This window comes from Pinus tabuliformis, chromosome J (assembly GCF_031772625.1).
Source record: "Pinus tabuliformis cultivar Carrire ecotype Pingquan chromosome J, CPIR1, whole genome shotgun sequence".
Taxonomy (NCBI): domain Eukaryota; kingdom Viridiplantae; phylum Streptophyta; class Pinopsida; order Pinales; family Pinaceae; genus Pinus; species Pinus tabuliformis.
Window position 1 is genome coordinate 38,861,398 of NC_142295.1, and position 72,089 is coordinate 38,933,486.

A 72,089-nucleotide genomic window follows, 5' to 3' on the forward strand; every position below is an offset into this window, starting at 1 on the left:
AAGAGACATGGTAAGACTATCTCTGTCTGGAGTGAATTTGTTTCTGCAATCAAAAAACAGTTCTATCCATTGGCCTACATGCAGCAAGCCATGATGAGCTGGCAAACTCTTCGATAGTTGAAAGGGCAAAGTGTACAAGGATACACCCAAGAATTTAGAAAGAGAGCATTGATTCTAGGAATCTCATTAGACTCACCTGAGACTCTGTTGAAGTACATTGGTGGTCTACATAGCTACATGAGGCACACTATCCTTATGTTTAATCCCACTAGTATAGATGTGGTGTTTGTACAAGCTACCCATCTAGAAGCTAGAGGAAAGAATGGAAGTCCAGAAGTTGGGGGATCATCCCAACCCACTGCAAGCAAGAATAAGGAGAAAAGAAAGCAGAAATGGAAAGCAAGGAAGGCTAACACTGCACAGAAGAGCAAGTCTTCATGCACCCATTGTAAGAAGGATGGCATGATGATGAGCATTGTTGGATTCTGCATCCAGAGCTGAGACCTAAGAAGTTCGAGGGCAAGAAGAAGAAGACTGCTGCAACTATTCAGAAAGATTTGGGGTCAGACTTAGGAGATGAAACAACTATTGCAGCCACAGGTATAAAAGGTAAGAATTCTAAAGCATCTACTAGTAATTCTGCACAATCTACTATTGATGAAGAAAATGAGAGAAAAAGGCATGAGCTTTTCCATATTCAAGTTATTTCCAAACATCAAAAGATTGATACTTTGTTTGATAGTGGCTCACAAGTAAATTTAATTTCTGAAGCAATTGTAAAGAAGTTGGGATTAGTGACTACACCTCACAAGAAACCATACCCATTAGGATGGTTAAATGATAAAGCACAACTACAAGTGACTAGACAATGCAAACTCAAGTTTTCTTTTGGGTCAACATTTGTAGATGAGGTTGAGTTAGACATAATTCCTTTGGATATATGTGGAATTGTTTTAGGAAGTCCTTACTTGTATGACAGAAAAGCTATTTTCTATAGAGCAGAGAACAAGTATCTACTTGTTAAAGATGGAATCGAATACTTTGTAAGAGCTCATAAGCTCAAGAATAATTATACTCTCATAAACTCAGGGCAGATGAAATGAATGATAAATTCATGTAAACAATTCTTACTAATGGTTGTAAAGGAAAAGAAACTTGATAAAACCAATGTATTTGAGGGCTGTAATGTTGAACAACAAGCTGATTTAGAAAAGGTTGTTTCAAAGTATGATATCTTGTTTCAAGAACCTAAAGGTCTGCCACCCAAAAAGGAAATAGTGCATGATATTATTTTGCAGCAAGATGCTCCATTGCCTAACATTGGAATGTACAGGTTGCCCGCTTTAGAGAATGCTGAAACGAAGAAGAAGGTGCAAGAGTTGCTCGGAAAAGGGTTCATCAAACCTAGCACATCACCATGTGGGTCACCAATCATTTTGGTGCGAAAGAAAGATGGCTCGTGGAGAATGTGCATTGATTACCGAGCACTGAATAAGATAACAATCAAAAACTGTTATCCCCTTCCTCGCATAGATGATCTTTAAGATTAGTTGAAAGAAGCTGTTTATTTTTCCAAGCTAGACCTGCATAGTGGATACCATCAGGTCAGAGTTGCAGAACAAGATGCATGGAAGACTGATTTCAGAACAAAGCAGGGATTGTATGAGTGGTTGGTTATGCCTTTTGGCTTAACTAATGCTCCTACTACTTTCATGAGATTAATGAATGATGTACTCAGACATTTTCTTAATGATTTTGTTATTGTGTATCTGGATGACATTCTGATATTTAGAAAAATGTGGGAAGAACACTTAAAGCATGTTAAGTAGACACTATATGTTTTGAAAAGAGAAAAACTTCATGTTAAACTCTCAAAATGTGAATTTTGAAAAACATCTTTGAATTATTTGGGACATATAGTAGGGGGTGGTGAATTGAAGATAGATCCTTCTAAGGTGGTAGTCATTGTAAACTGGCCTAAACCCAAATCTGCTACAGAAGTAAGAAGCTTCTTAGGAGCAGCACAATATTGGATAAAGTTCATTTCTAACTTTTCCTTAATTGCAGCTCCCTTGCATGCTTTAACAGGATTGAACAAGGTGTTTCAGTGGGGAGGCAAACATCAGAAAGCCTTCGACACCTTGAAAGAAAAGATTAGTACAACACCTGTACTAGCACTGCCTGATCTTCAAAGACCATTTGAGATCCAAATGGATGCCAGTGACTATGCCATGGGAGCAGTGTTGACACAGCACGGTAAACCCATATGTTATCATTCTAAGACATTTAATTCTGCAGTAGTTAACTATCCTACTTATGATAAAGAATTGCATGCATTAGTATAGAGTGTGAAAAAGTGGAAACATTACTTAATGGGCAAAGAGACAGTGATACATACTGATCATCAACCACTTCAATATCTACACTTCCAAAACTAAGCTGCAGCAATTAAGACACCATATATGGATGGGTTTTTTACGACAGTTTCATTTAGTAATTAGATATAAAAAGGGAATACATAATAAAGTTGCAGATATGTTATCTAGACCCATTATAAATGCATCTACTATACTTAAGCATAATTCTGTGTTACATGAGAGTTACATTGAACAATATGCTCAAGATATAGACTTCAAAGATGTATATGCAACTTTAAGTCAAGGAAAACGAGTAGAAGAATTGGATTATCATGTAAAGGATCGGCTCTTATATCATTGTGGGAAGTTATGCATTCCACAAACTGAAAGAGTAAATATAATTCGAGAAGCACACACTTCTCTAATATCAGGTCACTTTGGGGAAAGTAAAACAGTTGCGCAGCTGCAAAGATTTTGTTATTGGCCAAAAATGAATGAGACAGTTTCTAGATATGTAAGAGGGTGTACTATGTGTGCAAAAAGCAAGCCCAGCAATAGAAAACTAGGCTTGTACACTCCATTACCAGTTCCTTCTCACCCTTGGGAAAGTGTTTCCATGGATTTTGTTGGAGAACTACCTAAATCTAGGAAAGGTCATGATTACCTGTATGTTGTTGTGGATAGGTTCAACAAAATGTGTATTTTGATACCTTGTAATAAACAGATTACAACTGAACAAACTGCAAAACTATTTTTTGAACATGTATGGGTTCATTTTGGATTACCCACTTCTATTGTATCTGATCGAGACACCTGATTTGTGGGGAATTTTTGGTCATGTTTGTGGGAGCTGATGGACACAAAACTGAAGAAAAGCACAGCTTTTCATCCACAAACTGATGGCCAGACAGAAGTAGTTAACAGGACAGTGATCCAGTTACTTAGGGGATATTGCAGCAAGCATCCTAAGCTTTGGGATGAACATTTATGTTATGTGTAGCATGCTTACAGCAAAGCAAAACATTCTTCTACACAGAGATCTCCTTTTGAGACCTATTTTGGTTTGACACCAAGATCTCCTTTGGATTTTGTCTTTGGTAAAGACACCTCAGTTGAGGGACACAGTGATGTGGACAGGGCAACTAGGTTCATTGAACAAATCCAAGAAATCCACCAGGCAGTACAAGAACAACTGGAAAAGAGCCAAGCCAAATACAAGGCAAGGCATGACAAGCATCGGATGGAGCATAGTTTCCAAGTTGGTGACCAATTCTGGCTGTATATCAGCAAGGACGGGATGCAAGGTGAAGGTAAAAAGCTAAAGCCTATCAGGTATGGACCTTTCAAGATACTTGAGAAGAAGGGTGAGAATGCTTTTCGCCTTGATCTACTAACTTACATGCACATATACTCAGTCATAAATGCAGATTGCTTGAGATTGTTTAAACCTTCACTAATTGAGGATCCCGAAGAGCAGAGTCAATTGCCTTCTATTGATGACTTGCTACCTGAATATCTTAATGAATTACAAGAAGACACAGTTTTGGACAGGAAGGTGAGGACGACGCGTAGGGGAGATGTTGAGAACCTTAGAATTGGGCTCAAGGGTTCAAAGTCGAGAAGTGCAAAGTGGATTGAGATTGGACAAGTGAGACAATTGTACCCTCACTTAGTCGAAGCTTGAAAACCAACTTTTGGTGATCCAAAAGCTTTTTAAGTGGGAAGGCCGTGATCTGAATTGGATCCATGAAAATTATCAAAGTGCTATGACTGTATCAAATCCAGATAGACTTCAAAAACTTTTGAACAAAGAGCTATCAGGAAGACCTCTGGATAGTGGCAGTTTGTAGCCAGCAAGGAACAATGAGGACCTTGGTCAAAGCACGCTGATCGAGGCCCATGGAGACCGCGCAGGATGCAAACTGGCAAATAGGAAGCTCAGATCAGAAAACGGAGGTCATTTCTGATGCGTGATTGGCGCAAAGTTGGGAAAAACCCCTCGAGAAGGAAAAGCCCTGGGCGCTCGATCGCATGGGAAGTCGAGAAACCGTAGGGAAAGCGCTAAGGCAAAAGGTGGGTCCCGCGCTCCAAAACTGGCGGAATATCGGAGGCACTTTGGGGGGTAAGCGGATTTGGCAGGAGAACGAGTGATTCCATACATCGCATGACGCATGTCCAGCGGATGAGAGAGAAAACCACCTCTCATCGCGGGCTAACGGTCGAGCAAGTCAACCACGCGAAAAGAGCGAACACCGTAGGATCTAGGGGCTCCAAATCTGATGGCAGAGATTATGCCCGATGGAAAATCGGATGTGACAGGGAAATTAAGTTGCAGCATATAAAAGTCTGAAATCCAATTTGACTGCTAAGTTGGTGGATGAATCATTTCACAATGTAACCAAAATACCGAACCGTTGAGGAAGAGCTGGTGCAGTTCGTGAGAAAACAAGTGGCCACTTCCCTATGAGACGTTGGCGATGACGCAGAGGCAGGGAACTCCAAGCGAACAACAGCAGGCAATCCGAAGGGGTGGAAGAGGAAGTGAACAGTCAAGGACAAATTGGCTTTAAGCCATGAACAGACAGAGAACAGAACAAGAAAGAACCAGAGAAGGGAACAATGAAAAAAGACGAAAGAGACAGTGAAGCAAGAGGCAGAAAAACAGAGAGCTGAGCTGACCTGCAGTGTAAGGCAGCATCGAGCAGACAGAAGGCTTGAGAGGTTCAAGCAATCCCTGTGAGGATCTGTCGGGAATTGAGTACCACATTGGGCTCCTCCCATTAAAAACCAGAGAGTTTGAGACTTGATAAGGAAAGAGTTTGTGCACTCTAGTGGCTTTGGGGAATCCAAGAAGCACCCTACTAAGCATCCTCTGTTTCAAGAGACTCAAGTTGATCTCCTCATTGTAAATCTCTGCTTTAAAGACGCAATAAAAGAAGGCCACCACTGAAAGCTGGACCAGAGACGTAGCCTTGGATAATAGGGTGAACTCCTTATTAATGTGTTGTGTTCTTGTATTTGTTTACTGTGTTCTCTTACTGTTTTCGATTTTCCAGTGTCTGTGTATTTTGCAATCTGGTCGATCCGTTGCCTAAGATAACATAGACACACACCAGCACATGAATTTGTAATACCTTCATTCATTAATTATTTAACTGAAATCACTCATGAGTGATTTTCAGATCACTCCATATCAGTTATATGTGTTCTTATTGATGTTGCTCATGTTTGATTAAGCTTCCACTAAATTGTTTGTAGAAGTAGATCAAGTGTTTTGCTTTAGTACATTGCATTACCAGGTGATCTACAGTGGGAATTTCTACATGGTATCAGAGCTAGCTGATTTGTAGAAAAATTTCTACATGGTATCAGAGCTAGTTGATTTGTAGAAAAATTCTACAAAATTATACACGCCTCTGACTATGCTATTGGTGCGATTCTTACTCAGCATGGGCATCTAATGGCTTACCACAGTGAGACACTTTCAGACACATTCTGAAAGTATCCCACTTACGACAAATAAATGTATTCCATTATTCATCAATGGAAGCATTACATTCTAGGGAAGGAAATGATCATCCACACAGACCACCGACCCTTGCAGTTCATACAGACACAAGGGAAGTTGCAGAACGATCACCATTAGAAATGTTCCACCTACGTGCAACAGTTCCATTTGAACATTAAGTATAAGAAGGTTAGCACCAATAATGTTGCAGACTACCTCAGTCGACCACCGGTCATGGCGCTAGTCATTGTGCTCGACTCCTATGGGCACGAGACCTTTGGGGTGGACATATCTTTACAAGAGCAATCCAGAATTCGATAGCACATACCAGACACTCCTAAAATGGAAACAAGTTCCAATTTTTCACCTTCAGGATGATTTGTTATGCCACTTAGGACACATCTGTGTTCCTTCAAGCAAGCATACCAAGATGATCTGGGAGGCGCACTAAAATCGGGTCGTTGGACATTTCGGAGTAGAGAAAATAGTGGCGGTATTGCAGAAGTATTTTTATTGGCAGAAACTTCATCAGGATGTTGGGAATTACATTAGATCTTGCCAAACCAACAGCCAAGAAGAAAGGAATGTATACTCCTCTACCTAATCCTAGTTGGCCTTGGGAATCTATCTACATGGATTACATGTCAGACCTTCTTCTACTAAGCACGACAACGATTGCATTTTTGTAGTCATCGGAAGATTCTCTAAGATGGCCATCATGGTTGCCTGTAAGAAGAGTATCACAGTAGAGGCCACTACTAAGCTCTTCTTTGAGCGAGTGTGGGTACACTTTGGGATCCCATAGTCCATTGTCTCAAATCGGGACAACAGATTCCTGAGTGCATTTTGGTCCCATTTCTGGTTGATGTTGGGTACAAGACTTACTAAGTCCATGGCTTTCCATCTCCAAACTGATGGCCAGAAAGAGGTTGTCAACAAGATGATCATACACATTCTGCACATGAAAAACTTGAAGCATCCATGCACATGGGATGAAAGTCTCCCTTATTTCCAACACAACTACAACAGAGCTCTCCACATCTCAACAGGCCACAACCCCTTTCAGGTAGGGATGGGATTTCATCCATTATGTCCCATTGATGTGGCGATACCATTTGCAGCCACCCAGGCAAATTTGACTCACATCCAGTCTGAAGCTGAAAGGGCTAACAACTTCAATGAGTGCATTCCACACATCTGCCAGCAGATCCATGATATATTGGATAGAGCCAGTGCTAAGTACAAGCAGCGCCATGATTAGCATCGAGTACCGCACAAGTTCCAGGTGTGTGACAAAGTTTGGCTACATTTGCAGAAGGAACGCCTCGTTGGACCCCACCGCAAGATTCGCCTACTCTGATATGGGACATACACCATCACCAAGGCTATCAGTGAAAATTCCTTCGAGCTCAGCATCCCACCGTTCCTTGGTCTGCACCCAGTGTTCAATGTAGATCTCCTTCATCCATACTTTCCACCATTGTTGGACACATCCGACATTGCAGAAAAGCTCACACCAACATAGTTCAACCCAGACTACATGGAACATGTCACAACTAATCAGATCAGGGATACACAGATCAAGAATACTCACCAACAGAGGATACAACTACATCGAGTTGCAAAGTAGGCCAACTCCTTCACCAAGGCAAGTGGTTCACTAGGGACCAGGTTCAACAGAAATTTCCTCACCTCATGGAGGCTCTGCACGCAATGGGGACCATTTCTTCCTAAGGGACGAGGAATGATCAAGGTGGATATTGGTGGCCACTCGCCTATTTCACCTAGACCCTCCAGTCAGTTTCATATGTTTCCTTGTTTATTTCATCATTAAATATTTTTAGCTGTTTTTCAGGCCCTAAACTTCCAGAGCAATTTTTACCCCCTAAACGATGTTCTTTTGAGGTCCGCTGCAGGCCCATGGCCATTGGCAAGGGCCTACGATGAAACCTATAGAACTCAGATAGACCTTTCCAACAAGGTATCGTATGCACCAAATGAAGATAATATCACCAAGGTACGACCTCGAGAAGTTCGCTGCCTAACTAACCCCAACCGGGCCCACAAACTCTCGGTGTTACATCTCCTGGGGTTAGGGTTTTTGTTGTTTAGGGTTTTTCATGTTTTTCAATAATAAATAGGTCCTTCAGCTTCATTGTAACACAGTTAAGAGACATGTAGCAGTCACATCTCTTCTCAGAGATAATCTACCATCGCTCGAGCTATCTTATTTCCATTCTATTTGTAATCAGAGTTTAATATTTCTCTATTAATGAAATGAAGTGTTTTTCTGCTACATCTTTGTATTTATGATCATATTTGTAATTTGTTCTGTTCATGTTTAAGTTCATATCAGGGCAACAACTTTTTTCTAAGGCCATGGATTGACATGCATTGGTTTTTTGCGACCCAGATTTTGGGATTGAGGCTCTTTAGCCCACACACCATGGGGGATTCATTAGGGGAGCAATACCATACCACATGTCTTCATATTGGGGGATATATATTGAGGAAAAAATGAAATAATTTATTTTAAGGTATATAGGGAGTAGTTTTTTTTTAATATTGGTGGGTGTAAAAAATAGAGCTCAAAGTTAATGAAAAAATATAAAAGGGTATAAAAAATGTTAATGAAAAAATGGATACCTACAATATCTAGTGAAAGTAGGGATTTTTTAAATTTGGAAGGTGTATTGGGTTTGTATTGATAGGGGGTTAAATAATGTCCTTTTTAGATGTATTTTCCAATATGTAGTCAAATTAAGGGTATTATTTAATATGCCATAAACACACGTGATATGTGAGAGGTTCATTGAGTGTTTCCCCTATGCCACACACTAGTCGTTATTTAATGACAAGGGGAAGAACTGAAGGTATATATTGGATGCAATTCTTGGGGTGCTGACAACAACCAAGGAGATTACCACTGCAAGAGCAAGATGCGACAATAAGCTACTAGCTCTCACAACTACATAGGCTTTGGTTTGCCTAGTCAACCAACATTAGGTAATTATCTATATTTCTAACTCCTTTGGTTTTTCCAATTCCTTCACTATTTCTATGTTTATTTGGTGGGAGTTGACCTACAATTTTTTGACTTCAACGAAGGTGAGCAGTGGATTCAATGTTGTTGACCCCCAGTGATTATTGGACCCTGTCAAGAGCCTTTTATCTGCTTTCCCTTATCAGTTATTTTCTTTTAGTAGTCACAACAAACCTTTGTGTCATTCTGGGGTTATCTAGGCTTTTCTTCTATTTGGTCTCTTCTTTTCCAATCCCCAAGGTTTTGACAGAACAGTTTTCATCAATAATAATCAAGAAGAAGTTGACAGATGTAGAAAACAGAGGCAAGAAATTGTTCTAAAAGACAATGTAGCAGCAACAAAAAAGGTGCAAAACAACAGTAAGGGTGAAAAGGAAGCGATCAGAACAAGTGAAGAACAAGCAAGAATGAGAGTTCAGCAATCAAGAGATAAAAACAATCAGCAGATAGAGGATATATTGGACAGAGAAATTGAGCTGATAAGTAGGTTAATGATGAAAATGTCCCAGAGGAAGACAACAGCAAGAAAGAAAAGGAGTGACAACAAGAGAAAGACAGTAGCAGACTACGAAAGCAAGGCAAGTGGAGCATTACAACATAAAGTATGGAGACCTGGAGAACAACAACAGATAACAGCAGCAATAGAGCGATTGACAAGCAAGGACAGATTACAAAATAAAGTCTGGGATTTAGGAGGAAACAATTATCCAGACTTATGACCAGGTGGTCATAAATTTTCTTACATGGGGAGTCTGATGCAGGAGCATCCAGCTCAACATTATCAATGCATTCTAGTAGACATAGGGGGTCTTATGTTTCAAGGAAGTTGGTTTCCCAAGTATTGGATTTATGTAATTATTTAATGTTTTGAGTGATTTTAATGAGAATAGATATTAATTGAATATTGTGAGGCTTTATTGTAAATGTTCTCGAATGTAGGAGAACATGAGAGATTTAGGATAGTTGAGCGATGAGAGGATTGAAAATTGATTGAAAATCCTATATTAGGAGTCAGTTCATGATTTTGTGGATTTGAGAGAATCCTTAGGGATGAGAGAGGGATTTTAGGATTTTGTTGAGAGATTTAGGGATCTAAACCAGAAATTGGTTTTAGAACCCATTTGTATAAATGTAAGCCTAAAAGGCATGAACAAAGGTTGGAGAGGTTGAATAGGAAAATAGATAGCAAATTGGAGTGTTAAGCCGTTTTTAAACTGTGTGCTAGTTGAAGTCCTGCAAACTGTAGATTTTATGGCCTCTTATATCCAACAGATATCGCGTCATAAAGTGATCGAACTTGAATTTCAAAAATGGACCCGAAAATCTATACATCAAGGATTTATATTCCTTATCGGCTCCGTAAGAGTGGTCAAAGTTGTGGAAAAATCGGATCCGATATGTTATCAACGTGGGTTAAATCTATTTGAGATCCAGTCGGATGCGGTTGAAGTGGGACCAGGCTCATTGACAGGTTATATCTTTGTTTTTCGTTGATCGGGTGTATAGTCGGGTTTTCTATTGTTTTGGGTTCCACTAATATGATGGGGTTTTTGTTAAGTTAAGTCAACAGGGATTTAATTAGTTTTAATTCCGAATTTATGAAAGGGTGTAACCTTGCTTCACTTTGGAGGTTATGTGGGCATAACTCATATGTACACATGGGATTTTTAAAGGATGTCAGTTACGTGGCATCATTTTTGGTATCAGAGCAAAAAAGGATTCTACATAGAAGTACAATAATGTTAAATATTGGAGATATCTGCATGTTAGAACAATCAAAGTGAAATCAGAGCTCAAAAGAATTTAATGCAAAGGACACTAAGATCAGAACAGGGAAAAGGTGAATCTTCTGTTAGCAAAGAGATTTGTTTGGATGTTTGGAGAACAACAAGGGAGTGAAACTTTCCTTTTAGACAAATGAAATTTCCAAGTAAATTGATTGAATGATTGGTTTTATTTGAAAGCAAAATTGAAGTAGAAGGTTTTGAATTTAAAGTCAAATAGAAGAGTGGATTGCTATGACTGAAATCATTTAAATGATTTGAAGAATTTTAATGATTAAGGATTGCTTAAAGTATTGTTGAAGACAATGATATTGATGGTTGAAAGAACAAAGATTGGGTTTAATAGGACTGAAAGAAGAACCACTACAAGGAATGAATTTTGGAATTTGTAGAAGCAAGATAGGATTTGCTTACAACAGATTATCAGAAGGAATTTGTAGTGTGTCATGAATTTGTAAATATAGGTGAATTTCAAATTGAATCTTAATCGTAAGATGAAGAATAGTTGTTGACTGTATGGAGTCTTTTGAATGGAGAAGTTTAAATGAAATAGTGAACAAATGAATCATTTGGCAAAGATTTAACTGATGGAATGGGAATTAGTTTTAAGACATCTTTGAAGGAAAATTGGTAGGTTTGAAAGGTACTTTGATGTATCTTGAGATAATATTATATAGGTCAATGGAAGCAGCGAAATTGCTGGAAGGAAGAATGAATTGTATCAGCATCATAGCACATGAGCTATGTTAAAGAAGATGAAGCAAGAAGAACTCTCAGATGAGTAAAGGTGACAGTACCCAACAGTAAATGAAATTACTGAATGAAAGAAGGAAGTGAGCAATTGAAGATGCAGCAACCTAGAGCAAGGAGTGTTCAAGAGAAGCTGAGAACAACTTCCAACTGTGGTTGGGTAGAAGTTGTTGAGGCAGCTCCACAATTGTGATTGTGGGTAGAGTTGTCTTAAAGATAACAATTCCAGCAAGAGGAGTGCTGGGTAGAATTGCTAGTCAATGAAAGGTTCGAGGAAAGAACCAATAGATGCCAAAAGGCTAAACTCAGAAAAGTTTGGTGAGGCATGAAGGAGACTTGTTACAGATGAAAGAAAGGGCTAGTTGTAGCTCACTAGTGAACAAGGAAATTTCACCAGAGGAAGAAATGGAATTGACTATTGATAGTCATAACAGGGGTACAAAGGAAAGTCACAGACAGAGGAAAAAGAGTGCCAAAGCAGTTGGACTCAAAAGAATGAGTAAAGAAGAAATGGACATAGAGTTGGCTGAGATGAAGGTAGAACTCAGTCATTTGAAGAAGTTGGTACAGAAAGGAATCAAAGAATATTTGGAACAAGGAATTTATGTGGGGAAAAGAGTTAAGTGGCCTGTCAGAGAATTGTTTGCTAAGAAATTAATGCTTCGAAAAGTTGAGGATGAAGGAGTAGAATACATTTGTGAACCAGAGAAAGGATCTCTCCTTGGGGAAGGAGACAGTGATGACAGTGATGATAATGACGAAGAGATGATCTATACAGATCAACATGAGAGAAAGGTGTTGGTAGCATCTTCACAGGCAAGAGAATCTCATAATTTTGGGATTAATTATTTGTGTGAATGTAAAGTTGTAGGTATGCAGCCAAATGAAATTGACTCTATGAAAGAGGCAGAGACAAGAAAAACAGAAAAGGAGGTGTAGGAAGACTTTCAAGACTTCGATTGGTGGAGAAAATTAAAAGGTATGAGTAAATGGTTGTGTCTTCTCTTAGTGAAAACTTATTGGATCATGTTAGAAGGAATATTAACATGGATAGAAAACCAATGGAAAATGGACAGAGGGAGAGAAGCTAATGCATTGCAGGGTTGTGAAGAGAAGAGAAGCGAAGCTGACACAAAGAACTCAGCTGAAGAAGTTAAGTCAAGGAAATCTTTGAAAGATCAAAGTCTTATCATAGAAGAGAAGGAGACATTGTTGTCTTATTTGGATAAACTGAGTGCTGGAGAAAATTGTGAAGGACAGGGGGATGTTATGCAGACTTATGATGAAATTGTCAAGCAAAGTCAAGAAGCTGTAGTCCCAGAAGTTTTCTTTGATGAAAAGGAAATCAGAGATGTTGAGGAAGAATTTCTCAATAACTTAGTGAACTATCTGAATAGTTCAAAGGAGCATGAAGGTTTGGTCAATGAGAGTTTAGATGAAGAGCCTTGTATTTTTGGAACTGACATGATGTGTATATTTTTAGGTTTGATAGGTGATGAACAACAATTGAACAATGTGCTCATGCATGTTGATGAAGAAGTGAAACTATTTGAGGAAATAGTTGAAATAGAAGGATATTTTGAGAATGTATTTAATACTTTTGAGAATGATGGTATTGACAAGGAAATTGTCATGATTAAGGAAGTTGAAGAAAAACAAATGGAAATTTGTGATGATAACCATAATGAAGTATCTTCAGTAGAAAATCTAGACAGTGTGGAAAATGTGAAGGAATGTATGATGATGTTGACAAATACAGAAGTTCAGGAATTCTGTGATTTTAAAGTGGATTATTTTTATGAATCTGTAAACCATGAAGAAGCTTTAGAAAACCAGAATTTTGTTTTTGTTGTAGGTGAAGATGAAACAACATTAATTAGTTGTACAAAAGGTGAAATGATACTTCACAATTATATATTTCAGGAGATTTTAATTCTTGAATTGTTAAATGACATTTTTGTGTCAAAACAAGGAATATTCTATAATGAACAGCAAAGTGCTCAAATGAAATTTATTGAGTTTTATAAATTTTGCAGAGGATCAGTATAAGGACTTGATGGCAGAGTTATCTGTGGAGACAAAAATCCATAGTAACTTTAAATCTGTTAATTGTGGCGGAAATTTGGTTTTGTATAGGAAAGAGGAGTCATATGCAAATGATATGCTTATTAGAGATGAGGGAAGATTCAAATTACTGGAAAAGTTATTAGATGAACCTGATAACATAAATGGAAAGATTATCTTTAATGATAATGAAATTGAAGCTGTAGAGTACAAGCAACAGTTTGTAAGTAACAAAGGTGAAGAAGAATTGGAAAGAAATTTCATAATTTCTATGGTAAGGGAGAATGTACAACAGAAAGATGTTGGTGGAGTTCAGCTAAGAACAAATTGTAAAGAGGAAGTTGAGAAAGTGTGGAAGATGAAGTCTGTTAAGAAGAGGGATAGCAAGGAAGAGAAATTAACAAAAGAAATTTGTATCATCAAGGAAAGTGGGCAGCGACAACATAAGATTTGGAATCCTGGAAGAACAAAAGTGAAAGTGGCAGAAGAATTGAATTAGTAGCATGATGAAAGTGATGACCAGTTACAAAGTAAAGTTTTGGATATTGGATGATCAGCAGAAGAAACACATGACTAGGAGGTCATGAAAACTTTCAACTTTGGGAGTCTGATGTAGGAGCATTTAGACCTAGTCAGCAATGTGATGGTATGATCACATGTTGTGGCTAACAAAGGGTTGGAAGACAAGAGATTAATTAATTTTATTAATTTAAATGTATGAGAGTGCTTTATTTGTTGTCAAAATTTGAGCAGAAAAGGGTATAAGTAGCTTATTGATCCTCCCTACGTGGAGATCAGGCCAAGCAGTTAGATTATCTGGTTTGAATAGGATATGAGGGATTTGAAAGCTTAAATTAGCATTTGTTTGAGAAAATAGCAGAGTAAAGAGATCCTTTAGGGAAGAATGAGAGATTTCTGGATCTGAACTAAATGGGTTCATGAATATGCATTTTGTATAAATTGTAATATTTTGGAACGAGTGAAGGGGTTAGATTCATATGGAAAGATAGGATGGATGAGCGAGGGCATAATTGAAATAGTCGAATGTGATTGTTTCTTCTGTAAATATTTATCAATATGAATATAGTATGGATTGTGTATTTCTTTATGTAATTTAGTATTGACTGTGTTTATAACTTTTAGTCTTTGTATTGAGGATCTGAGAATTACTGTGTTTGTTGATACTCAGAATATATGATAAGAGTGTGTGTTTTGTATATAACGCAAAAAACTAGTTGATGTGGATTATACTACCAGATTAGTAAATAGCGATTGAATGAAGGAATGAATCATCATTGATCACATGTTTGATCCATGATGATCTGTTTGTGAGAAGATCGTAAGTGTTCTATAATGAATGTGCATGTGGTTTAATATAGGAAACAGACCTGAAACATCAAAAGACTGAGTTGATTGATAATTTGTGAAGAAACCCCAAAATAAGTCAGGATCGTCCATTGGCTGGAAGATCCAACGGTGAACAACAACTGCGGGGGTAGGAGAGTATGGATTTCTTGATCGTGGCTGAAGCCCCACACTCGCTCCCAGCTGTTGATCTCATATTCAAACTCTTAAATCACAGTCGATTGCGAGGGTTAAACCCGTTTTTAAGCCGTGTGCTAGTTGAAGTCCCGCAAACCGTAGATTTGATGGCCTCTTTTATCCAACAGATATCGCGTCATAAAGTGATCGAACTTTAATTTCCAAAACAGACCCGAAAATCTATACATCAAGGATTTATATTCCTTATCGGCTCTGTAAGAGTGGTCAAAGTTGGTGGACAAGTCGGACCCAATATGTTATCAACGCGGGTTAAATATATTTGAGATCCATTCGGATGCGGTCGAAGTGGGACTGGGCTCATTGACAGGTTATATCTTTGTTTTTCATTGATCGGGTATATAGTCAGGTTTTCTATTGTTTTGGGTTCCGATAATTTGATGGGGCTTTGTTAAGTTAAGGGAACAATGATTTAATTAGTTTTAATTTCGAATTTATGAAAGGGTGTAACCTTGCTTCACTTTGGAGGTTATGTGGGCATAACTCATAGGTCCACATGGGATTTTAAAGGATGCCAGTTACGTGGCATCACAATTTAAGTTTATGTGCATCCTCATAGTAATTATAACCGTGACATAAAATATCGAATTCAAAAAGAAATTCATCGGGATCTTTAGATGATTTACTATAGAAGAGATTCCATTGGGATGTTTTTCATGTTGATGTTGCGAGTCACATCTAGTATAGGGAATCCGAAGGTAGTTTCTTCGTCATCTTCCTCTGGCCCTCCCCTTGGTCCTTCTGTGTTGTTTCCTCCGAAGAAGTTAACATTGCATCGAGGGCCTTCTCCCTCTCCATGGTGTTCTTTGTTGTTTCTGTTCTCCCTATCTTGGTGGTCCATATCTGCGATGGGAACCCGAAGAGGTTTGCTAATTATAGTGTGAAAAGGAGGTACTAGAACACGGTTGATGTTGGTTGATTTCACGTCCACGTTATCTCGCAACTCTACTGGTTCTCCTACCTCGATCCCTTCAATGTTGTCAAAGACAATGTGTTGAATGGTCTTTTCTCCTTGATCTAAGAATTCTCAATCCGAAACCAAGTTGGTATCAACACTTCCTCCTTCTTGTCTCAGTCCTGCATATCGATTAGCAACATTAATAAGAGGTATATTAACTGATCCAAAGGTTACAGGAAATTTAGAACTAGAAATAAATCTACCCTTACTATCTCTAGGTCTACCTATACTCCTATGCATAAAGACAAAGGAAATAGAAACTCAAGAACAAGAAGTAATTGGTCAGACTTTGGAGCAACCCCACAAAAGTGGATGTATGGCTCTTCACTCACGTCTTACCGTACTCTCCCCACCCTCTGACTACCTTCAATGCCTTTGAGACTCTGTAATGATAATCTTGCTTGAACCAAATACAACTCCCCGGCAATGACGCTAAAATGTTGGGATTTTTAATCGATAATTAAACCTCTTACAATTAATTGTCAACCCGGATTTGTAAACATGAGTTTTACTACGTTTTGGTGCAAGATTTAAATATAGATTATATGATTTCCTTCTATCGTTAAGTATAGAATGACTACCTAAGCATTCATCTCATAAGAAAATTGAAAGACTTGAACTCAATCCACTCTATGTCTATTCTAACTGACTAAAATCAAATGACAAATGAAACTGAAAACTTAAATGAAATTCATCTTAACTACAAAATGAAGTGAGAATGCAAAAATGGAAAACACCTATGTGATGAAATAGAATAAAGAGGCTAATCTAAGTTTCCGAAATCAAATACCAAACCGTTACTTCTAATCACACAAGTCACACTGCTTCTTAAAATGAAAACACACTTCCTAATTGTACTTAAAATGACTTGCAAGCTAACACTACAGGAATAAGATTTCAACCAAAAGTATCTAGATTTATCAAATCCTAGACTACAACACTGGAATGTAAACTTATTCTATGACTGCATTCAATCACTCAAAACAAGGTAAAAGGAATCACCGCAATTTAAATCACTCAATTGAACTTTCAAAATCAATCTGTGAACTTTATTAAAGAAACTAAGAATCTATCTTTCATCAATTAAACGAGAAACAAGACTAAATTATCCTATGATAATTTAAGCTATTCCAATCGACAGTCTGTAAAGAAATGCTCCTATGACACACATTCATGAAAATGACTAAAGGAAAATCAAACGATTTGATAATGGAAAAAAAACAAGCAATGCGATTTCTATTTGGAATTAACTAAAATTCACTCAACGCACACTACCAATCAAGCTTCCTATTCTACACAACTAAACCCACACTATATCAACCTTGCTACAACAATGAATTACATCGATTTCAACATCCAAAGAGTGTGTTCTTCGTTTTCAACAATGGACCAACTCATCACAGGTATTTGATTCTCAACGCAATTGAACGAGTTTCATGTGACCACAATCAGCATAGTTAAGACAAAATACCACTCGTTGTTTTGGGAAAATAGAGTATGACTCTGTATCAAAGGTAGGTGCACAAATCTCTCTGATGCACACAAGAATTACGCATTCAGATTTCTAAATTGAAATGTCTGAAAGTAAACGCAAGGTTAGCACACTGAAATCATTCCAAGCCAATGAAAGTCTCCACGCAATGTATAAAATATTTAATAGATGAACCAAAAACAAGTGAAAAGCAGTTAGGATGAATTGACACACACAACTATGCTTCCTAAAAATTAATACAGAGCTATTCCCAGATGATGGTGGGCCCGACCACACCTGGGGAAGCTTAACTACTTACAGAAAAAGAGAATTCTTAACACATTTAATTCACAAACTCACAGCAAACCATCAAGTGAATCGATCTGAGCTTAACGCATGGCCATAATCACAGTATTCAATTTATAAACAATATGTCTAGAAATAATACTTCGATGATACAATGACAATATTATCTTTAGCTAACTAACTCCCTAGCTATTACAAATCAAGCCTTTATAGGCATCGATTTTAGTTTAAAACAATAATAGACCATACATAGCAAGTCCAACGACTTGGCTAAATTAACCTTTCAAATCAAATCGCTAGAACGACCCTATTCTACTTAGCATAATGAATCCTTAAGTAATCCAAATATTGGCATAGGCTTAGTTCAACGAGGATGGTGAAGATATTCATCATGGTTGATATCTAACTCGTTTGATCACAGCTATGGGTGGCTTGATCATCTAGAAGCACAAGGCCTATTCATCCTTTATAGCATTGAGTACCGATCCTGAAGTGGTTGTTAAGTACAGAAATGGTAGAACATGGCTTGTGGACAAGCACTCCCTTGATCTTAACCTGCTCATGTTGCTGCAATACTCACACTCAATCATATTGATTAGTTAGCTCATTAGGAACAACTTAAATTCACTTAAACTTAACCAATAAACAATAAAATGATACAAATGAAATGCTTTACCTCATGTCAGGATTTTGATAGTTTTAGGACAATGAAAGTGATAGGAGAGTAGGTATAGGAGTACAAAAATGACAAAAATGGAGGTGGGGAATAGTGGAATTGGGGACAAAACAGGGCACCAACATTAACTTCGATATTCCATATTTGAGGGCCTAGTAGATGCAAATGATGTAGATAAATGATTAAATTTGTTGGAAGGATATTTTTCAATTCATGACTTTTCCAATTGGGAAAAGATTACTTTTTCACTTCTCAAATCTGCCCCACACGTCAAGAATTGGTGGGAAACCTACTGTGAACAAAAATATGAGAGTGAACCCTCTGTGTTTTCAGCCGCACCCACTTGGGATTCTTTCCAAGACGCCATCAAGGGACAATATTACCCTGTTGGGAGTTATGAAGATAAATACATAAAGTGGACCATGCTACAACAGGGAAGGGACCAAGATGTGTCGGAGTTCACAAATAATTTACATACCCTTTGCACAAAGCTAGGTATCAAGGATGCTAAGCAGCATTTGGTACTAAAATACCGTGACTATCTACACAAGTACATCCACAACGAGATGGAGTTCCTGGACATTTCCTTGCTTGGCATGGCATACCAATACGTTGTCAAGATTGAGCAGAAGTTTAAACAAAAGAAGCGAGACTTTGGATCTACGAATCCAAAGCAAGGAAAAGGCGCCCCCAAACCACAGGGAAAAGGACAGAGCCAAGGCGGGGCTACCCAAGACAACCCGTCGAAGCCGCAAGAAAATAACAACACCATGAAGAAAAAGAAGGGCACGAGAAAATGGTGTGAGTTCCATAAGAGCTCCACTCACAACACAAGTGAGTGTCGGGCCAAGCAGTCATGGGTGGATGAGCTGAAGGCCTCTGAATCAGATGCATGTTTTGAATCTGAATTAGAACCCAATAAGGGCAATGAAAAAGAGAAGCAGATCATTGATGCAGAGCCTAGTGCCATCATGGCCACCACCAAGATCCAGAAGATTGAGCTTGAAGATCCAGAGGAGGGGGAACGCCTCTTCCACTCACAGATGTGGGTGAAGGGTTCTCCGTTGTAGTTCATTGTCGATAACAGGAGCCAAAAGAACCTCATTTCAGCAGAGGTCGTGAAGCGATTGGGCCTAAAGACTATAGCACATCCATATTCATACACCATTAGGTGGCTTCACCAAGGACGAGATCTCCATGTAGTATCGCCTTCTCTACAACATCAAGCCCTTCACAGATGAGGTATTGTGTGATGTTTCTCCTCTTGAAGTTTGTGATGTATTGTTAGGAAAACCATACTTGTGGAAGAGACATGTTGTATATGAGTCTAGACCTTGCTCTGTGATTATTACTTTGGTTAATAAGTTGTACAGGATACTGGAGGTAGCCCTGCCTACCACCGTCTCTTTGATCACTGCAAAGAAATGCAGTAAGATCATTTCCCAGACTAGGAAATTTGTTTTCCTTATGATTCGCCCTCAGGGAAATAAGAAGGTTGTGGCCACAGCTTCTAGGCAGGGCTCCTCTGCACAGTAGAAGCAGATGGATAAGGTTGTGGAGGAGTATATGGATGTTTTCACTTCACCTACAAGGGTACCTCTCCACTGTCAAGTCAAGCACTCTATCGATCTGACCTCGGGTGCGCTGCTACCGAATGGACTGATCTATCAATGCTCTATTATGGAGAACAATGAGATTAAGAGGTAGATTCAGGAACTATTGCAGAAAGGGCACATCAGGCCAAGCTCATCACCCTGTGGGAGCCCGATTGTATTGGTACAGAAGAAGGATGAGACCTAGAGACTCTACATTGATTATCAGGGTCTAAATAAGATCGCTGTCTGGAATAGGTACCCAATCCCGCGGATTGATGACCTTCTAGACCAGTTCAAGGGGGCCAAATATTTCATCAAGATTGACTTGAAGTCAGGTTATCACCATGTGCCTATCGAACCCTCCGATGTGTGGAAGACTGTCTTCAACTCCAAGGAGGGCCTTTTCGAATGGTTGTTCATGTCGTTCGGATTGATGAATGCCCTTGAAACCTACATGAGAATGATGGATGATATCTTATAACCCATCACCAATGCATTCATGGTGGTATATTTAGATGATATCTTGATCTTCAACCAGAGTTGGGAAGAAAACCTCCACCATATTTGATAGGTCCTTCAAACCCTCCAACAACACAAGCTGTGTGCTAACTTGGAGAAATGCACTTTTGGCCTAAACCAGGTTCAATATTTGGGGTACATCATTGATGAGTAGGGTGTACATGTGGACCCAACCAAGATACAAGTTATTCAGGATTGACCAGCCCCGACCACTCTAATAGATCTCTGCAACTTTTTGCGTCTTGCCAATTTCTACCGTAGGTTCATGTTGGGGTTCTCTCATATCACTTGGACTTTAAGTCAAGTCACCAAGGGTGGAACGAAAGCAATTTTTTTTTAGTCTTAAACCCAACAACAGACATTTTATGATTTGACGCATCACCTCTACTCTGCACCAGTGCACACTTTACCATACCTGCAACAACCATTTGAGATTGAGACAAACGCCTTGTTGAAAAGTGTGCAACAAGAAATGCTAAATTTTGGAAGTGCTAAAAATAGAACTGCTAAAAATAGCACTTCTAAAAATAATAGTTTGGCCAATGAGCATTTTTGCCACCTTGGGTGAGAGGTGAAACTGCTAAAAATAGCATCTTCTAAAAATAGCATTCTTGGGTCCCTTCCTATTTATAACAGTCCCTGGTCTATCTATAGGAAGTAAATTCGAATTTGGTCTTGCCAGCAGTTTGGAATATTAATTAATTAATTCTCCATGAGTTAATTAGTTAAGGAAAAGAAAAATTGAAGTCTTTGTGAGAACATGCAATTATTTCTCCATTGGTTGGGGAATGTGTCCTTGATTTACTCCATTGATTGAGGAATTAAGGATGAGTTCTATATTGAGAGGATCAATTGACTTAGTTTAACTTAGTCAAGTTCAGTTAGATTAATTTAACAAGTTGTTAAATTAATGAGATATAGTTTGTTGATGCTTGCATGCATGTGAAAACTATTATTTTCATATAACTGTGTATTCACTCATGGATAACTGATGCATGTCAGTTCTGTCAGAGATCTAGTTGAGATCAGAGAAGGGACAGTGTACTATCAGTTGGATGAATATTTTTCCTCTAAAGGAAGCTCATCCATGATGAAGATTTATCTCCTTTAGGTTTGTGCAGTTATTTCAGAGGTCAGTGTTGTGTGCGAGGTGAGAATCACACAGGTTGCAGCTAGAGGACCCAGGAAAACTGTGCATAGAAATAGGAGGCTTGGAGGGCAGAGGAGAAGGTTTGTGAGAATTCTTTCACTGTATATGAGCAGCAGAGGGATTGTACTGAGAGCTAGATAGCTTTCGAGCTAAGGCTTTGTGTAATCCGGACATATTTCCACTTGTATGATAATACAAAGATGGGGTTTTAGGCTGGTGCTTTCCCTAGGTTATATCTTCTGTGTTATGTGTGTTTGATTTTTCCATATCAGTTATATGTGTTCTTATTGATGTTTCTCATGTTCGATTAAGCTTCCGCTAAATTGTTTGTAGAAGTAGATCAAGTGCTTTGCTTTAGTACATTGCATTACCAGGTGATCTATAGTGGGAATTTCTACATGGTATCAGAGTTAGCTGATTTGTAGAAAAATTCTACAAAATTCTACATGGTATCGGAGCTAGCTGATTTGTAGAAAAAGTTCTACATGCTATCAGAGCTAGCTGATTTGTGGAAAATTTCTACAAAATTCTACATGGTATCGGAGCACAGGTGATCAAGGAAGAACAATATACTAGAGGAGATTTCAAAGTTTTGAGTTTTGGGTCGAGATTTTGCAGAGGAGAAGGTTTGTGAGAAGCCTTTGACTGTCTATGAGCAACAGAGGGATTGTACTGAGATCTGGATAGCTTCTGAGCTAAGGCTTTGTGTAATCTGGACATATTTACACTTGTATGATAATACAGAGATGGGGTTTTAGGCTGGTGCTTTCCCCAGGTTATATCTTCTGTGTTATGTGTGTTTGATTTCTCCATGATCCGAATTGGATCCATGAAAATTATCAAAGTGTTATGACTGTATCAAATCCGGACAGAATTCAAAAACTTGTGAACAAAGAGCTATCAGGAAGAGCTCTGGACAGTGGCAGTTTGTAGCCAGCAAGGAACGATGAGGACCTCGGTCAAAGCGCGCTGACCGAGGCCCATTGAGACTGCACGAGATGCAAACTGGAAAACAAAAAGCCCAGATCAGAAAATGGAGGCCGTTTCTAAGCAAGACCCCTCAAGAAGGAAAAGCCTCGGGCACTCGGTCGCATGGGAAGTCGGGAAACCGTAGGGAAAGCACTAAGGCGAAAGGCGGGTCCTGCGCTCCAAAACCAGTGGAATATCGGAGGCAATTTGGGCGGTAAGTGGATTTGGCAGGAGAACAAGTGATTCCATACATCGCACGATGCGTGTCCAGCATATGAGAGAGAAAACCACCTCTCATCGCGGGCTAACGGTCGAGCAAGTCAACCACGCGAAAAGAGCGAACGCCGTAGGATTTGGGGGCTCCAAATCTGACGGCGGAGATTGTGCCTGATGGAAAACCGGATGTGACGGGGGAATTAAGCCGTCGCATATAAAAGTTTGAAGTCCGATTTGACTGCTGAGTTGGCGGATGAATCATTTCACAATGTAACCGAAATACCGAATTGTTGAGGAAGAGCTGGCGCAATTTGTGAGAAGACAAGTGGCCACTTCCCTATGAGACGTTGGCGATGACGCAGAGGTAGGGAACTCCAAGTGAATAGCAGCAGGTGGTCCGAAGGGGCAGAAGAGGAAGAGAACAGTCAAGGACAAATTTGCTTTAAGCCATGAACAGATAGAGAATAGAACAAGAAAGAACCAGAGAAGGGAACAGTGAAAAAAGATGAAAGAGACAATGAAGCAAGAGGAAGAAAAACAAAGAGCCGATTTGACCTACAGTGTAATGCAACATCGAGTAGACATAAGGCTTGAGAGGTTCAAGCAATCCCTGCGAGGATCTGTCGGGAATTGAGTACCACATTGGGCTCCTCCCATTAAAGACCAGAGAGGTCGAGACTTGGTAAGGAAAGAGTCTGTGCCCTCTGGTAGCTTGGGAATCCAAGAACCACCCTACTAAGCATCCTCTGTTTTAGGAAACTCAAGTTGAGCTCCTCATTGTAAATCTCTGCTTTAAAGACACAATAAAAGAAGGCCACCACTGAAAGTTGGACCGGAGACGTAGCCCTAGAGAATAGGGTGAACTCCTTATTAATGTGTTGTGTTCTTGTATTTGCTTACTGTGTTCTCTTACTGTTTTCCATTTTCCAGTGTCTGTGTATTTTGCAATCTGATCGATCCATTGCCTAAGATAACATAGACACACACTAGCACATGAGTCTGCAATACCTTCATTCATTAATTATTTAACTGAAATCACTCACGAGTGATTTTCAGATCAAGTGGTATTAGAGCTTTAGGCTGTTAAGGTTAGACAAGCTTATGTTAGTTTTATCTGTTGAATGCTAACTAGATCAAAGCTCAAATTAGGAGAAGGAGAGTTGGTCGAAACTAATCCTGAAATTGGGAGATTCTATCCTAGGAAGACAATCTCAGAGGAAGGTTCTATGGGGCCAGACCCTCAATTCATAGATATTTTCCTAGCCATAAAGTCCATGGTAGAGGAAATGTATATGGATTTTAGAAAACACAAGGATGAAGATTCATCAGGCTCCAAATAAGACAAAGGAGAAGATGAGTCTCACTTTCATGACCACTCAAAAGTCAAAGGGAAAGAAGAAAGCTTTCTCACACCTCCTAATAGCCCTGAACATAAAAAGAAGGCATCTTTGATTAAACTAGATGTCAAATTTGATTTACCTATATATGATGGAGAGTTGAATGCAGAAAAGTTGGACAATTGGATTAGACAAATTGATGTTTATTGCAGAGTGTAGAATATCGATTCAGACAAGAGCAAGATTCAACTGGCAAGCCTGCGCCTTGGAGGCACTACTTTGGTTTGGTGGGAAGGCAGGACCCAAGCTGACCTGAAGAGACATGGTAAGACTATCTCTGTCTGGAGTGAATTTGTTTCTGCAATCAAAAAACAGTTCTATCCATTGGCCTACATGCAGCAAGCCATGATGAGCTGGCAAACTCTTCGATAGTTGAAAGGGCAAAGTGTACAAGGATACACCCAAGAATTTAGAAAGAGAGCATTGATTCTAGGAATCTCATTAGACTCACCTGAGACTCTGTTGAAGTACATTGGTGGTCTACATAGCTACATGAGGCACACTATCCTTATGTTTAATCCCACTAGTATAGATGTGGTGTTTGTACAAGCTACCCATCTAGAATCTAGAGGAAAGAATGGAAGTCCAGAAGTTGGGGGATCATCCCAACCCACTGCAAGCAAGAATAAGGAGAAAAGAAAGCAGAAATGGAAAGCAAGGAAGGCTAACACTGCACAGAAGAGCAAGTCTTCATGCACCCATTGTAAGAAGGATGGCATGATGATGAGCATTGTTGGATTCTGCATCCAGAGCTGAGACCTAGAAGTTCGAGGGCAAGAAGAAGAAGACTGCTGCAACGATTCAGAAAGATTTGGGGTCAGACTTAGGAGATGAAACAACTATTGCAGCCACAGGTATAAAAGGTAAGAATTCTAAAGCATCTACTAGTAATTCTGCACAATCTACTATTGATGAAGAAAATGAGAGAAAAAGGCATGAGCTTTTCCATATTCAAGTTATTTCCAAACATCAAAAGATTGATACTTTGTTTGATAGTGGCTCACAAGTAAATTTAATTTCTGAAGCAATTGTAAAGAAGTTGGGATTAGTGAATACACCTCACAAGAAACCATACCCATTAGGATGGTTAAATGATAAAGCACAACTACAAGTGACTAGACAATGCAAACTCACGTTTTCTTTTGGGTCAACATTTGTAGATGAGGTTGAGTTAGACATAATTCCTTTGGATATATGTGGAATTGTTTTAGGAAGTCCTTACTTGTATGACAGAAAAGCTATTTTCTATAGAGCAGAGAACAAGTATCTACTTGTTAAAGATGGAATCGAATACTTTGTAAGAGCTCATAAGCTCAATAATAATTATACTCTCATAAACTCAGGGCAGATGAAATGAATGATAAATTCATGTAAACAATTCTTACTAATGGTTGTAAAGGAAAAGAAACTTGATAAAACCAATGTATTTGAGGGCTGTAATGTTGAACAACAAGCTGATTTGGAAAAGGTTGTTTCAAAGTATGATATCTTGTTTCAAGAACCTAAAGGTCTGCCACCCAAAAAGGAAATAGTGCATGATATTATTTTGCAGCAAGATGCTCCATTGCCTAACATTGGAATGTACAGGTTGCCCGCTTTAGAGAATGCTGAAACGAAGAAGAAGGTGCAAGAGTTGCTCGGAAAAGGGTTCATCAAACCTAGCACATCACCATGTGGGTCACCAATCATTTTGGTGCGAAAGAAAGATGGCTCGTGGAGAATGTGCATTGATTACCGAGCACTGAATAAGATAACAATCAAAAACTGTTATCCCCTTCCTCGCATAGATGATCTTTAAGATTAGTTGAAAGAAGCTGTTTATTTTTCCAAGCTAGACCTGCATAGTGGATACCATCAGGTCAGAGTTGCAGAACAAGATGCATGGAAGACTGATTTCAGAACAAAGCAGGGATTGTATGAGTGGTTGGTTATGCCTTTTGGCTTAACTAATGCTCCTACTACTTTCATGAGATTAATGAATGATGTACTCAGACATTTTCTTAATGATTTTGTTATTGTGTATCTGGATGACATTCTGATATTTAGAAAAATGTGGGAAGAACACTTAAAGCATGTTAAGTAGACACTATATGTTTTGAAAAGAGAAAAACTTCATGTTAAACTCTCAAAATGTGAATTTTGAAAAACATCTTTGAATTATTTGGGACATATAGTAGGGGATGGTGAATTGAAGATAGATCCTTCTAAGGTGGTAGTCATTGTAAACTGGCCTAAACCCAAATCTGCTACAGAAGTAAGAAGCTTCTTAGGAGCAGCACAATATTGGATAAAGTTCATTTCTAACTTTTCCTTAATTGCAGCTCCCTTGCATGCTTTAACAGGATTGAACAAGGTGTTTCAGTGGGGAGGCAAACATCAGAAAGCCTTCGACACCTTGAAAGAAAAGATTAGTACAACACCTGTACTAGCACTGCCTGATCTTCAAAGACCATTTGAGATCCAAATGGATGCCAGTGACTATGCCATGGGAGCAGTGTTGACACAGCACGGTAAACCCATATGTTATCATTCTAAGACATTTAATTCTGCAGTAGTTAACTATCCTACTTATGATAAAGAATTGCATGCATTAGTATAGAGTGTGAAAAAGTGGAAACATTACTTAATGGGCAAAGAGACAGTGATACATACTGATCATCAACCACTTCAATATCTACACTTCCAAAACTAAGCTGCAGCAATTAAGACACCATATATGGATGGGTTTTTTACGACAGTTTCATTTAGTAATTAGATATAAAAAGGGAATACATAATAAAGTTGCAGATATGTTATCTAGACCCATTATAAATGCATCTACTATACTTAAGCATAATTCTGTGTTACATGAGAGTTACATTGAACAATATGCTCAAGATATAGACTTCAAAGATGTATATGCAACTTTAAGTCAAGGAAAACGAGTAGAAGAATTGGATTATCATGTAAAGGATCGGCTCTTATATCATTGTGGGAAGTTATGCATTCCACAAACTGAAAGAGTAAATATAATTCGAGAAGCACACACTTCTCTAATATCAGGTCACTTTGGGGTAAGTAAAACAGTTGCACAGCTGCAAAGATTTTGTTATTGGCCAAAAATGAATGAGACAGTTTCTAGATATGTAAGAGGGTGTACTATGTGTGCAAAAAGCAAGCCCAGCAATAGAAAACTAGGCTTGTACACTCCATTACCAGTTCCTTCTCACCCTTGGGAAAGTGTTTCCATGGATTTTGTTGGAGGACTACCTAAATCTAGGAAAGGTCATGATTATCTGTATGTTGTTGTGGATAGGTTCAACAAAATGTGTATTTTGATACCTTGTAATAAACAGATTACAACTGAACAAACTGCAAAACTATTTTTTGAACATGTATGGGTTCATTTTGGATTACCCACTTCTATTGTATCTGATCGAGACACCCGATTTGTGGGGAATTTTTGGTCATGTTTGTGGGAGCTGATGGACACAAAACTGAAGAAAAGCACAGCTTTTCATCCACAAACTGATGGCCAGACAGAAGTAGTTAACAGGACAGTGATCCAGTTACTTAGGGGATATTGCAGCAAGCATCCTAAGCTTTGGGATGAACATTTATGTTATGTGTAGCATGCTTACAACAAAGCAAAACATTCTTCTACACAGAGATCTCCTTTTGAGACCTATTTTGGTTTGACACCAAGATCTCCTTTGGATTTTGTCTTTGGTAAAGACACCTCAGTTGAGGGACACAGTGATGTGGACAGGGCAACTAGGTTCATTGAACAAATCCAAGAAATCCACCAGGCAGTACAAGAACAACTGGAAAAGAGCCAAGCCAAATACAAGGCAAGGCATGACAAGCATCGGATGGAGCATAGTTTCCAAGTTGGTGACCAATTCTAGCTGTATATCAGCAAGGACGGGATGCAAGGTGAAGGTAAAAAGCTAAAGCCTATCAGGTATGGACCTTTCAAGATACTTGAGAAGAAGGGTGAGAATGCTTTTCGCCTTGATCTACTAACTTACATGCACATATGCTCAGTCATAAATGCAGATTGCTTGAGATTGTTTAAACCTTCACTAATTGAGGATCCCGAAGAGCAGAGTCAATTGCCTTCTATTGATGACTTGCTACCTGAATATCTTAATGAATTACAAGAAGACACAGTTTTGGACAGGAAGGTGAGGACGACGCGTAGGGGAGATGTTGAGAACCTTAGAATTGGGCTCAAGGGTTCAAAGTCGAGAAGTGCAAAGTGGATTGAGATTGGACAAGTGAGACAATTGTACCCTCACTTAGTCGAAGCTTGAAAACCAACTTTTGGTGATCCAAAAGCTTTTTAAGTGGGAAGGCCGTGATCTGAATTGGATCCATGAAAATTATCAAAGTGCTATGACTGTATCAAATCCAGATAGACTTCAAAAACTTTTGAACAAAGAGCTATCAGGAAGACCTCTGGATAGTGGCAGTTTGTAGCCAGCAAGGAACAATGAGGACCTTGGTCAAAGCACGCTGATCGAGGCCCATGGAGACCGCGCAGGATGCAAACTGGCAAATAGGAAGCTCAGATCAGAAAACGGAGGTCATTTCTGATGCGTGATTGGCGCAAAGTTGGGCAAAACCCCTCGAGAAGGAAAAGCCCTGGGCGCTCGATCGCATGGGAAGTCGAGAAACCGTAGGGAAAGCGCTAAGGCAAAAGGTGGGTCCCGCGCTCCAAAACTGGCGGAATATCGGAGGCACTTTGGGGGGTAAGCGGATTTGGCAGGAGAACGAGTGATTCCATACATCGCATGACGCATGTCCAGCGGATGAGAGAGAAAACCACCTCTCATCGCGGGCTAACGGTCGAGCAAGTCAACCACGCGAAAAGAGCGAACACCGTAGGATCTAGGGGCTCCAAATCTGATGGCAGAGATTATGCCCGATGGAAAATCGGATGTGACAGGGAAATTAAGTTGCAGCATATAAAAGTCTGAAATCCAATTTGACTGCTAAGTTGGTGGATGAATCATTTCACAATGTAACCAAAATACCGAACCGTTGAGGAAGAGCTGGTGCAGTTCGTGAGAAAACAAGTGGCCACTTCCCTATGAGACGTTGGCGATGACGCAGAGGCAGGGAACTCCAAGCGAACAACAGCAGGCAATCCGAAGGGGTGGAAGAGGAAGTGAACAGTCAAGGACAAATTGGCTTTAAGCCATGAACAGACAGAGAACAGAACAAGAAAGAACCAGAGAAGGGAACAATGAAAAAAGACGAAAGAGACAGTGAAGCAAGAGGCAGAAAAACAGAGAGCTGAGCTGACCTGCAGTGTAAGGCAGCATCGAGAAGACATAAGGCTTGAGAGGTTCAAGCAATCCCTGTGAGGATCTGTCGGGAATTGAGTACCACATTGGGCTCCTCCCATTAAAAACCAGAGAGTTTGAGACTTGATAAGGAAAGAGTTTGTGCACTCTAGTGGCTTTGGGGAATCCAAGAAGCACCCTACTAAGCATCCTCTGTTTCAAGAGACTCAAGTTGATCTCCTCATTGTAAATCTCTGCTTTAAAGACGCAATAAAAGAAGGCCACCACTGAAAGCTGGACCAGAGACGTAGCCTTGGATAATAGGGTGAACTCCTTATTAATGTGTTGTGTTCTTGTATTTGTTTACTGTGTTCTCTTACTGTTTTCGATTTTCAAGTGTCTGTGTATTTTGCAATCTGGTCGATCCGTTGCCTAAGATAACATAGACACACACCAGCACATGAGTCTGTAATACCTTCATTCATTAATTATTTAACTGAAATCACTCACGAGTGATTTTCAGATCACTCCATATCAGTTATATGTGTTCTTATTGATGTTGCTAATGTTTGATTAAGCTTCCACTAAATTGTTTGTAGAAGTAGATCAAGTGTTTTGCTTTAGTACATTGCATTACCAAGTGATCTACAGTGGGAATTTCTACATGGTATCAGAGCTAGCTGATTTGTAGAAAAATTTCTACATGTTATCAGAGCTAGTTGATTTGTAGAAAAATTCTACAAAATTATACACGCCTCTGACTATGCTATTGGTGCGATTCTTACTCAGCATGGGCATCTAATGGCTTACCACAGTGAGACACTTTCAGACACATTCTGAAAGTATCCCACTTACGACAAATAAATGTATTCCATTATTCATCAATGGAAGCATTACATTCTAGGGAAGGAAATGATCATCCACACAGACCACCGACCCTTGCAGTTCATACAGACACAAGGGAAGTTGCAGAACGATCACCATTAGAAATGTTCCACCTACGTGCAACAGTTCCATTTGAACATTAAGTATAAGAAGGTTAGCACCAATAATGTTGCAGACTACCTCAGTCGACCACCGGTCATGGCGCTAGTCATTGTGCTCGACTCCTATGGGCACGAGACCTTTGGGGTGGACATATCTTTACAAGAGCAATCCAGAATTCGATAGCACATACCAGACACTCCTAAAATGGAAACAAGTTCCAATTTTTCACCTTCAGGATGATTTGTTATGCCACTTAGGACACATCTGTGTTCCTTCAAGCAAGCATACCAAGATGATCTGGGAGGCGCACTAAAATCGGGTCGTTGGACATTTCGGAGTAGAGAAAATAGTGGCGGTATTGCAGAAGTATTTTTATTGGCAGAAACTTCATCAGGATGTTGGGAATTACATTAGATCTTGCCAAACCAACAGCCAAGAAGAAAGGAATGTATACTCCTCTACCTAATCCTAGTTGGCCTTGGGAATCTATCTACATGGATTACATGTCAGACCTTCTTCTACTACGCACGACAACGATTGCATTTTTGTAGTCATCGGAAGATTCTCTAAGATGGCCATCATGGTTGCCTGTAAGAAGAGTATCACAGTAGAGGCCACTACTAAGCTCTTCTTTGAGCGAGTGTGGGTACACTTTGGGATCCCATAGTCCATTGTCTCAAATCGGGACAACAGATTCCTGAGTGCATTTTGGTCCCATTTCTGGTTGATGTTGGGTACAAGACTTACTAAGTCCATGGCTTTCCATCTCCAAACTGATGGCCAGAAAGAGGTTGTCAACAAGATGATCATACACATTCTGCACATGAAAAACTTGAAGCATCCATGCACATGGGATGAAAGTCTCCCTTATTTCCAACACAACTACAACAGAGCTCTCCACATCTCAACAGGCCACAACCCCTTTCAGGTAGGGATGGGATTTCATCCATTATGTCCCATTGATGTGGCGATACCATTTGCAGCCACCCAGGCAAATTTGACTCACATCCAGTCTGAAGCTGAAAGGGCTAACAACTTCAATGAGTGCATTCCACACATCTGCCAGCAGATCCATGATATATTGGATAGAGCCAGTGCTAAGTACAAGCAGCGCCATGATTAGCATCGAGTACCGCACAAGTTCCAGGTGTGTGACAAAGTTTGGCTACATTTGCAGAAGGAACGCCTCGTTGGACCCCACCGCAAGATTCGCCTACTCTGATATGGGACATACACCATCACCAAGGCTATCAGTGAAAATTCCTTCGAGCTCAGCATCCCACCGTTCCTTGGTCTGCACCCAGTGTTCAATGTAGATCTCCTTCATCCATACTTTCCACCATTGTTGGACACATCCGACATTGCAGAAAAGCTCACACCAACATAGTTCAACCCAGACTACATGGAACATGTCACAACTAATCAGATCAGGGATACACAGATCAAGAATACTCACCAACAGAGGATACAACTACATCGAGTTGCAAAGTAGGCCAACTCCTTCACCAAGGCAAGTGGTTCACTAGGGACCAGGTTCAACAGAAATTTCCTCACCTCATGGAGGCTCTGCACGCAATGGGGACCATTTCTTCCTAAGGGACGAGGAATGATCAAGGTGGATATTGGTGGCCACTCGCCTATTTCACCTAGACCCTCCAGTCAGTTTCATATGTTTCCTTGTTTATTTCATCATTAAATATTTTTAGCTGTTTTTCAGGCCCTAAACTTCCAGAGCAATTTTTACCCCCTAAACGATGTTCTTTTGAGGTCCGCTGCAGGCCCATGGCCATTGGCAAGGGCCTACGATGAAACCTATAGAACTCAGATAGACCTTTCCAACAAGGTATCGTATGCACCAAATGAAGATAATATCACCAAGGTACGACCTCGAGAAGTTCGCTGCCTAACTAACCCCAACCGGGCCCACAAACTCTCGGTGTTACATCTCCTGGGGTTAGGGTTTTTGTTGTTTAGGGTTTTTCATGTTTTTCAATAATAAATAGGTCCTTCAGCTTCATTGTAACACAGTTAAGAGACATGTAGCAGTCACATCTCTTCTCAGAGATAATCTACCATCGCTCGAGCTATCTTATTTCCATTCTATTTGTAATCAAAGTTTAATATTTCTCTATTAATGAAATGAAGTGTTTTTCTGCTACATCTTTGTATTTATGATCATATTTGTAATTTGTTCTGTTCATGTTTAAGTTCATATCAGGGCAACAACTTTTTTCTAAGGCCATGGATTGACATGCATTGGTTTTTTGCGACCCAGATTTTGGGATTGAGGCTCTTTAGCCCACACACCATGGGGGATTCATTAGGGGAGCAATACCATACCACATGTCTTCATATTGGGGGATATATATTGAGGAAAAAATGAAATAATTTATTTTAAGGTATATAGGGAGTAGTTTTTTTTTAATATTGGTGGGTGTAAAAAATAGAGCTCAAAGTTAATGAAAAAATATAAAAGGGTATAAAAAATGTTAATGAAAAAATGGATACCTACAATATCTAGTGAAAGTAGGGATTTTTTAAATTTGGAAGGTGTATTGGGTTTGTATTGATAGGGGGTTAAATAATGTCCTTTTTAGATGTATTTTCCAATATGTAGTCAAATTAAGGGTATTATTTAATATGCCATAAACACACGTGATATGTGAGAGGTTCATTGAGTGTTTCCCCTATGCCACACACTAGTCGTTATTTAATGACAAGGGGAAGAACTGAAGGTATATATTGGATGCAATTCTTGGGGTGCTGACAACAACCAAGGAGATTACCACTGCAAGAGCAAGATGCGACAATAAGCTACTAGCTCTCACAACTACATAGGCTTTGGTTTGCCTAGTCAACCAACATTAGGTAATTATCTATATTTCTAACTCCTTTGGTTTTTCCAATTCCTTCACTATTTCTATGTTTATTTGGTGGGAGTTGACCTACAATTTTTTGACTTCAACGAAGGTGAGCAGTGGATTCAATGTTGTTGACCCCCAGTGATTATTGGACCCTGTCAAGAGCCTTTTATCTGCTTTCCCTTATCAGTTATTTTCTTTTAGTAGTCACAACAAACCTTTGTGTCATTCTGGGGTTATCTAGGCTTTTCTTCTATTTGGTCTCTTCTTTTCCAATCCCCAAGGTTTTGACAGAACAGTTTTCATCAATAATAATCAAGAAGAAGTTGACAGATGTAGAAAACAGAGGCAAGAAATTGTTCTAAAAGACAATGTAGCAGCAACAGAAAAGGTGCAAAACAACAGTAAGGGTGAAAAGGAAGCGATCAGAACAAGTGAAGAACAAGCAAGAATGAGAGTTCAGCAATCAAGAGATAAAAACAATCAGCAGACAGAGGATATATTGGACAGAGAAATTGAGCTGATAAGGAGGTTAATGATGAAAATGTCCTAGAGGAAGACAACAGCAAGAAAGAAAAGGAGTGACAACAAGAGAAAGACAGTAGCAGACTACGAAAGCAAGGTAAGTGGAGCATTACAACATAAAGTATGGAGACCTGGAGAACAACAACAGATAACAACAGAAATAGAGCGATTGACAAGCAAGGACAGATTACAAAATAAAGTCTGGGATCTAGGAGGAAACAATTATCCAGACTTATGACCAGGTGGTCATAAATTTTCTTACATGGGGAGTCTGACGCAGGAGCATCCAGCTCAACATTATCAATGCATTCTAGTAGACATAGGGGGTCTTATGTTTCAAGGAAGTTGGTTTCCCAAGTATCGGATTTATGTAATTATTTAATGTTTTGAGTGATTTTAATGAGAATAGATATTAATTGAATATTGTGAGGCTTTATTGTAAATGTTCTCGAATGTAGGAGAACGTGAGAGATTTAGGATAGTTGAGCGATGAGAGGATTGAAAATTGATTGAAAATCCTATATTAGGAGTCAGTTCATGATTTTGTGGATTTGAGAGAATCCTTAGGGATGAGAGAGGGATTTTAGGATTTTGTTGAGAGATTTAGGGATCTAAACCAGAAATTGGTTTTAGAACCCATTTGTATAAATGTAAGCCTAAAAGGCATGAACAAAGGTTGGAGAGGTTGAATAGGAAAATAGATAGCAAATTGGAGTGTTGTAAGCCTACGGGTAGATTAAGAAAAAGAGGCCACTGATATTGAAAATCAGGCCATAGAGATAGAGATCTCAATTTGTAATCCATTGTTGTAATTATATAGATACAGAGATTAATTAAAATCCTGTATAAGCATGTGATTGAGCGTTGAATGGTGAGTTGAATGTATTTGGAAAGCGTACATATATATTTATGCAGGCAAGCGCAGTAAGCGCAAGGAGGCAGAGTCGAGGTGGATTACACAGAGGAGGACGTGACGAGGAGGATCATAATGGATTGTTAAATCCATTAGAATGATCAAAGCCAAAGCTCAGGAGGGAGTTCACGGTTAATAATACTGAGAGACCAAACCTTTGAAGGAAGCGAAACCCACAGAAACGCTGAAGAAACAACGTAATCACCAGAAAACAGAATAGCGGAGAGTGTAGAATTGATACTCAGTAGCCGTCGGATCTTGAAGATCGACGACCCAGAGTAAATCACAAGATTGAATCGGCGGAGTGAGTCAGTCAGGATCACATCGCATATTCCACAGGGTGGAATGCGATTGCGACATGCGATCTATAGCCGGACCTGAAAACCCATCAAATGTAACATTGAGAACCCATCGGGTCCGTAAACCATATCGGGTCAGAGTTTTTAAATGGAAGAGTTAAGCGCAATGGTCCAGCGATTGCGATTAGGCAATTAATCATCGACTGTCGGATCGCGATCCTGATCGATGATCATGATTAAATCGGCCATCGCAAATTGGAGGAAGTGGAGATTGGAGTGGCGCAACGGAAAGGCTTGGAGAGCCGGACCCGATGGACCTATAGTGGTGAATACATAATATTTGAAATCCGCTAACCGCATTCGGAGCGGGATTTCCATAGTTTCCTTTGTATTCTCGTATTCTTATATTTCCCGATAAATATGAATGGCGGGGTTTTAATGATAAAGAGCCAATATATTATATTCCGATAATCACATATCGGAAAGGAAGGACCGATGAGGACCCGTGGGGGAGCCGATAGCCGATAGCGATAAAGGTGGTTCTCGTTGAATGTGCCAAGACCATACCCAAGTGGAGAAAGGTATGATTTGCGTGATTTTCCTTTGGAAATAGTTTAAAGCGGAAATATGTGCCAATAGAGTATTTATGTGAGGATCATATATTAACCAAAGTTTTAAAAGGGAATGGTTATATATATGCGGCGATGGACTAATTAAAGGCTTAACTAAGGTTTAGAAAGGTTTTAATAGTCTCGATAAGAAAGATTGAGGAAGGCTGTAATAAAAGGGTTGAACGAAGGGTTATAATGTCCCGATAGAGGGTTTAAAGTGGGGTGATTGAGTTCCGACCAAAAGGAACTGTTGTATTGGGCCTTAATCATTTATGACTTGTAGATTTGACTTAAGTGAGGGTCAATTCCTAGGAAAATGATTTATGCATAGGTATACATGCATACTGTGGGTATGCGCAGGGGTAACCCTGCGTCAGGTTTCTAGGAGTTGTGGGTGCAAACTCTATCCTGGATATTGTTTTTTCGGTGTCGTATCCCCCAACAACGAATGCGTTGTCACCGGGGGTCTCGGGGCAAGGGTCGTTTGGGTTGTCTATTCACCCAAGCCCAATACACCATGGCTATTTTCCACTCTACTACTCCTCCCTAAAATTCAAGAAGAAATATGCGAGATTGAAGCCTTGACCATTAGTGACTAACAAGCTCACCTTGATTCAAAAATTGAAGTTGAGGTATCCAATTGGGTTCCTTATCCTAGACACGCTATGGGAAGAGAGAGCCAATACCTAAACTCCATTACCCTTCACTAGCAGATGAAGAAACTCACGGGAAGGGTCCTTTAAAAGGACCAACATGAAGATCACAATGATATAATTTCTTCTCTAGATGAAATCAAGCGGGTGCAACATTCTCAACACTCTTGTCCTATTTGTTTAGATGTTTAGCTTTCTCACCCTAAAAGTCATCTACAATGTGAACTGAAAGCCCCTACACCAGCTAGAACAAGTGCTCAAGACTTGAGGCCCTAGTTACGTCACCTGACTCTTAATGTCATGCTTCACCAGTTGATAGTTAATTTTACTTTGTATAGTCCAATTTATGGTAGTTGTCAAAAGTTTCTAAGTGTCAATTGTTATCATTTTGTATTATCTGAACTCTTATCCATGGTCAACAAATCTAGCTCCCCTTGAGGTAGATTGAAACTAGATATTACAAGATATTTTTTTTGATATATAAAGAAATTTTAATGTAATGCAATTTAAATTCACAAAAAAATATATATGATTAAAATATATTTGAAAGAGTAATATTGAAAAAATAATACAACTTAGCTATAAGAATATTTATGTAATATGTTGTAATTCCCTACTTAATCTTATCATGAAAATTTTACCAGTGTTTAAATTACCTTAAAATATTGACTTATAATTATCAAGAAACATTGGTACATACCTACATTAGTGAAACTGTAAATTTATTACTGATATAAATTTTGTTATTATTCAATTCCCAACTTACCTCCTCAAATTTAAATTTTGAAAGGATATGGTCTCCTTCCATTTATTCCAAACTATATATTCATATCTCATCCCCAAAATGTCCTCTCAAATTTACTTGGGAGAAGACATGGTCCTCTCCAATTAATTACCAAATTATATATTCATATCTCATCCCCAAAATGTCCTCTCAATTTACTTGGGATAAGACATGGTCCTCTCCAATTAATTACCAAATTATATATCCCATCCCCAAAATTTCCTCCCAAATTTACTTGCGAGAAGACATGGTCCTCTCCAATTAATTACCAAATTATATATTCATATCTCATCCCCAAAATGTCCTCTCAAATTTACTTGGGAGAAGACATGATCCTCTCCAATTAATTACCAAATTATATATTCATATCTCATCCCCAAAATGTCCTCTAAAATTTACTTGGGAGAAGATAAGTCAAATGTAAGGATGAGGGGTAGTTATGACATTAATGATAGGTGGTTGAGGTGGAGAAGAGAAGGGGGCATAAAAGGGGAAGGATGATGGGAGGAGAGGGGGATCCTTGGTCTTGGTTTTGGTTTTGGTTTGGGTTGTGGTTTTGGAGGATTTTGTTTTGAGAGGAAGGTGGAGAAAAGAGAAGGGAGAGAAGGAGAGTATTTGTTTAACATTGAACACACTACATCTGGTTGGACTTGGACTCGGAGGGCTAGGGAACCTGTGGAGGTTTCCTGGGCTAGGAAATACTTCCTAGTTGGCTGGGTGGTAAATCTAGTCAGTAGTCAAAAGGATCATCCCAACAGGATCAGGATCTCATGGGCATCTCAACTAGGCTATTGGAACAGGTATTTCTCTGTTTACAGATTACTCATGTAAGTGATTGAAATGAAATGATTACTTATTTAATTGTGGGAAATAAATTTTAATGGTAAATTATCATTGATTAAATGTTTAGTTAGAAATAAGTTATTTCCCATTTTATTTTATTTAAATTAGAGAAATTTAGTTTTGTTAGAGGACCCTAGGATGGAGCCTCACATGTGGTATCAAAGCGGGTTCAAAATCTGGACCCAAGACCCACTAGACACAAATATTCGCTATTTTTTTTATAAAATTATGTGGAACCGATTCCGTTTAAGACTAATTTAATGATTTTTTTTCTCCATTGCCTCTTTTGAAAATCCTCTTCCAACGCCCTCGAAAAGAGCTTCAAAATAGGCATTCATGATTTCCTGTGGAGAACCATTTGAAGATTGTATGTAGGATTGTAATTGTTTCAGAGAATCTCCAATCTTCAAGCGCTCCTTGAAAGCAAGGAGAAGCTCACCATGAATGCTCAATGTGTTCAATTTGGTCAAAACAGTCTCCTCCTCAATATCCTATTGAATGGGCTTCTCAAATATCTCATCACCATTTTCAGCTTGAGTTTTGTTATCAAGTTCACCCTTTTCATTCTTGACGGGCTTCTCAGACACCCCATCACCATTTTCAGCTTGAGATTTCTTATCAAGCTCAACCTTTTCATTCTTGCCTAAAGGATTCTTTGGTGACTTAGACTTTTGTTCTTCCTAGTTGTCCAACACGACCATTTCACTTGTAGCAGCTATCAACTGCTCTATGATACGCTACTGTGCAACTTCAATAGAATTATCAGTAGCCCATTGCACATCATCATTCTCGTCCGGCTCCTCGTTTTCATCAGCATGGCTTCTGAGAGGAGGACAGTCTTCGTCAGAACTAGTTTTCTTCTTAGCAACCTTGGATGCAACCTCGTGGCCCTTTTTCTTGGATTTTTTTAGCTTCTTCATCAATAGCCTCTCCTGCTTTCAAACATTCCTTTTCTGCTCTTCTCATGGCCTTCTTATCTTTGCCTCCCTTCTTCTGCTCTAGCAGATTCTTCAAAATAAACATAGTAAGCTTGTCCCTCATATCAACATCCGAAACATATCCACATGCAACACACTTTAGTGAAATCATTTGTGTTTTTGAAATAAGGATCTCTGTCTCAGGATTGCCACATCCATAGCACTGCACATACTTCTTGATAAAAATCTCCAACAAAGCTACAAGTTTAGCACTATCATGAACACCATTGACAAGAGCAGTCCCAGATTTTTCATCGAACTTTGATTGCGCACCCAGTTCACAGTCGAAATACTTTGTTGTATATGAAGGGGGTCTGGCAAGAGCTTTAGCCACATCTACCATATTGACAAGATTTGTCTTTATGCCATTACCTCGTCCCTCAAAATTTTGTAATCAGCTTAGGCATCTTATGCCTATAAAAGGCATCATCTTTGTTGCCCTCGCCAATATTTATAAGAGCCATATTTTATAATCAGTGATTAAGTTGAAGGCAAGAGTGAATTTGGATTTTGAAGAATCGTTTCTATCAAGAGTTAGATACTAGAGTATGAAAAAGGCCACCAAATGCCTGTCGGGAAAAGGGACTTTCTCTATGATGCTTTAACACTCCACCTTGCACGTGGAAAAATGGGTGCATCCAACTGCAAACCCAAATCAACCTCGACTTTTGACTTGGCTTTGGCTGCATACAACCAAAAAATTTTGCTACAAAGATGAAGTAGTTTATTCTTTTCTTTGATGTAGGACAATATTCTCCAAGCATCCCAATCAGCCCCAAATATGAACAAACAACTTCAAACATAAAATAATATTCAACCTGTATGTCCTCCACTTTGAATGCGATTGACAACCGATAGGACTTAACTTGAAATCTGGACCATACAAGTGCTGAAAAAGATTATCCATGAATTATAAAAACCTGACAGTACAATTCCATATAAATCACAAATGATAATATAAAAAATCATAACATTAAAATACGACAAAAGGGATCACAGACAATTTCATAAGAATTTATTTATAGATTTCACATGTGGGCAATAACGGATGCAAGTTGGATGAAGATAATGTTGGGTGTGGAGCCTGATTATCTTCTGTATTCAAAGGTATTGCCGCATTGGACCCTAGTTCGTCATGGGGCGCAACACCACCCGTAAAATATTTGCTGCAGGGGGGGTCCAAGGGGGGGCGGCTGTGACCTTTGGGAGCCCCCCCCCCACCGGCGGGTGATCGGGGGTAGCGCCCCCGAAGCTAAAAATAGATGTAAAATCTGGGCCGTTCATTAGGCGGAGATCTGGCGGTAGAAGTTATGTTTAAGTTAGTGTTTTTTTCCCTAGAAGGCAACCCCTCAGTATATCTAAGGGAATTTTATTACGTCTATGTATATTCGTATTTTGAGTGAAGGAGAGAGGAGATTGATAGCGAAGAGGGAATTACAGCGGATCTGCTGTAGGTTGTATCTCTTCAGTTTGCTAGATAATATAAAAGGAAGGACTGGCTGTTTCTCCATGGACGTAGCCCAAACTGGGTGAATCACGTATATCTATGTCTCTCTTGTTTTATGCATTTTCTGTGTTTATATTTCTACGATATTTTACGTGTTCCATTGCTATGTAATATATAATTTTCTAACAGATAAAAGATATGTGACAAATTTAGACAGTAAGAAAAAATTTAGACAATCAGAATTTAGCAAAAGATGCAGAACTTAGAGATACCTGTGCTGCAGAGAGAGCAATCAACATAACAAGTTTCAATGTAGAGTCAAAAATCTGGGCAACCTACATTATAGTAGACAATCATGCATTTCTACATTATCAAATTGACAATATTTGATATTTAGAACTTCTTTTATCATACTCTGTGTATTTCTTTTAGCCATTTATCAACACAGGCCATATATTTCTCACGGTGACATATGTGTGAACTCCATTTCCCTTTAACGAACTGGTTAGTGATTCACATGAAGGCATAAACTAGCAATGGCCATAACATTAGGGTTCACGCCAACCAATTGCATTTACCAAAATATTTTCAGGCTTCCTTACTACTCCCATTTTGACAATTGACTGCAGTCATTGGTGTCCATGCCTTAACAGTTGGCTTCACACCTCTTGAACAGTTTCAAACCGATTCTCCACTTGAATTTTGAGTAACTAGCATATTCCAGGCTATGTTACTGGAAACTGCACCCTAAGATGCTGGAAACATTTTTCCACAATACGGAAATGTTATGTTTCCTTGTAAGAAACGTCTCTAAAACATAGGAGAAATGTTTTGGTGTTTTAGATTTTTGAAATATTGTATCGGCTGCTTCAGCTAGCATTTCGGCTATTTTGGATGATGCATCAGTCATTTCAGTTAGCATTTTTGCCAATAAAGTGAAAAAAATAATAATAACATTAAAAAAAATGCTAACACTAATTGCATACAAATAGATTTATAAATACAAAGCTACAACCTCTCTTTGTATGTAGTCGTCCAACATTTTTTTCTTTGATGGTTTAATACACTTTCTGCTAGGCCGAGAAGTTCCACCCTTCCTGTGGTCATCAGGGCCATAACATCACCAATATAATATGTATTCAAGGTATCCATCAACTCTTGGCTTATATGAACTGCCTTCTTCCTTTTTTCGTCTTGCTTCAACACGAAATCTAGTAGGACATTCAGCACTGGAACACTTTCCCTTCACAAAGTCCCCAACGCTACTATTTTAATACATAGGCATCCATATCTATATAAACAGAGAGGTTATAGTGCCCATCATAAGAATAGAAGTGTTACAGACACAAGTCATTTGCTGAGGAATAAAATAACTCAAGCCACCACCAAATTTCTAAATGAGTCTTCAACTAGCCATCCCTTGGAATCTTTGAATCTGTGTAGGCCTCTTTTGGTCTTCATTGTTATTTGTCTTTAGTTTCACATCTAGTTGAGCCAAAACTGCCTTCTGTGTTTCTGAGTCTTTGAAAACTTCGATCCTTGAAGATTGAAAACATGTCTGACAATGTTTGGGTATGAAACACATTGCTCTAGGCATGGATTAAACTCATTTTGTGAATACCAAAGCTACGCCACTCATTCAAGATATGGCTCAATCTTGCAACCTCACAACATCTCTTATGTACCCAAAAAAAAAAAAACTATTGAAATTAAGTCACAAATATTGACCTAAAAGCTTCTCTCAATTCCATTAGTTTCAATGAGTTAAGAAGTTATGAAAATTATATGTTAAATACATTTTGAAATTGAGATTTATGTGTTTTGCAAGTATATAAGTGATATTAATTTTCATTCTCTATTCTACTAATATCACAAAATGGCATTCTTTCATCCCACAATATTTTATATTTTGTCTATGAAGCTAGTAAGAAGTCACCTTTATTTTGGCAATGTAATATTTCTTCTTTAATATAATTATTGCAAATAGGTGTGTATATATATATATATATATATATATATATATATATATATATATATATATATATATATATATATATATATATATATATATATATATATATATATATATGTATGTATGCATTCATGGATAATTTCTTAGGAACCTTGCTTCAAGGACACTACCTCTTCAAGAGGTGAGACCAATTGTTTATATGTCCTATAGGAGGTCCCAAGATTCATAAAATGGACATAAAGGATTTTAAAAACATAATATAAAGGGTGGGAAGGAACAACTAATGGCCATAGAAGGAAGACATGACTAAAAAGGGTATTATTCACATTAGTATTTAACTTAATTATTTGAATATATTAAACCAAGTTATTAATTAGCTTAATATTAAATTATAGCTATGGTACTAAAGAAAACAATTTGTGTTAGAGTGTGACTTACAAGTACATTGCACCAGTACCCTAGCGAGTCTCAAGAGAAAATTTGTAAGTTACGTAGATCCTTGGGAATATTCTCAGTACTAATAATTCTTGTTTACGAGCATAGTAAAAGAAAAACTTATGACTATCGTTATACACATGTATGTGAGTCAGCTAAGAGGGACAAGTCCTAAGATGGATTAATGAGTCTTGCATATCATACAGATATTTGAACAATTCAAAATGGTGAGGACACGAAGAAATCAAGGTCAAGGAGAGTCATCACAAGGACCTCCTACAAATAACCCATTACCTTCACCGGAGTTGACTCTCATCTTGCGTTCCCTAGAAGCAATTAATGAGACTTTAAAAGGGCACCAAACAAATGAAGTGGAAGTGGAGCACCCTCCATTAGGGTTAGGAAATCTCGAGGGATCAAGAGACTCTGATAGAGGACCTCCAATTGAGGACATTACTAGGGAGCTCCAAAAGATTAAGCTCCTGGAGTTTGCAAGAGGTCGTGCCAGTGAACGTGCAGAAGCCTGGTTAGAAGGAATGAGAAGGTGCTTCACACTAAGGGATTATAATTCCAATTCAAAAGCTAAAATAGCAATATTCCAACTCAGAGATAGTGCTCTGAATTGGTGGGGTAACTTAGAGCATCAACTACACCTCACTCCAGACACAGTTACTTGGGAGTTATTCGAGGAGAGATTCAAGAAAAAATACCTACCAGCATATTATGAAGAACAACAGGTAGGATCCTTCCATGCCTTGGTACAGGGAAATCATATGGTAGAAGAATATGAAATTAGATTCATGGAATTGGTCAAGTATGTATTCTACATGGATATTGACCAGTGCCAAGCAGATCGTTTCATATATGGATTGAACCCTAAGATTAGGGCAATGGTGCGGATGTGGAAACCATCCTCTGTTGCAGAAGTTATGGAACATGATCATTATGTGGAAGAACACATAGACTTAAAGGGGGAAACAAAACCATTTTTCCATGCCAACCAAGGTTTATGGGGAAGGCCCCTCGTACCTTCCCTAGGGGAGGAAGTTTGAGGCCACCACCATATGGAAACAGGGTTGTACCCAAAGCACCGACAGTGGGGATTTCAATGGTTACTAGCACAGCTTCACCCGCAGCTTCAAGGGTGCGTGCAAATCAAGGTCATACGTGAGGAGCAACAAGTAGGGGCAGAGGTCCCAAGGGAAGGAACTCTTTCCAAATAACCCCACAACATTCGGTTCATGGTATACCACGCGTCACTTGTTGGGGATGTGGGGGACCTCATTACCAGCATGACTATCCTGAGTTACAAACTAGTCACAACCATAGAGAAGGAAAAACACCAATGGGGGGAGCAAGTAGCCACCACTGAATCTATGCAGCAGTTGATAACCAAAAAGTTGAAAACTAGTCTGCCATGGTAGAAACCTTAGGTATGATAAACAAAGTAAAAGTTAAATTTTTGTTTGATTCAGGTGCTACAGATAGTTTCATTTCCCCAATTGCATTAGAAAAATGTGGGTTGAAAGCCTATGAGCACGATGACTTTAAGCAAGTTGAGATGGCTTCTGGGATAAAACAAGTAGTAGGACCTAGTGTTGACCAATGTCAGGTAAACCTAGGGGTGTGTGTGACTAAGTTGAAGGCATACATCACAACATTGGGGACGTATGATGTAGTTGTTGGAATGGACTAGCTAGAAGCTCATCGAGCTTTGGTAGACTATTTCAAGAAGAAGGTGATTTGTTTAGATGATGAAGGTAGGCCAATTGAGATTTTTGGAATCAAGAGAGGAGTGTCGCTACGATTCATATCCATGATGAAGGTAAAATGTTGTCTCCAACAAGGTTGCAAGCTATATGTGGTCGAGGTTGTAAGTGATAAGAAAGGACCCTCCCTAGATCAACACCCATTTTTTCAGAATTCAAGGATGTTTTTCCTAAGGAATTGCCTGGATTACCTCCTATAAGGGAGATTGATTTCACAATTGACCTAAAACCTGGTGTAGAACCAATATCTAAGACACCCTATAGGATGATAACTCTAGAACTTTGTGAGTTGCAGATGCAGTTAAAAGAGCTCTTAGACTTGGGATTTATCAGACCTAGTATTTCACCTTAGGGTGCACCAGTGATTTTTGTCAAGAAGAAGGATGGTTCCTTATGGTTATGCATAGATTATAGGGACTTGAATAGAGCCACAATAAAGAATAGGTACCCGATACCTCGAATAGATGACCTATTTGATCAAATGAAGGGAGCATCGGTTTTCTCAAAGATCGATCTACGATCTGGATACCACCAATTGAGGATTAAGGAAGAGGATATCTCAAAACATGCATTTCAAACTCGGTTTGGGAACTATGAGTTTGTATTTGTTCCATTTGGTTTGACCAATGCACCAATAGTATTCATGAGCCTCATGAATTGTGTGTTCAGGAAGTATTTGGACCAATTTGTGCAAGTATTTCTGGACGACATTCTTGTGTATTACAAGAATGAAAAGGAGCATGAAAATCACCTAATGGTTGTATTGACTTGCTTAAGGGAAAATAAATTGTATGGAAAATTGTTAAAATGTTCCTTCTTTCAGAAAAAAGTTCATTACCTTGGGCACATCATTTCAGGAGAAGGGATTTTAGTTGACCCGGAAAAGGTGAAGGCCATAATGGATTGGCTAGTACCGAAAAATGCTCATGAGGTGCATAGTTTTATGCAGCTAGTAGGGTATTATCACAGGTTTGTGGAAGGGTTTTCAAGGATTGAAAAACCCATCACCACATTACAGCGAAAGGGGGTCAAGTATGAATGGGCATATGAATGTGACACTGCATTCACAGAACTAAAGAGGTTACTAACTAGTGCACCGATCCTTCGAGTCCCGGACATGGAGAAAGACTTCACTGTCTGCACCGATGCTTCGAAGCAAGGATTGGGAGCAGTATTGATGCAAGAAGGCAGAGTAATAGCTTACGCATCTAGAAAATTGAAGAAACATGAAGAGTTGTATGCTACCCATGACTTAGAGTTAGTAGCAGTGATGTTAGCTTTGAAACTGTGGAGACACTACCTCATTGGGAAGAGATTTGAGTTAAGAACATATCATCAAAGCCTAAAGCATCTCTTCACTCAAAGGGATTTGAATGCTAGACAAAGGCGGTGGAGCGAATTCATGAGTGAGTATGATTTTGAGATCTCATACATTAAGGGAAAGGAGAATGTGGTGGCTGATGCACTAAGAAGGAGGCCACGAACTGTCTCCCTAGTAGCCTTAAAGGTAAATTTGAGGGAACTTATGTTGGAGAAACTCTTTGAAGATATTTGGTATCTAAAGGTTATCTCAGCACTCCAGAGTGGGAAGCAAATAGAACCAAAGTTTGAGGGATATGTCCTTGAACCAGATGGACTATTGAGATTTCAAGGGAGAATGTACATACCTAAGGAAGGGGGAATAAGAAGGACCATACTTGAAGAGTCACATAGAGCACTCTATTTTGCATATCCTGGAGTAAAGAAGATGTACGCGAACATGAAGAAACTCTTCTTTTGGGCAGGCATAAAGCACGACATAGTCTAGTTTGTCACCAAATGTCTTGAATGTCAATGAGTGAAGACTGATCATCACCATCCAACAGGACTCCTACAACCACATGACATCCCTATGTCTAAATGGGAGGTAATCACCATGGATTTTGTTTTTGGTTTGCCACTCACGTCACATAGGCACAATGCTATATTGGTTATAGTTGATAAATTGAACAAAAGTGTCCATTTCATTCCAGTAAGAGACACTTATAGTGTTACTGATGTGGCACGAGTTTTATAAGTGAAGTTATTCGACTACACGGGTTACCCACAAAGATCATTTCTGATAGAGACTCTCGATTTACATCTAGGTTTTGGACAAGTTTGCAGTCAGCACTAGGGACTCAGTTGAACCTGATCACTGCATATCATCTAGAAACAAATGGCTAAACTGAAAGAGTAAATCAGGTTATGGAAGACATGCTTAGGATGTACGTCCTGGATAATCAGACTCAGTGGGAAAGGTACTTACCATTGGTAGAGTTTTCCTATAATAACAGTTACCACAATTCAATCTGGATGCCTCCTTATCAAGATCTATATGGAAGGCCATTTAGGACGCCGTAGAGTTGGGAAAGGTTGGAGGACCGAGTAATAGTTGGGCCAGAATTAGTTAAAGAAATGGAGGAACAAGTAAAATAGATTCAACAAAGGTTAAAGGAAGCTCAAGGTAGACAGAAGAGTTATGCTGATTCACATAGGATTGCTCGCAGTTATGAAGTAGGGGACCAAGTTTTTATTTGTATCCGACCCAACAAAAGAACCATTAGGTTTGGGAAAGGGACGAAGTTGTCACCTCAGTTCGTAGGCCCTTTTAGGATCAAGGAGAAGATTGGACCAGTTGCCTATTGTCTTATACTGCCACCCCATTTTCATAAAACTCATGATTTTTTTCATGTATCTATTTTACAACATTATGTTTCTGATGAATCTCAAAAACTGGATTGGAGGGAATTGCAGGTCTTGGACATGGGAACCATAGTGGTCAAACCATTACGCATATTGGACCGTAGAGTTTGACAGCTCAGACATCGCATGGTGGATCAGGTTAAGGTCTAGTGGGACAAGTATAGCCCAGGATCTGCTACCTGGGAGGATGCAGAGACTATACGTCATGACTACCCCTCACTTTTCGAGCATCTGTGATGCCCATTTTGACTTAGATAGCTACCTATGTTGAGGCTCTATTTTACAGTTCCATGTTATTTATTTATGAATGCTATGTAATATTGATGCATTTAGTTGGACATGTGAAACTACTTATATGAATCATTAGATGGATTTGGTATTGATGATGGAAATTTTTGATGTATGGCCTAATGTATGACTTACTTGGTGATGAATTATCTAGTGCATGACTTATCAGAATTATTGTTGTTTCATGTATGGCTCAAGTGGATATGATTTATTTAATGAATGACTTAGTGAAATTATTATTTATTTCCAGTATGAACTGCAAGATTGACATGTGGATACTAGAATTAATAACATGATGTTTAAGATCACTTATCTATATATATCTTGTTGTTATATAAATGCATGAATGAGAGCTAACCTGAAGATTGGAAAGAACTATATGATAGCCAAGATCTACTCTTCCATTGGGGGAAGGTTGAGACATCTGATGAGGAAAGGTATAATGTACATTGTTCTATTACAACTTGTATCTACTGGATATGCACTTTTATGACATGGGTAAAATGTGAATGACAGATGACAAGACTACCTGACTTGATTCTTCAATGACAAGTATCCAACCAGCGTTGTAGTGTGGTCTATATTAGGGTGTTGACCCTAGTTGTGAGGAGGGGTGGAGGTATTTCCCACTGTGTAACCTCCAAACCTGGAATCGTGGGAGGGCAGTGGTGGACATGCTCCCGTAGACGTGTGATGACGATTTCCAGTTGCCTGCTGGGGAAGTTAGGTCGATATAGTCGACACTTCTGCCATATTGGTTTTATCAGTGGTTAGATTAGTATAGCCGATGCCACCGTATATAGCAGCAAAGGATGGATAGGGTGGGAATGGAAGTAGGTCAAGAAGGATAGGAGGATATAGATCACTTGGAGACTCTTGATGGGATGTGATTTCATTGTCTGACTTATCAAATTTTACTATTATAACTCTCTCTCTCTATTTTGTTATGCCTTATTGCCAAATTGCTTTGAACTCCTTGTATTTTGTACACTCTAACTTTGGGACAAATTTTTTGAAGGAGGAGTGTATGTAATGCCCTACTTAATCTTATCATGCAAATTTTACTATTGTTTAAATTACCTTAAAATATTGACTTATAATTATCAAGAAATATTGGTACATACCTACATTGGTGAAACTGTAAATTTATTACTAATATAAATTTTGTTATTATTCAATTCCCAACTTACCTCCTCAAATTTAAATTTTGATAGGATATGGTCTCCTTCCATTTATTCCAAATTATATATTCATATCTCATCCCCAAAATGTCCTCTCAAATTTACTTGGGAGAAGACATGGTCCTCTCCAATTAATTACCAAATTATATATTCATATCTCATCCCCAAAATGTCCTCTCAAATTTACTTGGGAGAAGACATGGTCCTCTCCAATTAATTACCAAATTATATATTCATATCTCATCCCCAAAATGTCCTCTCAAATTTACTTGGGAGAAGATAAGTCAAATGTAAGGATGAGGGGGTAGTTATGACATTAATGATAGGTGGTTGAGGTGGAGAAGAGAAGGGGGCATAAAAGGGGAAGGATGATGGGAGGAGAGGGGGATCCTTGGTCTTGGTTTTGGTTTTGGTTTGGGTTGTGGTTTTGGATAATTTTGTTTGGAGAGGAAGGTGGAGAAAAGAGAAAAGAGAGAAGGAGAGTATTTGTTTAACATTGGACACATTACATCTGGTTGGACTTGGGATCGGAGGGCTAGGGAACCTATGGAGGTTTCCTGGGCTAGGAAATACTTCCTAGTTGGCTGGGAGGTAAATCTAGTCAGTAGTCAAGAGGAGAATCCTAGCAGGATTAGCAGCTCAGGGGCATCTCAACTAGACTATTGGAACAGGTATTCCTCTTTTTATAGATTACTCATGTAATTTATTGAAATGAAATGCTTACTTATTTAATTGTGGGAAATAAATTTTAATGGTAAATTATCATCGATTAAATGTTTACTTAGAAATAAGTTATTTCCTGTTTTATTGTATTTAAATTAGAGAAATTTAGTTTTGTTAGAGGACCATAGGATGGAGCCTCACAGATGTTTAGAAACAAAAATCAAATAATTCTTAAATTCACATCATTCGAAAAGTACCTTATCACGAATAAAATAGAGTAACATTTGATGAAATATGTAAATGTTTTAAAATGGAAATCAAATAGCTAGTGAATTCACATCACCCAAGAAAAACCTGAAGTTAGAGAAATTTGATAAACCATGCAAAATGTTTTAAAAATAGAAATAAAATAACTTGTGAATTACATCATTAAAAAAAAAACCTAAAATTACAAATAAACTTAGCGACAATGTTGCTTGATAAAAAAGTCTTTTAATTAATCATGAAAAAAATTATGGGAAATTTGAGGTCTAATATGGCTCTCATAAGAAAAATAATCAAATAATAGTTAAAACAATCAAATAAGAACTGTAAATTGAACAACAACAACAAAAAATATATTGTATCTTTGACTTATCTCCTTATAGGCTTACTCAAATGTGAAGTGTAAACAACCATTGGATATAGAATTAAATTCCATAATCAACAAGTACCCACTCTGCATACTTTTGAGTAGACCCAAATTTAAAAGAGAGTTTAAAAAGCAAACAAACAAACATCATTTTAATGTGTTTCATCCTCTAAATATGATTGCTTTACATATTTACCAATTTTTTTATTTTTTATTTTTTTTAATTTTTTAATTTTATCTTTTTATTTTATTTTATTTTATTTTTTATTTTTTATTTTTTTTATATATTTATGATTTATGTTCCATTTGAGAAAAAAGTATGGACAAGGATAAAAATCTTACACATACCTTGTTTATTTCTTTTTTAAATCCCATTGTCTAAACCCTAAACCCATTTAAAAATAAATAATTATAAAAACACTTTTGTCTAATATATTTGTATTTATCAATATACATAAAATAATTAAAAATTTCAATCACCCTACTCTTTTAATAATATCACCATCTACTAAAACCTTGTAATTATACCAGCCTAAATCCATCTTAACAACGGATCTATCAAGTGCCGAGAGGGATCAAACCTCTCGAGGTGCAAACCTATTTTTTGAGTGCAAAACTTGAGGAAAGGTTTGAACCTCGAGAGATTTGATCCCTATTGGCGTTTGATAGATCCGGAGTTAAGATGGATCGAGGCTGGTTTCAGTCATGTACGGTCATACAAAAATTTTTGATCTAATTATTTTGATAATTTTAAATATGCTAAATATTTCTAAGGTTAATTTGATCAATTTAATTTAAATTTTCTTATTTACTTGAGTTTGTTGAGATGAGAGAGGTTGTTAGTAACGTGAATGATGAAAAATGATGAAATACAAATTTTGAGTGCAAAGTGTCAATGTAACTATTTTGATAGATAGAAAGTGTGGATACTAAGATTATAGTCAATTACAAAGAATCTTCATTTCAATCAATCTGAAACTATTTTTTTCCATTTTCTCATATCGATCATATGAAAAGAGTAGTTGGAATCATAGACTATTCAAATATTTAACTCGATCTACTGTAGTAAACAACATACCTTGTCTTTGTTGCTCTCTAATATTAATAGTAGTTTTCTCCAAAGTCAATCATTGTGAGTTATGGAGTGTTAAACCCCAAATAATTTTCAATGATAGTTATTTTCTATTACCGCATTTGAATGCAAAGTAAAAATTGGAATAATAAGAATGTACGCAATTATAAATTCAAGTAAGCAGAAATTTTTTTAGGATGAAAATTCAAGTATTGTATTTATGTTTGAATAATTTTTATGTGCTTACACTGAGAGAGAGTGTGTATGTTTTGGGACTAAGAAGGAGAGACAAGGGGAGATAGAGATATAGATGGGGGGAGAGGTAAGAAGAGAGAGGCATCAGGGAGGGAGGAAGAGATATGGATATGGAGAGAGAAATGTTAGAGAGAGAGAGAAGGGGAAGAGAGAGAGAGGGAGGGATTAAACCTCTCAAGTCCTTCTCTCTCTCTCTAACATTTCTCTTTCCATATCCATATCTTTTCCTCTTTCTTAAATATGATCCCATTGTATTGTATTTAAGAAAGTATTTAAATTAATAAAAAAACATAATTGGTTGTAGAATATTAAACCTATATTTTGGATCAATCATGTTACAGAAAATACAATAATAAAAATATTAAAAGAATCACCCACTATCTTTCCTCTATCATTGTTAATCACTTTTCTTGATCACTTCGCTTGGATCCTTGGTTAAGATGCATCTATCCTAGTTCTTTATAATATTATTTATATTATATAAATTTCACATATGTATATATAAAAATATTCTCATATTTTAATTTATTAAGACCTCCATTTAATCTATATGAAAATATTGTTAGTAGTCGTGAGGATGCAGGGTTTAGATATGCCTCAGAAGTAATTATAACCTTTTTTCTCTTAGATTTAATTAAACAATGTTATAAACTTAAATTAAAATAAAATATTTGTAAAATATTTTTATTTTGAAATAAGTTATTGTTTTTGGGCATGTGGTATTGATAAGCCATGGTATCGGTCCATGGTATTGTAACAATTAAAAGCTTAGATCCATAACATAATAATCAAAAGTCCAGATGACCCATGGTATTGATAAACCATGGTAGTAGCCGGTAGTATTATAATTTTCTTCCCTCCTCCCCCTCTATCTTTCTCTTATGGGTATTGGCCCACGGTACTGTAAAAAAACCTACTTAGAAGTTAATAATATCCATGGTAAATATTCATGAATAAAAATCTTGTCATATTGTAAATATTAAGTTTTTATCTCCTTATTAATTAAATTTATAGATGGGATGAAAAAACGTTTATGGAGGCGGCGACAGCTCTGGTTCTAGCGTTTAACGAAACAAGCAGCAAAGAGTACCAAGCATCCATGGAGTCACAGGGAGGAGGGAGCTCCACTCCCTCCTACAATTATATGGTAGCAAACAGAGGAAGAGGAGGGAAAAATAACAAACCTCCACAACCCTTGGAGGTCAAGACAAAAGACACAGAAACTCATAAGGCAGAAGACAACAAAACGAATGTCGATCAAGGGGCCCATGAAGAAGACTGTCGAGAGGAGAAAGAGGAAGATAAAGGTCAAGGGTCAGAGGACAGAGGTAAGATGGGGCCCTGTAAACCCAAGACCATAACTAAACCTCGAGTTATTCTGAACTATCCAGCTCTACAAGCGCACAGGGATCACATGGCTAACTATGCCATCATATGTAAATTTATGGGAATCTGGCCATCTAAGAAAGCGTTGTACATCTAGATAAAATACAACTGGAAACCAAAGGGGGAGTTAAATATTCATCTTGGATTCAAAGGTTTTTTCACTGTGGTTTTTACGAACATGGAAGACAGGAACAGAATCTTTGAAGGAGGGCCATACTTCTTTGCAACTGCTGGACTCTATATGAGACCATGGACGATGAACTTTCTGCCAGAGAGAGAAACCTTCACTTTGGTACCGGTATGGATTCGACTATACTCCTTACCTTTTGATTACTGGATGCCAGAGTCTTTAAAAGCTATAGGCAATAAATTAGGTCATTTCTCAAAAATTTCAGAGGCAACTCTAAGAGGAAAATATACATCCTATGCCTGTATATGTGTGGAGATGGACCTATTAGGAGCCCTCCCAGATGCGGTCATTCTAGAAGTCTATGATGAGGAATGGGTTCAAGCAGTTGACTATGAACATATCCCGTTCAGATGTCACAAATGTCATGAGCATGGGCATCTATCCAAAGAATGTCCTCTCAATCGAAGGGAGGAAAACCTAAATACCATCAAAGGAAAAGACCAGACAGGTTTCACCAAAGTAGGAGGAAAAGGAAAAGGAGGAGGAAGGAAGACATAAAAGAACCCTAGTGTGAATGATAAAACAAAAAGTTACAACAGTTTTGAGATATTAGCAGAAGAAGAAGCTGAGGGAGGGGATAAAGAGAGTACAGAGAATCAGATAGCAAGGGGGAAAGAAAAAGAGACCAGCATGGAGTACACTCAGGAACAGAATGAACACATGACGGACCCTTTGAGTACCATGGAAGTAGAAAAAGACTAGGAAATGACTCAAAGTGAAAGTGGTATAGAGGATCAAGATTTACAGGAGATCCTGGAAAGGGAGAACCTAGAGCTGGAAAAGTTTCTAGAACAGGGAGGCAACTTGGGAATAAACTCCATCCCTCAAGAGGACGTGGACAAAGTCCAATAGATATTCCTTAACAAGGCACATCAAACAGCTGCAGGATTCAAAAGAGGACATGACAACCAGGAAAACAAAGGGACTTCCTCAATAGGATTAATAACAGGAAAACTAACAAAGAATCCAGGCAAGAGGAGGGGAAGAAAAAGACAGAAAGAATTACTACTAGAGTGTGGCAAGCTCATGATTGATTCAGGAAGGATGAAAGACCTTTCTAGTTACTCCTTTATAACCCCACCTCAATGAAAATCACAACCTAGAATATTAGAGGACTAGGGAGCAGAAGAAAACAGAGGAATCTCGGTAAAAGGATTAGAGAGGAAAAACCTGACATAGTATTCATACAGGAAACAAAATGCTCAGTGGAGAGGATCCGCAAAAAACATAGTAAATGGGTAAATAGATATGAATACCTTGAAGTTAAGGCAAATAAATTTGCTGGTGGTATTCTCACTCTCTGGGATCCATAGAAATTTGGTGTGATTGATGCGGAGGCATCCAAACATCACCTTTCTCTGATTTTCCAACCGGTGGGTGACAGGCAATGTTACATGATCACCAATGTCTATGGTCCACAACCAATGGAGGACAAACTTCGACTCCTCACAACACTGGAGGATATGAAAAAGAGATACCCAGCTCTACCATGGATTCTTGGAGGTGATTTCAACATAACAAAATCACTCATGGAGAAGAAAGGAGGCACTAGAATACTTGGGAGAGACTCAATTGCCTTCTAGAACTTCATCACCAATATGAAATTGGTTGATATGGAAACAAGCAATGGAATCTTCACTTGGAATAACAAAAGAGGGGGGCCTACCCAAGTGGCCTCAAAATTGGACAGATTTATGGTTTCAGAGGAACTTCTTCTTAGGGGAAGTAGCATTACTACACTCATACTACCTTTTGGACGTTCATATCACTGGCCTATCCAATTGGAAGCTTCCCTTTTTGGCAGACCAAGGAACACCCCCTTTAGGTTTGAGAATGCTTGGCTCACACATTCAGATTTCCTCACAAATATTGAACAATGGTGGAAGGAAGAGCTTCACCTTCAAGGTACAAAGATGTTCTTGCTTCACTGCAGGCTCAAACACATTAAAGGCAGACTCAAAGAGTGGAACAAAAAGGAATTTGGTAACATCTTCAAAGCTAAAGGAGAGGTGGAAAAGAAACTAAAGGAAATAAACCATATTCTTATCACAGAAGGCTACATAGATGAAAGGAAAGAGATGGCAGAGTCACTCCAGCAGGAGTGGGACAACAGATGCCTTCAAGAGGAAATACTCTGGAGACAGAAATCTAGAGTACAATGGATTAAAGAAGGGGAGAGAAACACCAAATTCTTTCACAGATCCACCATAGCTCACCGAAACAACAATAGAATTGTGAAACTTACAGATCAGCATGGTATAGAGAGAAACACTCATGAAGAGATGGAGAAGGTTCTACTCCAGCATTTTCAAAAAATTGCTGAGGAAACCTCGGAAGATAGATACCAGTTTATGGAAAAATTCACTCAGTACATCCCTAAATTGGTTACCAGAGAAGATAATTTCAATCTCAATAGACCAGTAACAGAGGAAGAAATTGAGGAAGCCATGAAAGAGATGCAAAATGGGAAAGCACCAGGCCCAGATGGCTTTAATGTGGACTTTTTCAAAGCTTGTTGGAGGATAGTGAAACAGGACATCCTGGAGGTAGTGGAAGACTCTCGAAGATTTAAGAAAGTCTTAAGGGCACTCAATGAATCTTTCATAGCCTTAATCCCCAAACAGGAGAAGGCCACCTCTCCAGACAGATTTCAACCTATATTATTATGCAATGTGATCTACAAAATTATATCCAAAGTCATTGCCGACCGTCTCAAACCTATCCTCCCAACCCTAGTGTCAGAGGAACAAACGGGCTATGTGGAAGGAAGACAAATTCTAGATAATATAATTCAAGCACATGAAACGATTCATTCAGTCATTACCAACAAACAGGCAAGAATGATAATGCAGCTAGACATAGCAAAGGCCTATGACAAACTTAGTTGGTCGTACATAAGAGTAATTTTAAAAGCCTATGGCTTTGATCACAATTGGATTAAATGGGTTATGGCGCTAGTTACCACAGCCAGCTGTTCAATTCTTCTCAATGGTGCTCCTTCCAAAACCTTCAAGCCTTCTAGATGTCTCAGGCAAGGAGATCCTCTTTCTCCTTTCCTCTTCATTCTAATGATGGAAGGGTCAGGAAGAGCTATCAGAGCTGCTAAGGAGGAAGGGAGAAGTCAGGGTTTGAGACTCACTCATGGGGAGGACACAGTGACACATCAACAATTTGTGGATGACACTATGCTTCAAGGCACACCCACTGTTAAGGAAGCCAAAGCATTCAAACAGATTCTGAGTGAGTTTGCTAAGGCAGCAGGCACTAAGGTATGTCTAACTAAATCAAATCTTCTTTTTCAATACAAATATTTCAATTCAAAGAAATCTTTCTAGAATTCTGGGCTTTCAAAGGGAGTCACTGCCTGTGAAGTACCTGGGTGTTCCTCTCACTGACAAACCGCTTCACAAGGATGTTTAGGAGCCTGCTCTTAATAAGCTAAAAGATAAGATCAGCAGATGGACAAATAGAGCATTAAATCTGGCAAGGATACTTGTTCGCTGTCCTCCAAAGCATCCCTATCTATATGCTATCTGCCATTCCAACACCAGTCGGTGTAATGACCAATATAAGAAACATTCAGAGAGACTTTCTCTGGGGGAAAGGTGAAGAAAAGAAGAAATGGGCCCTTGTGGCATGGGACAGAGTATGCAAACCTAAGTCCCACGGTGGCTTGGGTCTCCATGACCCAGGAATTCTAAATAGAGTTCTTGGCGCCAAATCTGGTGGAGATGGCTGAAAGAAATACAAGCCCCTTGGGCAAAACTCTGGAAGAAAAAATATGCTAGCGAATGGCAGGAGGAAAATCTAATCAGAATGACAAGACAAGTAAAAGGTTCTGCAATTTGGAATAGGGCATGGGAGAATAGGGCCCTAGTCCAAAACCATAGTTTTTGGGAGATCAGAAATGGGAACCTGGCTTGGTTTTGGGAGGACAATTGGCAGTAGGAGGACAATCTCCGAAGAGAAGAATTAGCAGACATTCACACCGATACCATCAACAAAGGACTAAGGTGGGTAAGTGACTATTGGGACCAAGCAAGGAATGATAAGAAATGGAGAACTTGGAAACTTCCAGATTACAGTGGAATGGGCATGTTGCATACTCAAGCTATAGCCCTTCAAGGTCTTTTAGACAAGAGACAAATCTTGAACTCAAACTTGAACGATCAACTAAGATGGGGAAAGAACAAGACAGGTCTCTTCAACCTTAAGGAAGCCAAAAGAATAGATGCAGGGCTAAACCTTCCAAACACTGATAAGACGTGGAAAGAAATCTGGGAAAATCCTCATTGGATGAAAGTAAAACTGTTCAAGTGGCTGGTTCAACAGGGCAAGATTCTAACATGGGATAACCTAAGAAAAAGAGGCTTTGTTGGCCCCTCAAGATGTCATTTATGCAAACAACAAGAAGAAACTACAAATCATCTACTGAATAGATGCACTTTCACCAAAATAATGTGGAATTGGATTGGAGAAGTCTTTGAGAAGACAAACAAAAATGTTAATGATATCACTACTACGTTGAAGAATTGGCGGAATTTTTTTCCGGACAATGAGATCATTAACTCCGCCTGGATGCTGACCCCAGGATTCATAATCTGGAATGTCTGGAAGGAGAACAACAACAGGATTTTCAAGGAGAAAACAAGTTTGCTGAGCAGCATCCTTAAGCTAATCCTTAAACAACTTAAAGAGACTATTCATATCCTGGGAGGTGCAGCTACTAGCAAACCCATCGGTCAAAGGGAGGCCAGAATTTTGGAGAAGTTAGAGCTCAAGGTTCATCCCCCTCAGGGTTCTATGCAGATTAATAGGAAGACCTTAACAGATAAGTCTTCTTGGCAACCCCCTTCTCATGGCTTTTTAAAATTCAACATAGACGGGGCTTCAAAAGGGAATCTGGGAGAAGCTGGTTATGGAGGGGTCTTGAGAGATGAAGAAGGAAACATACAAATCATCTTCCACAGTTATCTAGGAGAAGCAACCAACAATATGGCGGAGCTCATGGCGATGGAATCTTGCCTGGAAATACTGCTCAAGCACAACATTCACAATGTCATCATTGAAGCTGACTCAGAATTAGTCATCAACTCAGTGAAGAGGATAAATGCTGGCGCTACTCCTGAGAAAATCTCAGAACACTGGCGACTTCTACAAGTCTACCAATGAATCCAAGTGCACCTACGAAGGCTGAGAACTCTTAGGTTGGTGCATGTTCGCAGGGAAGCCAACAAAGTTGCGGACTGGCTTGCAAATGAGGGAGTACGAAACAAGCATACCGACTTGTGCTGCTGGTGGGAGGAGATTATGGATGATAGGCTGAAGGAGGGATGCTCATCCAGGGCCATCAGTGACCGACAACAGCATCAGGAAAAATCAAGAGACAGAATTTCCGAAGCAGAGCCACACAGAAGGGGTCTCATTGATCTGGATTCATTATGAATTGTTATGACATATGTGAGGTCCTTTTTAGAATGCAGGTCTATGTCGATCTCCTTAACCCAGGTAACAGCAAACTAGCAGTCTCAGAGGGATGGTCGGAAGGAGGGATCTTCATCTTCCTTGGGCCCTTGCGCCGGAATCCAGACTTTCTCGGCAGGCGCAAAACCCCCGTTTGTTTTCCGGTGATCGCTTTACTACCCTCTGGGTGGTTTCCGGTTTATTGCAAGCTCTTTAGGCCAGAAGCGGTTTTTCACAATTGGGAGCGATTCCACTCACCACGTGACACGTGGCTTTGGGTGGGGAGGAAATACCGCCCTCATCGCGCGCTAACTATCGGTGCTTTTAGTCTGCGTGATATGATCCTGAACCGTTGGATCGAGTGAGGGCATTCAACAGTCAGGATTGAACGTGCATGTTGGTGGGACCGATACAACAGTTATGTTTCGAGCTGTTTGCATGACCTCATGGGAATCGCGCGTAAATGGTGGATTTCGGGTGGTAAAAGTGATCGCTGGTTATGCCAAAAATGGACCCGATATGATTATAAATTATGGTTTACAGGGTGTATCAGGTCCGATGTGGTGGTTAAAAGGTGAGCTTGTTGGCCACCCGATATGTTTTTCATCCGCTAGATCTTTAGCTTAGGATCCAACGGTCAGTTTTGGACGGTTGGTTTGTTTTGGTGGGCCACGTCCCTGGGTTCATTTTGTCGTCTTGCAACCGTGGATTGGGGTGGGCCTGTCCTTTTGGTGAGCCCCACTGCCGAGGTTGCTGATTGTACACTATTTCTCTTTTTAATTGAATAAGAAGGATCCGCTCTTGCCTTAGAAAAAAAAAAAATTTAAATCTATAGATGGAACACATCTATATTAAGTATTACAAATATATTGATTACATAAAATATAATATTACAATATTATATGTTATCCAATATTTATAACCACCCCACCTAATAAATAGTGGCCAGGGGTGGGGAGAAATACTAATTAAAATGTAATATTATTAAATTTTACCTAATATTTCAGCTCAGACCCCACCCTAAATATTACATTCTACTGAATATTTCCCCTCACTCCTCCTAGTTTTGTTGAGAAGCTTCCATTATATTGAGTTTACCTTCCTACAACAGAAAACCTGAATGCAATGAAATATAAATTTTCGTGATTATTATTCTTACACAAATCACACAACTGCGAAATATAAATTTACAGGGTTATTATTATTACAGAAGTCACATAATGGAAAACCTAAATGCCAGGAAATTTACCTCGTTATTATTACAGAAACCGCGCCACGAAATATAATAAATTTACTGGGTTTACCTAAATGCCGGGAACAGAAGTCACACAATGGAAAACCTAAATGCCAAGAAATTTACCTCGTTATTATTATAGAAACTATGCCACGAAATATAATAAATTTACTGGGTTTACCTAAATGCCAGGAAATTTACCTCTGGGTTATTATTATTACAGACATCACACAATGGAAAATACCTCGTTATTATTACAGAAATCACACAATGGAAACCTAAATGCCAGGAAATTTACCTCGTTATTATTATAGGATATGCCCAATTGAATCCTCTGCTTCCTTTACCTAATTTTCTTTGTTATTCAATGAATAAGCTAATCGATATCTTTTTAAATTGTATATATATCGTTTTCAAAATTGATTTTGTTAATATTAGCCAACACATTTTTTCATTTTAATTAATTTTTTATTTTAAAGTAGCGTTATACAGCTTGAGTGGGCTAATGGTTAAGAACATGTGTTTTCTCCTAAGAGGTCACAAGTTCAAAACCAAAGGGGGGTAGAGCATGTATGCCTTCGTAGACTTAGCAGTCAAATCGTCGTAGCCGACACATTTATTTTTTTAATAACTTTTTAAATATTTTTTTGTAATGTAACGTTACGTGACAACATCTCCCTCATATACTGGGTTGTAGAGTGCCTCTCGGGGCAATAAAAATCACTCAAATATATATATATAACAATAAAGACATAAACATTAATTCATAATTATAAAAGTAAATTTATTACAAAACATCCATTAAAATTATAAATCTTAAATAATATTTATTTAAATTTAAAACTTTCTAATCTTCTTATATGCACTTGATGTAATAATTGTTTTGCCTTAAATGGATATTATCACTTTACAAATAAAACTTAATTAGAATCATTTGTCAATAATATTGATAATGTAATTCCCAACTATTGGAAAATGTAATTTCTACTTGTCTCAGTTGTGATTCTTGCTATGTAAAGGAGTTTGTTCCTATTAGTTAGGAGTTTTTTCCTAGATTGGTGTGTGGTTTAGATATTCTCTCAACCAATTGATTGTGTGTCCAGGATAGTTTCCCTATCTTGAGACAACACTTCCTGTATATATGTAATATCATAATTGATAAATGAATATAGATTTCCTTATGGAAATTTAACATGGTATCAGAGCCCGTATGGGTCTGGGCCTTGGCCCCTAGTGGGTCGAGGAAAACAAGAGTATATGTATTTATATTTGGGGTCTTGCCTTTATATTTTTCCATTCATTAGGGCCGAGCTTGGTGAAGTGTGAAACTTGTGTTTCCACTGTTTTAGAAGTCTTTCTAATGGTTTTGATGCTGCGACTTTGGAAGAGCCGATTAGAGTGGTCGATTTCTTTCCAGAGCCTGGACGGAGGTGTATTGGAGTAATGGTGCTCTTGTTGGCACCCACCATGGAGCCCGAATTGGTTTTGCAAGCTCTCCTTCCTCCAATTTTTATTTTTCTTTGTGTTTTCCTTGTGTACATGGAGTGTGGGAGGGTATCTACTCAGTGCCACGTTGAAGTCAAGGAGACCATCAAGGCAGCATTGCAGAGACGATAGTGGCCCTGGAACCCTTCATGAAGGCTGCAAGAGAAAGGAACAATAGTCGATTTAATATTTTGGTGATACATTGAAGCTATGTTGCGAGCGATAAATCATTTGAGCCATTGTTGGAGACGTGAAAGTGCATCTTATTTCTACCAGTCATTTGGTTGAGTTGCCCTTGTGCAAAAAGAAGCAATTGTTAGGTGAAAAGGTCCGTGGAAAGAGGACCTGTGTAGAATAAATCCATCAACCATGCAGAGAGTGAGTCAAAATCACGTTGGATTTGACAAACCTCATTGTAATTGTTATGTACACCCTGGGTTGTTGGGGGACAGGGCACAGTTGAGCATCTACGATCCACAAGTAACAGAGGATCAGATCCGGAGGGATCTTGTCATGAACAAGTTCGATTTGGATCATCCTCAGCATCTTGTTCCCAGTAGTCGCACCACCTCCAAGCAGATCAATGTTGTGTGGGATGCTTATGATATCTTCTTGTCGCACATTCAAGCTGAGAGGCGCAGAGGACGACTGGTGGTTAAACCCAATATGATGTTTGGAAAATGAGGGAAGATTGTTTTGGTTGCCCTAAATCTAGACTTAGCCCAGGCTATGTTATTTTTCAAAGATCATCTAGGAAAAGAGGCTGAGATGGGAAATGTGATCGTAACGCTGGCCTATGGGAAAGAGTTGTCGTGTTGATTCAAAAGCCTTTTTTTGTTCGAGGCCAAGATCACTCCTCTCGGTCCATAAATTGATATCCAAGACGAGGTTTGTATAGTCATGGTGTTGAGAAGACTAAGGTGAGAAACCTGGTAATGAGGAGCCTGATCTGAATTCTGAAGAAAACACTGTGACTAGAAATTTTGTAGCTCGTGAGGAGTTTAGAAGTTGAAGTCGAGATCATTGGTGATTTGTGTAAAGGCATCGGTGGAGACTAGAAATGGAGGATGTTCGTGCTTGTGGTGAGGAGTGTGTCTATGATACTGCGTAAGTCTAGAGACTTGTTGAAGGTGATGGAATGGGAGGACTACTGATTCGTTGTTGATTACCTGGTCATCTGGGAATCCTAAATCTCTCAAGGACCACACGATATTGACACAATTTTCTGTTGACTTCAATTTACATTTTCTCAAGACCTAAGGCATGTTTGGAATCATCTCAGATTGTGGAGCATGGAAGTCATAGTGTGGATATCCCAATGACATTTTCAGATCAGAAGGAGTTGTTCGGATCGAAGGAGGCATGCCAGGAAGCAGAGAGAGTTGTCTGTGCCAGAGTGAAAAGTCGTAGTCGTATTGGATGGAGACCTGTTTCTGCAATTGAGAATGTGAAGAAAGCTTAAAACTTGAAGATGCTCGAGTTGCACATAATCTAAATGGGCAGCTGGAAATGGTTGGTCAAATAATAAAGGTGTCAGCAGTGTGTGATCAAGTTGAAATGTAGGAGTTTGGGGCTAATGCTGATGATTTTAATAATAAGTATGTCGTGTCATGGTATTTCTGGTTGTTACTGAAGTGACATTGGTTTGACCAACTATTGTCACAATTCTGAGTGTGTGTTGGAACTGGTCATTCCAACAATACACAAATCTTCAAGATATGATGAAGACATCATATTGAAGATGGCATTAGAATAGCAGCACCAAAGATTAAAGGATGACGGACAACTAAGTTAAAGTTTGTGTGAGTTTGTGGAATAGACTTATGATGATAGTGTATCACATACATTTATTAGTAAGTAAGTCTAGGGTGTTTTTTAGTGGTCTTTATAATGTATGTACCTGGTAACTCCAAGAGTTGGAGTGTGTAATGTAAGCCTGATGAGGCATATGTACCCCCATAAAGTTTGTGGTAATCTTAAAACCACTTTGTATTTGCAGTGTTGGTTTGTAACCACATGCGAGAGTGAAGTGGATAGGGATTCATGTAGGCATGGTTTAGGGTCAGCCGAGAAAACCCTTGGCATGGTTGAGGGTGAGCCGAGAAAACCTTGGGCCTGGTTGAGTCGGGTCTCTCGTGATGCCTTAGTGGCATATTTGTGGCCCATAGTGGCTGGAGTACCTTAGTGGCATATTTGAGGCCCTTGGTGGCTGAGTTGAGCCTTCGTGACTCTATTAGAGCCTTCATGGTTGATTTGAGCCTTCGTGGTTGTTTTGAGTCTTCATGGCTAAGTTGAGCCTTCGTGGATAAGTTGAGCCTTGGTGGCAGTGTAGAGCCTTAGTGGCTGGTCTGAGAGCCCTTGGTGGCATGGTTGAGGGTAATCCAATAAAACCCAGAGCATGGTTATGGGTAAGTCAATAAAACCCATGATGATGGTGTTGGAAGGGGATTCATAGGTATAGGTACATGTGTGCAGTTGTAATGGCTGACAGAACCATGTATGGGAAGGAAATCCTACTAAATTGGAGGTTGTAGCGGTTGGGCACCCATGCATTCCGGTGGATGGTTGTTCCTTTATATGGACGTCAACATATTCTCTTCTTATGTTTGACCACAACTAGAATTTGCAGATTAATATCGAGACAAGTATTCATTAAGGGGGTGTGTTGTAAAATGTAATTCCTACTTGTCTCAGTTGTGATTCTTGCTATGTAAAGGAGTTTGTTCCTATTAGTTAGGAGTTGTTTCCTAGATTGGTGTGTGGTTGAGATATTCCCTCAACCAACTGATTGTGTGTCCAAGATAGTTTCCCTATCTTGAGACAACACTTCTTGTATATATGTAATATCATAATTGATCAATAAATATAGATTTCATTATGGAAATTTAACACCAACTAGCATATATTATTAATGGCTTTTACAAATAAGGATTAATTAGAATCATTTGTCAATAATATTGCTAATTTTATTCCCAACTAGCATATATTATTAATGGATTTTACATGGAACGATAAGAGAGAGGTGACACCTTATGAGGGCCACGCAACTCAATAATATTTATATGAGACTCATGATAACATATCTCTTCATTAGCCCATCTTGATCGGAATAATTCCTTTAACTTCAACTCTATTATCAACATAAGTGTGGGCGAGGTACATAAATGTATCTCGACAATGGTGTGTGGAGATTGTTGGGTGTGGAGCCCGATTATCTTCTGTATTCAAAGGTATCACCACATTGGACCCCAGTTTGGAATGGGGCGGCAACGTCGCCCATAAAATATTCGCTGCAGGGGGGGTGGCTACAACCTTTGGGGAGACACCCCCTGGTGGGGGGTTTCTGGGGTAGTTCCCCCGAAGCTAAAAATAGATGTAAAATTGCCTTGTAAAAATATAGTAATTTCTAGTCAATCTGGGTCGTTCATTAGGGGGATAATCTAACGGTAGAACTTATGTTTAGTTTAGGGTTTTTTGCCCTAGAAGGAAACCCCTCTCTTTGTATGGGGGCATTGTATTGAGTCTGTGTAATATATGTGTACTCTCCGAGCGAAAAGCAGAGAGGTGAGACTGTGAGAGAAAACAGAGGATATTATAGTAGATTTGTTGTAGGTTGTGTCTCTTCATTTTGCTGGATAATAGAAAGGAAGGATTGGCTGTTTGGGGTGGACATAGCCCAAACTGGGTGAACCATGTATATCTGTGTCTCTCTTTTTTTATGTGTTTTCTGTGTTTATATTTCTACAATATTTTATGTGTTCCATTGCTCCGTAATATATAATTTTCTAACAACTGGTATCAGAGCCAAAGGTCTATTTGGCTGATAAACTCGCAGGAAAGAAGGGTTCCTCGTTCGAGTGGGAACAATGGCAGAAGATGGTAAGTTTAGGGTCGAGAAATTTAACGGCCAAAACTTCTCGCTGTGGAAGATGCAGATGGAAGATTATCTGTATCAGAAAGATCTGTACCTACCATTGGGCAAAAAAACAAAGATGCCGACGGGAATGACAGATGAAGAATGGAACCTTCTTGATAGAAAGGCACTTGGAATAGTACGGTTGTGCCTCGCAGCGTCGGTCACCTTCAACATTTCGAAGGAAACAATGACAGAGGGTTTGATTAAGGCGTTGGAGAAACTATATGAAAAACCCTCAGCCTCAAACAAGGTATTTCTTATGAAACAGTTATTTAATATGAAGATGTCGGAAGGTGGATCTATTGCAGACCATTTAAATGATTTTAATACTGTTACAAGTCAGTTATGTTCTATAGGGGTAAACTTTGATGATGAAGTTAGAGCTCTGTTATTCTTGTGCTCATTACTAGAAAGTTGGAATGGTTTAGTAATGGCCATTAGTAACTCTGTTTCTGGATCTAGTACTTTAAAGTTTGATGATGTTGTCGGTGCTATCCTTAGCGAGGAAATGCGACGGAAAAGCTCCGGTGAGACATCAGGTAATGCTTTAAGTGTAGAGTCTAGGGGAAGAAAAATGGAAAGAGGAAAGAGCTCAGGATATCGCAGTAAATCAAGGAAAGGCAGATCCAAGTCTAGATCGGGGATAGTGTGCTGGAAATGCGGAAAGAAAGGACGCCTAAAGAAATACTGTAGATCTCGGAAGGGAAAAGAAGGAGATGCACAACAAGAAAACATTCATGAAGCAAATGTGACAAGTGAGGTGTTACAAGATGCTTTGATTCTTTCTTTCAAAAATATTACTAATTCCTGGGTGTTAGATTCAGGGGCCTCATTCCATGCCACACCTGATAAGAAATAATTTCATGACTATGTTCAAGGAGATTTTGGACAAGTTCATTTGGGTGATGATAAACCCTGTAAAATTGTTGGAATGGGTAAGGTTCTTGTAAAACAGCAGAATGGAAACCAATGGCAACTAAAGGAGGTAAGGCATGTTCCAGATCTAAAGAAAAATCTGATTTCAACAGGGCAGTTAGGTGGTGAAGGCTGTGTGACAACTTTCACAGATAAAGCTTGGAAGGTTACTAAAGGAGCCCTGGTAATAGCAAAAGGCGAAAAGGTTGGTACATTGTATTTATGCAATGGTATTTCTAACTCTGTTAATGCTTTAACTTCCAAAGGAGTAGATGCAGCATTATGGCATCATAGACTCGGACACATGAGTGAAAAGGGGATGAAGATTCTTCACTCAAGGAATTTGTTGCCGGGTTTGAAGAATGTTGATTTGGACTTCTGTGAGAATTTCATTTATGGAAAACTGAAGAAAGTCAGATTTCTTAGAGTTGGGAAAGAAAAGAAGAGCGAAAAAATAGAGCTTGTGCATACAGATGTATGGGTACCTGCTCCAGTATCATCTCTCGGTGGCTCTTGTTATTATGTTACTTTTATTGATGATGCAACTAGAAAAACTTGGATTTATTGTATTAAGAATAAATCTGATGTATTTGATACTTTCAAGAAATGGAAAGCTTTGGTTGAGATTGAGACAGGAAAGAAATTAAAATGTCTCAGATCAGACAATGGAGGTGAATATTGTAGCAAAGAGTTTGATAGATACTGTTCAGAGCATGGAATTTGCAGAGAGAATACAGTTCCAAGAACACCACAAGAAAATGGTGTGTCAGAAAGGATGAACAAAACAATCATGGAGTGTGCAAGGTGCATGAGATTGCATGCAAGATTGCCTTTACAATTTTGGGCAGATGCTGTAGATACTGTTGTTTATCTAATAAACATAGGGCCTTCAAGTTCCTTGGATGGTGGTGTTCCAGAGGAAGCATGGACATGTAAAAAGGTAAACTACTCTTTTTTAAAGCCTTTTGGTTGTGAAGCCTTTGTCCATATTGATAAATAAAATAGAACAAAGCTTGAGGCAAAGTCAAAGAAATGTACCTTTATTGGATATGGTGTTAATGATTTTGGTTATCACTTATATAACTACGAAAATCACAAAATCATTAGGAGCAGAGATGTAATATTTAATGAAAAGGTCTTGTATAAGAATCAGTTGCAGGAAAAGAAACAGGAAAAAGAAAACAAGGAATACGCAGCTCTTGATGAAATCACTGAAGAAGTAAAGATGCCTAAAAATAATAATAATCAACAACCACAACAACAAAAACCACCACAATAGCAACAGGCACCCCAAACACCTGAAATTGGTGTTAGAAGATCTACCAGGATAAGTAGACCCCCTGAACGATACTCTCCTTCATTATATTATTTATTGTTGACTGATTCTAGTGAACCCGAATGTTATGAAGAAGCAATCCAGGTTGAAAGCAGGAAGAAGTGGGAGGTAGCCATGGAAGAAGAGATGGACTCCCTAATGCATAACCAGACTTGGGACTTAGTCAGGTTGCCTGCAGGAAAAACTACATTGAAGAATAAATGGGTTTACAGGCTGAAGGAAGAAGATGGAGGAAAATAAAGGTACAAAGCTAGACTTGTGGTGAAGGGGTTTGCACAGAAGAAATTTATTGATTTTGATTAAATATTTTCTCCTGTTGTTAAAATGACTTCAATAAGAACTATTTTAAGTCTAGTAGCAGTTGAAGATTTGCATCTTGAGCAGTTAGATGTAAAGACAACCTTTCTCCATGGGGATTTGGAGGAAGAGATATATATGCAGCAGCGACAAGGATATGAAGTGAAAGGGAAGGAGAAACTAGTGTGCAGGTTGAAGAAGAGCTTGTATGGCTTAAAACAGGGTCCAAGGTAGTGGTATCTAAAATTTGACAAGTTTATGTCTGAACAAGGTTATACTAGATGTCACTCTGATCATTGTGTTTATCTGAAAAAGAAAAATGATGGCAGCTATATTATATTGTTATTGTATGTAGATGACATTCTTGTTGCAAGGTCTAACATGCAGGAAATAAATGTGCTCAAAAGAAAATTGGAAAATTCATTTGCAATGAAGGATTTGGGAGCTGCAAAACAAATCCTTGGTATGAGAATAACTAGAGATAGGAAAAATTGTAAATTAACATTGTCTCAGAATGAGTACATACAAAAGGTGTTGAAAAGATTTAATATGCACAATGCAAAACCAGTTAGTACATCTTTTGCTAGCCATTTCAAACTTAGTAAGGAAATGTTCCCAAAGACCCAAGAAGACATGGATTATATGTCTAAAGTTCCATATGCATCAGCAGTTGGAAGCTTAATGTATGCAATGGTCTGCACAAGGCCTAATATTGCACATGCAGTGGGAGTTGTAAGGAGGTACATGAACAATCCAGGAAAGGAACATTGGATGGCAGTGAAATGGATTCTCAGATATTTGAAACGTACCACAAATCAAGCATTATGCTTTGGTGGTTCAAACATTTCTCTACAGGGATATGTTGATGCAGATATGGCAGGTGACAGAGATAACAGGAGGAGCACTACAGGATATGTATTTACTGTTGGTGGAACAGTTTTCAGTTGGGTTTCAAAATCCCAAAGTGTTGTTGCACTTTCAACAACAGAAGCATAGTATGTCGCTGCTACAGAGGCTAGTAAAGAAATGATTTGGTTACAAAGGTTTATGGGTGAATTGGGTAAGGAGCATGATATGGGCACGTTATACAGTGATAGTCAAAGTGTCATTCATCTTGCAAAGAACTCGGCATTTCATTCCAAGGCTAAACACATACATCTCAAGTACGATTTCATACGATCAATGTTGGAAGATGGAGAGTTGAAGCTGGAAAAGATACACACTAGCCAGAATCCTGCAGATATGCTAACAAAAGTAGTAACCAGGGAGAAACTGAGAATATGCTCAGTTTCAATTGGTCTTCAAGGATGACGATGAAGATGAGAAACAGCCAGGTCCAAAGAGGAGTCATTGTCTAGCAAATGAAGCAACAATGGAGTTGCTATAATCAGTCTCCAAGTGGGAGATTGTTCGGTGTGGAGCCTGATTATCTTCTGTATTCAAAGGTATCACCACATTGGACCCCAGTTTGGAATGGGGCGGCAACGCCGCTCATAAAATATTCGTTGCAGGGGGGGTCTAGTGGGGGCGGCTGCGACCTTTGGGGAGCCACTCCCTGGTGGGGGGTTTCGGGGGCAGCGCCTCCGAAGCTAAAAATAGATGTAAAATTGCCTTGTAAAAGTATAGTAATTTCGAGTCAATCTGGGCCGTTCATTAGGTGGATGATCTTATGGTAGAACTTATATTTAGTTTAGGGTTTTTTTCCCTAGAAGGCAACCCCTCTCTTTGTATGAGGGCATTGTATTGAGTCTATGTAATATATGTGTATTCTCCGAGCGAGAAGCAGAGAGGTGAGACTGTGAGAGAAAACAGAGGATATTACAGTGGATCTGTTGTAGGTTGTGTCTCTTCATTTTGCTGGATAATAGAAAGGAAGGACTGGCTGTTCGGGGTGGACGTAGCCCAAACTGGGTGAACCACGTATATCTGTGTCTCTCTTGTTTTATGCGTTTTCTGTGTTTATATTTCTGTAATATTTTATGTGTTCCATTGCTCCATAATATATAATTTTCTAATAGAGATCTCATTGACATAAACTATAATGATATCCTTACAAGCACAGTGTGTGGATCACCAGTCCCATGTGATGGTCCAAAATTAAGAAATGAATAGTCAAAGCATAAAATAAAGAAATTATATCTAATTAAATGAATATTATTGTACTGACATCACTTCATCAATAACAATGATAAAATATACACCAATAATATTTTATGTGAAGCCATTTTAACAACAAAAAAAATTCCCCTAAATGTTGGTTAAGTGGAAAAGATGTTGATGCAAATATTTATATAGATATGTTTGTTCTTTATATGCTAAATGGATTATGTAAACAAAATATTTATAATAACAAGTAAAAATGAGTTTTGCTTAAGTTTAATTAGATTTATTTAATTATGATATATAGTTAATATACTTTTTTATAAATTTATTTGTTTTGGTTGATTAATAACTTATTATAAAGATAAATTTTATTTAAAATTATCATTTTCTAGTTCGCAAAAGATAATATAGTTTTAGGATGCTACATCAAAAAATGTTACAATTTACAATATAGTATGCATAAGATATGTGGGGTAAAAAATTTAAAAATTATTAATTATTAATTAAATTTGTATTTGTGTCAGTTTGACATGTTAGCTTGATAAATAAGTTGTTTATCACTAAAGAGCAACATGTTTAAGAAGGTAAGAGGATCCAATTTTATTGAGTTTCGAGGTCATTAGTCACGCTTGTGGTCAGTGGTTAATCCTATTCACATAGTTCATTACTTACATAGTAAAAGTAGTCATGATTCCTCCTAGGCATGAGGTTAAATTACAATTAGGTTGTAGTATATAGGCTTCATGTATGGGATTAAAGGATATATTATTCTATATACACATTATCCCTCTCTAAATGCCTCAAGAATCACCATGATGTGACACTAGGTATTTGATAGCTACTATTGATAGGTTGAAACTATCATTTATCTTAGAGTAATGATCTTAAACTCTTTGATTAGCTAAAATCTTATCTTCCTTTGGATGAAAGTAAATAGGTTAGAAACTTAAGACCTAGAGGCATCTCATAGGAGTGGAAGTTTGTCCCCTTACAAAAACACATGCAAAACACCAAGTTATAACAAGTTTCTAAATTTTGCATACACCAAATAATGCAATTGCATGCAAGATCTTGAAATTATATCAACAAAGGCTAGGTTGATAACTTGAATAATGTAGGTTTTTTCATACTTTGGGAAAAAATCATAAAAATAAAAATAATAATAAAAGTAGGAAATATGTAACATATGGTTTTAGAAGTAAGAAGATGTACTTTTCAATGGGATGGGATATCAAATTTGAAAATTTATTTTAAAAATATATATACAAAAAACAACCTTAAACTTCTCAATAAACCCACAAATATAGATATGAATGTAGTAGAATAACCTAACAATAATGAATTTCCAATCTTCAATATCTTTGCCATATGACCTATTCATGTTTTTCATAAACAACATATTTTTGAACAAAAATATAGATCTACAATTTGTTTCTAGAGATTCATCTAGAAATGTTTCTTAAAATATTTTGAGTGCCATGTCCCTAATTTTTATATATTCTTTCTTTTTCCCTTTTCTTAAAACACGATGAAAGTAAACTTGACTTGCTTTAATACAAACTTAAAGTGTTTCAATATTTAGAATGGAACTATACCAACAACAAACAACAATGAAAAGAAAGAAACAACAATAGAAGAGAACAATTTAGATGAGGGTGTCAGTTTTGTATTTAAATGTAAATAAGAATACACATAAGAATGAGAGAGAAATTAAATTAGTTAAGAGATGAGAGGCTCTGCAATGCGACTCGCGCTGGACCTTGAGTGTTAACCCTACTACCAGTCTCCTTTCGGCTTTTGGCGATCCTGCTATAGCACTCCCGTTGAGTTCTTTACCATGGATTCGCCCTTGGGAGGGGCGGGCTCATCCCCCCCTCCACCCATCGGTACCTCCTCTGACAAAACAAAACACGCAGACCCTCTGTTCAATCCAGGCGCTCTCCCAAGGAAAGATCAGGGTACAGAACCTGCCATTGATGACGCTGGGGACTCTGTAGCACGTTATGCTACAGCCAATGATAAAGGCATGAACCAAAATACCTCAACGTCACAGCCAAAGGCGTCTTCTGCAACATGCATCCCGAAAACTGCAGAAAGAATCAAAGTAGATCTCCCCAGTCAAAGAATCAATAGCCAAATCCAATATATGAGGGATCATGCACTCATAGGCAAGTTCCTCAGATTCTGACCAACTGAAAAGGCCTTGCATGGTTGGATAGCTTCCAAATGGAAGCCTAAAGGACAAGTCACTCTGCAGCTTGGTCCCAAAGGCTTCTTTACT

The 72,089-nt window shown here is 38.5% G+C and overlaps 1 pseudogene; it reads right to left on the reverse strand.

Annotated features, from left to right (window-relative positions):
- Nucleotides 1-38,326: 38,326 nt before the first annotated feature.
- LOC149225352 (putative eukaryotic translation initiation factor 5-2) lies at nucleotides 38,327-39,510 on the reverse strand (annotated as a pseudogene).
- Between the last annotated feature and the right edge of the window lie 32,579 nt (nucleotides 39,511-72,089).